Below are 60,948 nucleotides of genomic sequence, written 5' to 3'. Positions count from 1 at the left end.
ACTGAAACCCTGATAAACAGAAATCTCTTTCTTATGCACATTTACTATGGACCTAATGCAAAGAAGAGTCGGTATTGAATCTTGTAGACAGAAGGAAAAAAACAAAACAAAAACTATGGATAGTGGTAAAGTGCCAAAATGAAATGATGGAAAGTTTTAAAAACTCTCAGTTCAGACTGAAACTAAAAGATGGCTTCAAGGGAACAGCTGGTATGTTTCAGTACTTGGGGGAAGAGAGGGGAGTAAAAACTAGTGATGAATGAGTGATGAGATTTATTAGAAATTATTCAAATGAATAAATCTTAGGTGCTAAAAATGAATAGATTCAATGGCTGCACCATACAATCTCCTAATCAATACCAGGTGTGAACCGACGCCCGCCCCCCGCCCCCATTAAGGGAATGTAGCTGAAGAACCCTTTATTAGCTTGGAATAAAAATAGTCATAGCAATATAATTCTGATTATAAAACTTGCTTTGTACATGAAGTAGGAATATGAGGAGCTGACACGTAAAACGTTTTGGATTTCTGTTTGTTTTGGGGTCACATGTGGTAATGCTCAGGGATAACTCCTAGTTTTGTGCTCAGGAATCACTTCTGACAGTGCATGGGGAAATCATTTGAGATGCTGGGAACTGAACCCGGGTCAGCTGTGGGCAAGGCAAGTGCCCCATCCACTATACTATTGCTCTGTCCCTCCACCCCCCACCCCACCCTTTTTACTTGTTTTAAAGAAGATAATTATTTTTAAATAAATGTTTATGGTGGGGAGATAGGGGGTTTGTGGAGGGAGGAACCCTGAGACAATGGTGGAAGGAAGCAGAGACTCTACTAGAGGGTGTGGTGTTAGAGCATTGTATGCACCAAACCCTACTATTAACAGTATTGAAAACCATGGTGCCTCAGATAAACATTTAAAATAAATTTTAAAAAATGTTTACTAAAACACAACTCACAAGTTGAAACCACCACGGACACCAGAGTTGGATAGGAAAATCTGACTACAATAGATAAATCTGAGCAGGTTCAATGAAAACAACTTTCAGTAAAAAGCTCCAGGGGAATTCAGTTATGAGGCATAAGGAACATAATATAGGCACAATTCTAGCAGATTTAACTCCAACAGCTTAAGTTTCCATCAACATCAGCAAAAAGTCTTCTTGTGCTCCAGGCAAGAGGTGGGTAAATGAACCAATTCTAAAATATGTTAGTGTTCGCTTTTCTGGGGTTTTGAGGGGTTTCCTCCCAGGCAGTGCTCTAGGAGCATGGGGCTACTCCCAGTGCTGCTTTGTGCCAGGGGGCTACCGGGGCCACCCTGCCAGTGTTTGTGAACTGTTCTGTTCTTTTTCTGTTTGATTTCAGGCTATATTCAGCATTGCTTAGGGTACCATACAGTGTTGAAGATCAAACTCTGCAAAACATCCTCTCTAGTCCTTTGAGCGCTCTACCTAGCAGAAGTCTTTGTTCTTAAAAAGATCTGTCCTCAGAACAGTTAACCATAGTCTATCCTCATGGGATACTATCAGAGCCTAAATTATCTAGGAAATAGAAATAACCAACTCAAATCCTCTATAGTGATCCTACTCCACCCAAGGGAAAGGAAAAATCTGAGAAATAGTTAGACGGAAGTATAGACTAAGAGAGAATTAAAATAGTCTAAAACCAAGTAATGAAGCACACCAACAGATGAAAAATGGACAATTACACGTTCCTGTCAATAAATGGAGAAAAAGCATTTGCTAATGCACAACACTCAGTCCAATAAAAATTAAGTAAACTAGTAATAGAGAGTAACAGCCTCAGCTTAAATAAAAACAAAAAACCCTATAGCTGACACACAATGTTGAGAAAATCAACAACTTCCCCCTATTGTATGGTACAGGGACAGTGATACTGCCTCCCATGACTTCAACCTAAAGCGATGAGTCCAGAAAAGGAGGAGAAAAGCACAGAGCACAGGCCATAGGGATAGTTCAAAGGGATGGAATGCACGTGCTGCATGAGGCGGCCTGGGTTCTGACACCAGGTGTGACTCACACAGAACAAGAAGATAGAAAAGAATAAAAACAGCAGGTTAACAAAAGAATTGAGACCAGATCTGAACATCGGGTCTGCCGTTTTTAAAATTATTGTTCTCTTTTATACTATTTTAATTGCATCTATTACTTGGTAATTGCTTTAAGAGAAAATACAAAAACAAAACAAAACAAAAATCAAAAACCCCCACAAATAAAAAACCGAAGAACTGATGGAAATAATCATGGATATACAAAAGTCAGAATTTTCAGTATCAAAAATTACCAAAGTGTGTAAGAGAAAACTTACTAGAAAATGACAGGGGTCTAAAGAAATAACAGCACTTAGAGGCTGACACCCCAGCATCCCTACTGGGTATAATCTTGAAGGGCCTCCCAAGTACCTCCAAATGCGGTCTTGGTGGCCCCTCGCAGAGCAGGCCTGAGCAGCTCTGAATCCCCAAGCACTAGCATTGACCCTCCAGTCTGGGTGCCTGAGTAAAGATGGTAGGGGCCCTTCAGCACCATTTAGGAGGCCTCCGCCCCCCCATCCAACCTCCCTCCCCTCCCCACACACATTTACACAACAAATTATACTGTGGTCTTTAAAAGTACAGAGTTTTTCAGGGCTGCAGAGATAGTATAGTTGATAAGGCATTTGCCTTGCAAATGGCCAACTCGGGTTCGATCCCTAGTATCCTATATGATCTCCTGAGCTCTGCCAGAAATTAAGTCCTGAGTGTAAAGCACTCTGAGCATCAGTGGGTGTGGCCCAAAAACAAACAGAAAAAGAATTTTTTAAAAAAGTACAGATTTTTATAAAAATTGCTATATAGGCATATTACCACAAAATAACGCCCAAAATGAGCTCTGTGTAGGGATTATATCATTTATATTTTCATGTGCTTTTATATATTTTCCAAATGTGTCAAAACCTTGTTAATATTGTAAGGTAAATTTTTAAACACTCAAAAATCTCATGATGATTGTTTCTGGGCAATGGCAAAAAGGATGATTTAGCTAGATTTTTTATCATTTATTTTTGTCCATTTGTATGAAATGCTGTATGTGTAGCGAATCATTTTGATTCTCTTCTTGGACAAATATGATGATAACATCTCTCCATTTTCTCTCCACTGGACAGGGACCACATGGCATGGCTCTGGCCCACGGATATGGGGAGAATTGATGTGGGCAGGTCAGGCCTGCACATGAAAACCTCTGTAGGACCTACCACTCTAGCTCCTCTCCTATGGCAAGTTTAGACATTAAAGCAGACAATGTCTGCCTGCCACACAGGAATTATGTTGAAAATAGACAAACTCCCACTGTCTGAAGCCACTGAAATGCTAGGGTTGCTTCCAGTGGTTCATCCATCATCACTATCATCAGCAGGAAAGTAAAAGCTAAAGTGTTTCTTCCGAATTTCATGTCTTCTATACCAGCCCATCATTTACTGGATGAAGTCTTTAGGATTACATAGAAGGCCCTCCAGGATCTAGTTGCCTTCACTTAACAACCTAAAAATCTCACTGTCCCTTTTAAATTTCCCAAAGCTCCAGGACCCCATTCTTTTTTTTTCTTTTTTTATAAATTTATTTATCGAATCACCATGAGAGCAGTTACAAAGCTTTTGGGTTTAAGTCTCAGTCATACAATGATGAAAGACCCGTCCCTTCATCAGTGCCCATTCTCCACCACCAAAAATCCCAGTATATCCCCCATCCCACACCCTCCCCCTACCTGTGGGGCAGATGATTTCCACATTACTGTCTCTCTACTTTGATTTCATTATTTCAATCCCAGGCCCACCATTATTATTTGGGATTTTACCCCAACACTCAGATCTGTTGAAAAGACAACCATAGACAATTTGTTTTCTATTGCTGGTTATGAATAACATATGATGTCACGTGGCCGCAGTAGTGGCTGCAAAATTTTGGAATTCTGAAATTTTAACAATTAAATCTGGAGGGATTTCTGTCAAATCTGCTGGGTTCAGAGATTTGTTCCTGAGTCTCTGAGATCATGCCGTTAAGCAGCTAGATCAAGAGCCAGAAAGGCTGTTCATGGGTGGCAACTCGGGATCTTGTTGGGGTGGGGAGGAAAGGGCCGGCTCCATCCCCATCCCATGAGGCCCCACGTGTCTCCTCACTGTGGGCCCAACCCTGACTGTTCAGGACCCCATTCTTTCCTATTAGAGTACTCATTGCAATTGTATTGTTATTAGTTGGCCATTTGTTAGTCCCTTCCACTGGATTATTAGTGTCTACTGATTCACAAATATACTTTCTATGTTTCACTCCTTGTGCTGGCATAAACAGAATGCTGAGAAATTATTTACTGAGTGAATAGAGAATGCATTCTTAAATGTTGAGAGCCCCCAACCCCAACATACCATGAAATTGTACAGACTGGAGCAAGTCTCATTTTAACTAAGCATACTCTCTTAAAAGATGTTAAGGGCCAGAGTGATAGTACAATGGAGAGGGCATTTGTCTTGTATACATCTGAACAGGGTTCAATCCCTGGCATCCCAAACGGTCCACCCACTGAGCCCTATAAGGAGTAATTTTTGATTAAAGAGCCAGGAGGAACCCCTAGTCACCACTAAAATCAAAATCAAAATAAAGAGTTAAATAAAAAATTCAAAAAAAATTTAAAAAGTATAAAACCATTTCTGACCTTATAAATTCATAACTAATTTTTTGTCTTAGGAGTTTACATCAAAATTGCTGTTATTTAAATGGTGGCAGATTTAGAATTATTTTAAATAGGAAAGAATTTTAGAAATATAAAAATCACTGCCATAATTCAAAATGTTCCATTTGTGGAACAGAGATTCTCAGAAAAACAATCTGTATTTTATGTTCCTTGGAAACTCTAAGTTTAATAATAGCCCTTCCATTAAATATGAAGTACTATTTTTAAACATTTAAGATTGTCTTATATGTTACCTTCCACATAAAAGAGTGCAGTTACTTAAAAAGTTTTTCTAACTTAAAAAATTGCAGTTTGGGGGCTGAAGCGATAGCACAGCAGGTAGGGCATTTATTTGCCTTACACCCGTCTGACCTGGGTTTGATTCCCAGCATCCCATATGGTCCCCTGAGCACCGCCAGGAGTAATTCCTGAGTGCAGAGACAGGAGTAACCCCTGTGCATCGCCAGGTGTGACGCCCCCCCGCCCAAACTGCAGTTTTAACGATGGCCACTCAATACCTCTATTACAAATTACAACACCCTAAAGGAAAGAGTGAGCAAAAAGGAATGCCCTGCCACAGAGGCGGGGTGGGATAGGGGTGGGGGGTGGGAGGGCTACTGGGATCATTGGTAGTGGAGAATGGGCACTGGTGGAAGGATGGGTACTTGATCATTGTATAACTGAAACCCAAGCACAAAAGTTTGTAAGTCTACAACTGTAGTTCATGGTGTTTCACTAAAAAAAAAAAAAAAAAAAGTGAACCCTGAGTGCAGAAACGGGAACCCTGCTGGCTGTGACCTCAATCAAAACAATAAATAAATAAATATAAGTAACGAAACAAAAAAAAATTGCAGTTTTACCCATGGAATCTAGAGAACTGGTTTTCTAATTTTCTTCCTTAACAAGGATATCTTAAGATACAAAGAACCAAATTACTCTTTGGTTTTATTATACTGGAAAAACAACACACAGTCCTTTAGTCAAACAACTTTGTGATATTTATATTCCATTGCACAGATATGGTTATACAAATTAGTAACACAAGTTTTTTCTTAAATTCCAAACATTTTCTAAAATATTACAGTAGATGCCTAGAATATTAAAACATCAAGATGGAAATCATACTCTAAATAGATTAATAAGACGCTGAAAATACTGCACATTTTAATTTGAAGAGAATTAAAATGTGTGCTCAAGAATTAAAATGTGTTGTCAAACTAAGCAACTAGAAAGCTAACAACTACAAATAAGTCATGTGATCCACCTTTATGTATGCATATATATATGATTATTCTTCAGATAATCCCTCCTCTTAAAAATGTGTAAGTAAAATACAAATATGGATAGATGACTTAAAGAAATTTAAATTCTTCCTAGTACCTAAGATCTAGGTTGAAGTGTACTATTAATCTATGACTTCATAGAGCTACGAATTCAAAGATAAAAGACACCACACTTGGAAAGAAGAAAAGATTTTTAAAAGGTAAATGGTTTTAATTGAATTAATGAGATGAAAAGATAGTAAAGCCTGTTTTGCTACTTACATGGAAGAAGATTTTAAAAAATAATCACTGCACAAAATACAAAGGGTGGGGTTATGCTGTGGTTTACATTTTTTCTTCATAATGTGTGTCTTGAGTCTTCACTGACAAATCAGAGTTTCCACAGCAAACTTGTTTTCAAAATGCCGAATGGTAAAACAGTTCCCAGCTTCACGTTTCTGAATACCTGTTTTGGAAGGGGAAATTTTTAATTCTTGGTTCTTGATAATAAATATTCACATTTCCTCAGTTACTCTTAGACACACAGAAATACTTTACTCAAAACTCCATGACCTTGTACAGATTAATTTTAACAACAGCGAAAATAGTTTTTTTGTTTTTTTTTAAAACTAACGCAAGGGTCTGGAGATTTAGCACATGCTTAGGGTGCTTGCTTGAGACACGTCAGACCCAGCTTCGATCCCTGACACCTCATGTGGTCCTCTATGTCCTGCCAAGAGTGATCCCTGAGCACAGCTGGCTATGGCCAAACCACCACCCACCCTGAATGCAAAAATACAAGCAAACAAACAAACAAAAAAAAAACCCAAACAACTATCGTAACTAAGATCCTCAAGGGCTGGAAATATTCTTTCTCTATCTTAACTTTGGTGATTTGTTGGAACTCAGAACTACACATAAGAAAGCAAATATTTCATTACAGACATATTTCTTCAGACTAAAATAATTATTACAAATTACAAAGATCTTGAAGGGAAATGGTGAGATTTCTTTCCTTTTTCTTCCTCTTTTTTGTAAATAACAACATTCTTATTTTTCAGTTGGGATAGAAAAGATTAAATGATTTTGCAAAGTGACACAAGTTGTGTTAATGCCTTTATTTTTTAGGTTTTTGTCTCAGGGCTCACTGTACTATCTCTCACTGTACTATCTCACTGTACTATCTCTCTAGTTGTGTTAATGCTTTTAATTCTCAGACAAACTTTTCTAAAACTAAGGTGACATATTATCTATAACACGATCCATTAGAGAAAGTATACTAAGAATCTACATCCCTGGACATATACCCACACATCTGTTCCCTTGTAAGAACCCTTCTGGCTAGGAATCCTTGTATGGCTGAGACAACCACGAAAGTGGTATAATGAAAAGTACTCTGATTATATGGGAAGAAAGTTTACAGGACCCCCATGCATTGACATTGCACATTTAGCTAATCTATTTGAAAAAGAAGAGAATTAAGATGATTCTTCAGAAATCTAAGAATATCATATACTGATACAAAGTAATTTTAGTTCGTCATGGCAAGCATATTGTTAAAAAGTGCCAGTTTTCATCTAAATCTATCTTAACACAATGAAGAAAGAAAAAAAAAGCCAGATTTTTGTCAATACTTAAACACTGGAAAGAATTACCTCTGATGGTTTCTCTGCGTTGCAGTTTGTAAGTTTCCTTGTCGTGGCACAGTCGATATATGAAGACACCCAGATGATCAACGTTTTCAATGCGATCAGTGATAACCATGTGCTCGTGAATCAGGTATGACTGTGGCAAATAGGTTCCAGCCTATAGTTGGGAGAGTACATTACATGAATAACTGATCATACAATAAGCAGAGGAGGGAAATAGGCAAGATTCTTAGGGATTAGAGAATGGAACAGAAATTGGCAAATTATTACCCATCTTCTTTTATAAAAAAAAAGTCATAATAATTTAATTCTACAATGCCAATTCATTAGAATTGAATAGCTCTTATAATAGATCTTATTTCCTAAAAGCCTATTATCTTTTCTCTGATCCTTTAGAAATATATGTAATTGAAGAAAGTATATTTTAATTTCCAAATATAAAATATTAAAATAAGATAAAAAAGACATACAAGTTTTGGTCTTAGCTCTGTAATTTTTAGTTACATTTCAAGTAAGATGGAAATTACTATAAGGCTAATTTCTCAAAAAAAATTCCATGATGCTACCTATACAAATGTCACTAATTAGAATATTACTTTTTCTTATACCTTTATGTTAATAAGTAACTCCAGGAGGTTTTTGGGAGGCATAACAATGGAAGTGTTCAGAGGAATCACATAGCATTTATCCAGGTTGAGATCTAAGTAGGCTGTGAGTTTCTGGGGAAAAAAAATGAGTAGGATTAATATTTATAATACAGGCAGCAACTAAACTCTAAAGAAAAATTTGTACCATTTAGATGAATTGATTTTAGAATGTGTAAATCACTTGCATTTCAACAAATGAAGAATTTTAGTCTGGAGCAATAAGACATCGGGTAAGACACTTGGTTTTGCACACATCCGACCCAGGTTCAATCCCTGGCATCCCATATGGTCCCCTAAACCCACCAGGAGTGATTATTGAGTACAGAGCCAGGAGTAAGTCCTGAGCATCACTCGGTGTGACCCAAACCCAAAACCAACAACATTACAAAACTTGGCAGGATAAGGAGAAAAGTAGTAATGTGGGAGGGAAAAATACTGTTACCAGTAATAAAATACTCACCAGGGATTTGTTTTTTACTATATATATTTATCAGGCATGGTATATTTTAGAAAGCTAATTTCTGAGACAGAGCTGAATGTTCGGAATGGAAAATTATACACAGCTGCCAAATTCACTGGTCAGATGTGAACTCTTAAATCTTGGGATCCTATAGTTTGAAAATACCAAACATTCTTGGTATAAAAATTACTGGAAAAAAATTACTGAGGGAAAAAAATTACTGAGGGAATTAAATATCAATTCTATATTATTATGATATTTCCCCAGCTTTTTCTTTCTCTCTCCCTCTCCCCTTCCCACTCTCCTTCTCCTGGGACTGAACCCAAGGCCTCATAGATATCAAATATAGTCTCTATCATTGAGCAACTTGGTGCATGTGAATTTTCTTACAAATGTTATGTGTGAAAAAAGTTCTTATTCTTCAGAGTTAACAGCCTAAGTACCCAGGGGTGAAAAAAGTTCTTAATTTTCGCGTTAACACCCTAACTATCCAGGGGTGAACTGCCAAATGTGAAGAAAAAAAAAATGGCAATTTACCAGCAAAGGAGGAACAGTCAGAAACGGGGCCTTGAAACAGAGCAAGGGAGGAACGTTAAGATGGAAGGAGGCCAGTGTCACTACAAGTGGGCTTCAGGTAGGGGACCCATCAAATACTGAAATTAACTATACAAGGGTGTGTGTGTGTGTGTGTGTGTGTGTGTGTGTGTGTGTAAACAAAACCAAAAAACCCTACGAAAGCACTCGCAGTCTTTCCCAGCCCGGGACACGGCTCACCTTGTTGAAGTCGTGAACAATGTTGGCAGGGTCACTGTCTGCAAACTCAGGTACAGGCACACTGATGAGCTCAACCTCTTCTTCCTCAAAGATCTTAATGTTCTCCTCAATGGTCTGGTAGCGAGCTGCGGGGGCATCTGCAGAAGGCTCGCTTAGGAGGTCATCTTTGATGTACTTTATTCCACAGTAGTACACGTCATCTGGCTGCAGAGTTTAAATAACTATTTCAGCAATTCAGTGGGAGACAGTTTTTTTTTTTCTTTAAATGTAAGCATTACTTAACCTGCCACCTCATACCTAGAGAGCATTTTGCTTGCAAACTCTTACTTTTAGATGATAAGTCAGACAGTTTAATTGCATGGTTAAACACATTCTTTACGATAGGATTTTGAAGTACTCTTTTAAAAAAAAGGAAAGCTCAGAAGGATAGCTCCAGAAGAAAAGCAGATGACTTTCCCTTTACTGTTTGTGGTCAACAAACATCGAATATAAAAACAATTCTGGTAGTAGGTAAATGTGGAAAAAACACAAGCCTGCATCTATTTGTAGACACTATTTTGAGAGATACTTTTCTCTGAAAACTTTTGGTAAGATTCACTCATTAAGTGGTTTTTCTCTTATTAACTAACCCCCCTCACCACCACCCCCCCAAAAACACACACACACAAAAACCCTCATTCTTCTCAAATATCCCCAGGCATATGGGCAGTTCAGATTTTTCATTAAAATATAACACAACTGAGCTGGAGAGATAGTACAGCATGAAGGGTGGCTGCCTGCATTTGTCCTCAGTCATTGTGGGTTCAATCCCCTACACCCCATCTGGTCCCCAGAACACCATCAGGAGAGATCCCTGAACACAGCTGAGTATGCCTTCTTACCCCACAAAAAATCACCACAATTTAGCGGGAAAAATAGCAGATTACAGTTAATCACATAAAACACTGTTTTAAAAGTGTATCCATGTATATTTTAGGGGCTGGTAATGTGGATCCGTGGTAGAGTATTTGCCATGTATGTGTGAGGCTCCAGGATGAATTCCTGGCATTGCTTAATTAAAAAAAAAAAAAAGACAAATCCTTATAAGGGGCTGGAGGAAGAGCTCACTCAGAATGTATCTTGCAAGTATAAGGCTGTGAGTTCAGTCCTTGATGCTGCTGCAGACTTGTAGCATGGCCCCAGCAGTTTTGCCACCACCTGTGCTTCTCAGAGCTTTCCTTTATTTAAAAAGTATCTAATTTTTAAAAACTACACAACTGTCACAGAATATATATATATATATGTATACACACACACACACAAAATATGGAAAAAGCATTAAACCAACAGTATCTATAGACAAACTATAAATAATTTTTCCATGGAGCAATGAAATTACAAAAATTATATTTAAGAAAGAAGACCAGGGCTTGTGAGACAGTACAGGGGTTAAGGCATTACATTCCTAGATAAGTTCCACTGAACATCACTGTGTGTTGTTGGGAATCCCTACCAGAACCAAAAGAACCAGGTGGTAAAGCATTCTTGAGCCCTTCTGAACTTCTAGCCTGGGTAGCAAGAACTGACATGCAGTTGCTTTTCGTCCTTCTGAGCATCATTTGGGAGTTGCCATATAATGAGGGCAGGGAGATAGCTCAAAGGGAATAGCGTGAATGCTTTGCATGTGGGGAGGTCTAGGTCTGATCCTCAGAATAGTAAGGTGCCCTGAACACCTCTGGGAAAGATCCTGAGCAGAGCTCCAGGAATGATCCCTGAGCATAGGCAGATAGGGGCCAACTCCAATAAAAAGATGACAAGTTGACAGTATTGTAGGAATGTTTCAATCAACAGGCTAAGCACATGCTCTACAGGAGGGAGACCTGGGCTCAATCACCAGTACTGCATATGGTACCCAAGCACCATTGGATAGGGCCCAAAACAAAACCAAATAAACAAACAAACATAACAACAACAACAACAAAAACTCAAGCCATTCCCTGATCTCAAAATCTACAAAAAAAAAAAAAAAGCAGTGCATGCATCCTCTGGGAAAACATTTCATTATTTTAATGACATCAAATTGTCAAAGATTTTTCTAAATTTAGAATTCTAAATTTTTCTAAATTTTCTAAATTTTTCTAAATTTAGAATTTAGGTTCTCCAAAAGAGAACCCTGCCGAATTATTCCAAGAGAAAGATATCAGAAATAAACTGGTTATACCCAGGATTATAATAACAAGAAAATGATTTTCCAATCCACATAAAGAAAAAGCAAACAAGTCCTTGGCATGGTGCAACTTACTTGAAGTGCAAAATACTTGTAAAGGTATGCTCCTCCAAGAATGACACCTGCAAGCATAAAAGCCAGTCCAAAGCACATGCACCAACACCAGGCTCTTCTCTGGCCCACTGGTACCACTTCATCTGGATCCTAGAAAAGAGAAACAGACGGATGGTCAAAATCATACCCAGAGTCAGAAATCAGAGAAAGGGCAGGAAGGAAACGGACTGTGGGGATTATCAGTTTAAAAACAGTTTAAAAAGACCAGAAGTTCCTAGTCAACATCATGCAGCAATGACTAAGTTGTAGGCCAGGTCTCACAAGTATGGCTCCTGATTGGAGACATCAATTCTCTGGGAAAGTTCAGCCTTCTTTCAACATCCCACCTATACCCTTCTCTCTATAGAGTAATAACATGTTCCATCATTTCTATTGTGTATGAAGTGCAATTCATACATTTTATTCATTCATCTGATGACTAAAATACCTCCTAATATTAAAAAACTTTAGAGGAGGTTACAAAACAACTTAGCCATGCAATATTATGATGCTGACTCTGCGTATAAAATTTCAAGTATAATTCATGAAATTGTAGCTGCACGCTATATATAGTTAGTATTCCATACCAGCCATAAGGTCATTAGTATAACAAAAAGTAAGGGAAAAGAAGGAAGAGAACAAATAGGACACAAATTCTTTAAAATCTTAAAAAAAAAAAAAGGACAAATAAAAAAACATAAATAATTCTCCATATTTATCTCCCCCTATCTTGAACAATCCAAATTTGGCAATGATCTTAATGTTTAAAGCAGAAGAGTGGAAAAATGATTCAATAAGCGAAATTAAAATAAAGATACATATAACTAAAATACAATTGTTAGGATTTTAATTCAAGGAACTAACAGCAACTTAGCATCTGTGGCCGTGATACTCACACCCTCACTTATTCCCATAGCCCTTTTAAAATTTGTTTGTAACCAGTTTCTACAGCAAAGAGCTGACAAAGATTAACAGCTGGTTATGTAACTAGTCACTCAAGAAAGGGCACAGACAGCAAAACAAAGGCTCCGTTTGACTTAAAACCACGTAATAAAAGACATGCTAGTTAGTGGTATGCATGTACAGCCTCTAAATACATAACTCTCCTTACTTGGAAAACTCAATATGGGGTGGCTTACTGTTTGAAATAAAAACTGTATAAACAAGTCTGGATATGACTGAAGCAAGACTTCAGATAGGAAAGAATGAAAGCTGAGGCTATATATTTTCAATTCTAAAATGGGGAGAGTTTAGCTTGATATTATTAGAGACCAATCTAATCTCAGATGTTCAGCCAACCAAGAACAATTTAAAGTTAGATACCATGTGCCTATGTTGAGGTTTGATGTTTTAAATGTAGAATTAATACAATGGAACAAATGTCATTCAATCAAAGGACAGAATCAAAGGCCATGAGTGCAAAGTAGCAGACAGGTCTGCCAATGTAATGTATGTATGCTTAGGCAAGTACATTATAAGTAGTGTGTAATAAGTCTAAAGGAATTTATCAAGTCACATAAGATATTCTAACTATAAAGAGAAGGTTAAAAGAATTATAAGGAATCTTCATCTGGGGGATATAAAGTAACAAAGTATGAGATTAATACCCAAGAATAGCTGAGATCAGCACCAGGAGGATTACTCCATAACTTAGAGGCCAGCCGGGTATCCTAGAGGAAAGGGCTGTTCAGATAGAGAAGGGAGCACCAAATAAAGGATGTTTGGAGGATCCTCCCAGGAGGGGAGATGCATGTCGAAAGTAGACTATGGACTGAACATGTTTGCCACTCAATGCCTCTTTTGCAGACCACAACACCCAAAAGGAGAGAGAGAACACAGGGGATTGCCCTGCCACAGAGACAGGGGGGATGGGGGGATGGGGGTGGGAGGGATATTATCCATGGTGGTGGAAAATGGGCACTGGTGGAGGGATGGGTATCTGATCATTGTATAATTGAAACCAAAGCACAAAAAATTGTAAATCTACAACTTTAAAAAAAATAAAATAAAATAAAGGGAAAAAAAAAAGAATTATAAGGAATCTTAAGGCATCATGAAAACAGAAAAATTATAGAGTATTTTTCTTCAGTTCTTGACTGATATAAATATCTAAGGTGATAAATAATTCCTAGCATAATTAATTTTAGAGTGGAGGCAGGGTAAGGGGATAAAAATGACAGATGAAAATAGTCATTTCTAAACATTTGGCATCAGATGCTGACAGTCAAATGTGCGCACAACACCCACTCTGTTTGGCAGACTCTCTTCTTTAGTGGAATATAAATGAATTGCCAAAGAGCATAGGCAGTTACTCTGTAAAGGAACACACAGCACCAACTGTCAAACTGATATCAAGTTTCCAGGCCTTCTGATATGTCATATTTTACTGTTGAACAAACAGTAATCCAAGAATAAGTTATAAATGCATTATCACAGGTCCAGAGCTGAGCTAGGCAGCAAGGCTGTATATATGTAAAAGATTTATATTTATAAAATGTATAGCCTTCTAAGAAAGAGTTCATTTGGATCACGCTAGGAACTAAACACACAAGGTGAACATAACTGGAACACAAGAGTGAAATGTTCAAGAGCAAAGTCATTACCCACACAGATCAGAGAAGGCATTACAAAGGGCAAACACAAAGGAAAATCAAGAAACCTGAATGCTTGATCTCAGGACCACATGTGGTGTGACTTTAGGAGTCCAACAAAATGGCAGGTACCACAACACACGAAAATGGTGAGGAAGAAACTGGAGCAGATCACAAAGGATCTATGTATATCCTGCTATAAAGTCTGAGTTTTTGTTTCACTCAAAAAATCTTAATTCAGGACTATGTCAATAGAATTGAGCAATTTAAATTTCTAAAAAAAATTAACTTACAAAATAATTCCATCATTTACAGCTAATTTTTCAGTCCCTCAACAATGTAACCACAATTTAAAAACCAGGAAATGGTCCTCGAATCAAGAGATTTTAGACCCAAAGTCTATGTGTCAGCCACATATTTCATAAAAACACTTATGAGGTCTTCATAGTATATCCATCTTTTTGTATGGTCAGTATTTCCAGTGACTACTTTCTAACCTTGTGTTAGAATAACTCATAGATAGATAATACATAATCTCTCTCTATAATAGGCTTTAAAATTCTAATGTGTATCCAGTCTCATTTATTTTGCATTATATATTAGCTCCCAGCCAAATTCGGTTCGCACTCAACAAATATTTAACAAGTGAATAAATATCGATATCACCATGAAATCACATCAGCAGCAAACATGATAATGGAGGGGGATGATGGTAAGGGCAACATAAGAATTCATGAAAAGACTGGTTATTTTGGAAAAAAGAAAGAGAAAGCAAATAGCATCCCTAAATACCTAGCTCAATCAACATTTATTAAGGGTCTGTTATTTGCAAGAGTGTACTAGATTCTATGGAAAATTTATATGTGATTAATACATGGATTATGACTTAAGCAATTGACAGTAACAATTAGTCCTGTACATGACAAATTCCCTATTAAAGTCTAAGTCCTGGAGATGACATTATACTGAGAGAAAAGATTTTAATCTAAAGGCTTAATAAAGTGTTTTTAAATGACTGAATTTTAACATTTGAAAGAAGAAGCTTTAAAAAACTCAAATATAAGATTCAAGATGAGAAAAACCTATGGCTCTTTCATAATATTTTAAAAAACTGCCATTTATAATAAAAATTCTTTGTTAGCAATTAGAGGTGAAATTCTTTCACATGAATAAATCATTCATTTTTTTAATCATTAGATTAAAAAATTTAAAAAGTAAAGCTATATAATCTCATACTAAGTAGTGAAACTTTCAGACTGAACTTTAAACTTTAAAACTTAAACCCATAACTTAAACCCATATTCTCTTCAAGTGAGGCATATGATGAATGTTCACTAAAATGTACTGTTTCCAGATAGCACTACATTAGAAACCTAGCCAGTACACAAATAATAAAAAGAAAAACAAAAATAATATAAGGATTAGAAAGAGAAATGCAAAACCCTCACTACAAGTAAAGAGTTGTATAAACAGAAAATTTGAGAAAGTCAAATAATCCCTACCTGGATTCAGTAAGATCGCTTTAAAATAAAAAAAATCAATGGAGTCAAAGATTTGTACACAAATATTCAAAGACTATATTATTTATAATTGTCCCAAACCAGAAACACCCCAAATAATCATTAAAATGATGACTGAATAAGTTGTGATTTCATACAAATCTCAAGAACAGGCTCGTGAAATAAGTTTGAAAAGAAAGGCTACTTATAGGGGCCAGAGAGGTAACACAGACACTTGCCTTGCATGCAGTCGACACAGGTTCAATCCTTGGTATCCCTTATTGTCCCCCAAGCCCTACCAGGAGTAGGCCCTGAGCACTGCCGGGTATGGCCCCCAAACAGAACAACAACAAAAACATACAAGAAGGCAAGGAAGATGACTTGAAGCATTGAACTGCATGCTTTGTATCTGGGAGTAACAAGGTTCAATCTCTGGCATCACATGGTCTCCAGAATAACCTTGGGAGTGATAAGAGCACTGATCTAGGAGTACCCCCACCACCACAGGTTGTGGCCCAAACCCCAAACAACAAAAATCACAAAACAGCACTATAGGTTCTATCATTTTCTTCAGAAACAGGTTTAGACCATTACATAATTAAAGAACAGCAACAAAGTCAATAAAAGGAAAATCACTCCTGACATTCAACACTGGGATATAAAACTTTTACTTGACCTAATTTAAAATAAGTCACTGAGACATTTTCTCCCCTATACAGCAAAAAAGAAAAGAAAAGGAAAAAAAATCCAAAAAACTGGTACATCTTAAATTACACAGATATGGCAAAAGAACTCCCACAGGTACTGTACAATTATTATCTCATTAATGTTCTAAAACCTTAAGTCTTTACCCCAGTTTATAAATAAAGACACAAAAGCCCACAATTAACTACTGAACAATATAGAAAGTCAGCTTTTAAAAGCATTCTCACTCTTGAGCTATATTAATTCCTGATTCAAATAAATCTTTTAAGATGAGGCAGAATTATTTAACCAATTACATATATAGCAAAATTAACGATGAATACTGTTCTAGCACTTCAATTAATTAAGAATTAGGTCACCTCAATCGGTTCCCTAAGTGGCTTCAGTAAATGCTCTTCAATTATAAACTTAAATCAAATGGAAGGATTTTCACATAACAAATCACTCTTCATCCTCAAGCTCTACATCCCTCTGTGTAGGTCGAGTAAAAAGCAACCGATGCTGGCGTGGTTGTGGCGAGAAAGGGACACTCCTTCACTGTTGGTGGGAATGCCGACTGGTTCAGCCCTTCTGGAAAACAGTATGGACGATTCTCAAAAAATTAGAAATTGAGCTCCCATTTGACCCAGCAATACCACTCCTGGGAATATATCCCAGAGAGGCAAAAATGTATAGTCGAAGTGACATCTGCACTTGTTTGTTCATTGCAGCCCTCTTTACAATAGCCAGAAACTGGAAGAAACCTGAATGCCCAAGAACAGATGACTGGTTAAAGAAACTTTGGTACATCTACACAATGGAGTACTATGTAGCTCTTAGAAAAGATGAAGTCATGAAATTTACATACAAGTGGTACAATATGGAAAGTATCATGCTAAGCGAAATGAGTCAGAAAGAGAGGGATAGACATAGAAAGATTGCATTCATCTGGGGGATATAAAGTAACAAAGTATGAGATTAATACCCAAGAATAGCTGAGATCAGCACCAGGAGGATTACTCCATAACTTAGAGGCCAGCCGGGTATCCTAGAGGAAAGGGCTATTCAGATAGAGAAGGGAGCACCAAATAAAGGATGTTTGGAGGATCCTCCCAGGAGGGGAGATGCATGTTGAAAGTAGACTATGGACTGAACATGTTTGCCACTCAATGCCTCTTTTGCAGACCACAACACCCAAAAGGAGAGAGAGAACACAGGGGATTGCCCTGCCACAGAGATGGGGGGATGGGGGGATGGGGGTGGGAGGGATATTATCCATGGTGGTGGAAAATGGGCACTGGTGGAGGGATGGGTATCTGATCATTGTATAATTGAAACCAAAGCACAAAAAATTGTAAATCTACAACTTTAAAAAAAATAAAATAAAATAAAGGGAAAAAAAAATAAAAAAAAATAAATAAAATAAAATAAAATAAAGGGAAAAAAAAAAAAAGACATTTTTCCAATGCTCCCAAATATACCTTATAGTATTACAACAACAATGCTGTATGAGGCAGTGTCCTGAAGATGAAAATCACTTTTATAAGTTAGTTAAAAATGTTATCATATATTTTTACAGATATATATATATACACACACACATACATATGAATGTATATATAAGCACACAAGGCTCAACCCTTAACAACATATCAATAATCTCTTATTGAAAGACTTAATGACCCCTAGGTGAAATACAACAATCTTCACACTCTCCTCTAAAGAAAGATTTCTAGAGCATTTTCAGCGGTTTACTCATAACAAACTGTCACTGTCACTGTCCTCCTGTTGTTCATCGATTTGCTCGAGCGGGCTCAGTAAATGTCTCCATTGTGACACTTGTTACTGTGATTGGCATGTCGAATATGTCACAGGTAGCTTGCCAGGTTTTGTCATGCGGGCGAGATACTCTCGGTAGCTTGCTGGGCTCTCTGAGAGGGACGGAGGAATCGAACCTGGGTCAGTTAGGTTGGCCACTTGCAAGGCAAATACCCTACCGTTGTGCTATCAACAATGCAATTATTTCCGTTCTGCTTTGAGAGAGGGTTTGGGGTTCAGGATAGAAACATCCAAATATGGTGATGGAAGGTGTAATGTTGGTGGGATTGGTGTTCAAATATTAAATGTAATCAAATATTGTGAACTACTTTGTAAAATTCTAATTAAAAATGTTAGCACAAACAAGGGGCTGCGTGAGAGGGAGGGAGGGAGGCAAAAACAAAAACAACTTAAGCATAAAAGTGAGGCAGAAATACAGGAAAGAATCATTATGGGGGGTATGGTGCCGCAAGCAGGTCAATCTGTACTTGTGAGGCGAGTGCATCAGCAGCCTGATGGCGCCTTCAGACTTCCAGATACCCCAAAATTGCTGCTGTGCCTTTGGCCAGACCCCAAAAACTTGGGGCAAAGTTTGCTAAGAAAGTAAATGGCCAAAAGTTAGGTATGTGGGAAACACACCCACAAGCCACCTCCGGCTCAGCTATATAACTGGAGGCATGGCCTCTCTGGTTCCCAATCAAACTGCTTAATGGCCATGATCCCAAAGACTCAGAGACAAATCTCAGAACCCAGCGACTTTTGGCAAAGATGCTTCCAGTCTCTGCAATGGGTTACCAGCGCCAGACCACCGCAGGGGAAAAAGGGTGTTGCCCCTCTGCCTGCTCCCCTTTGGTGGCTCGGTGGCCACCATCTTCCAGAGGCCACTGGACAGTCAGGTTTGGGCCTGCAGTGATGAGACACGTGGGGCCTAAAGGGAGAGGGGTGGAGCTGGCCCTTTCCTTCCTGCCCCAATGAGACCCCTGAGTCCCCGCCCACAAATGGCCTCTCTGGCTCCTGATCAAGCTGCTTAACAGCCATGATCCAAGACATTCAGGAACAAATTTCGGAACCCAGCAGGTTTGGGCAAAAATCCCTCCAGATTTAATTGTTAAGATTTCGGAATTCCAGGGGCTGGAGCGGGTAGGGTGTTCGTCTTACATGCGGCTGACCCAGGTTCGATTCCTAGCATCCCATATGGTCCCCTGAGCACTGCCAGGAGTAACTCCTGAATACAAAGCCAGGAGTAACCCCATGTGCACCGCCAGGTGTGACCCAGAAAGAAAAAAAAAATTCGGAATTCCAAAATTGCACAGTCACTACTTCAGCCACGCAACATCATATGTTATTCATAACCAGCAATCACCGTCACTGTCACTGTCCTCCTGTTGTTTATCGATTTGCTCGAGTAGGCCCAGTAACATTGTGAGACTTGTTACTGTGTTTGGCATATCGAATACGTCACGAGTAGCTTGCCAGGCTTTGCTACGCAGGCGAGATACTCTCGGTAGCTTGCCGGGCTCTCCGAGAGGGGCGGAATAACCAGCAATAGAAAACAAATTGTCTACTGTTGCCCTTTTCGGCAGATCTGAGTGTTGGGGTAAAAATAATGGTGGGTCTGGTGTCAAAATATTGACTGTAATTAAAGTAGAAGGAGAGTAATGTGGAAATCATTTGCCTCATAGGTAGGGGGAGGGTGTAGGATAAAGGGTATCGTGGGGTTTTTGGTGGTGGAAAATGGGCACTGGTGAAGGTACGGTGTTTCACTGTATTACCAAGACTTAAACCTGAAAGCTTTATAATTGCTCTCATGGTGATTCAATTAATAAAATTATAAAAAAGAAAAAAAGTAAGATGGAGTTCATGCCAAATTCAATCAGCCTAATCAATGGCTGAATAAATAGCAATACTCCTACATTAAAAATAAAGAACCATTATGATTTATTCAAGGTCATTGTGAATGACTGAACCTTTAGAATTAGATCAACTTGCTTAGAAACGGTACATTTTTAAACATATTTTGCAATATGAGTATACAGGAATACACAGTGGCAAAGAGCTGTGCATAAGTGTGGAGTATGGTATGTGTACCATTTTCCAAAATACAGACTTCAGTGACAAATATTTAAAATACTAACAATTCGGGGCTGGAGCAATAGTACATCAGGTAGCATGTTTGCCTGACACGTGGTCAACTCGGGTTCGATTCCCAGCATCCCATATGGTCCTCCAAGCACCGCCTGGAGTAATTCTGAATGCAAAGCCAGGAGTAACCCCTGTGCATGGCCAGGTATGACCCAAAGAATAAATAAATAAATAAAATACTAACAATTCCACATTTGAGGGTTATTTTGTTTGGTTGGTTGGTCTAGTTTGGGGCCACAACAGGCTCTGCTCAGGGATCATTCCTGGCTGAGCTTGGGGAGCCATATGCAGATGGGGTTGGAATCCAGGTTAATTGCATACAAGGCAAGTGCATTAACTGCTGTACTAGCTACTCGGCCCCACAAATTGACATTTTTAGAGTGAATTTCTCATCAATATTCTAGTCTTCTCAACTCATCCCTCATCTTTTTTCCGAGAAGATAAAACCTACCCAGTTTTTTTCTAGAATGTTACTTGGTATTGAAAACCTGATTTTCATTCCCATCTATGACTGAATATGTATCCTTCTGAGAATCTATAAGGGGGTGGGGGAGGGGGCTGGGGGCCACACCCACTGGTGCTGAGGGCTACGCTCTGGGCTCAGGGATCACTCCTGGCCATGCTTAGGGATTTAACAGAGGTCAGCCTTGTGCTTTAATCCTTATATCCATGGGGTAAATTTCAAAAAGTTAATCTAAAATTTGCTCGTGTGTACAAAACAGATTTGTCATTAGCATCCTTTTTGTTAACAAATCCTACAATAATATATAAGCAGCAATGCGGAACAACAACAACAAAAAACATTTAATGTTGTTTTGAAATTGTAAGAAAGGATAAAATCTACACCAAAGTATAATGCAAAACTAGCACAAGTCTAGAATGGAAAAAAAATAGGTCAGAACTTAAAAATAAAAGCTGTTAAGTGCTTTTAGTGCTGGATCATAACTTAATTTCTTTTGAACCATCAGGGACTAGCAGAGCTATCTAGTTAGTACAAATCAGTTTCCATATAGGAATGAGAGTCAGAGAAAGAGCTCAATGGGCTGAACACGTTTTGCCTGCCTGAGGCTTGGATTCAGTCCCTGAGTGCCAGTATGCTCCCCTGAGTACCGCTGGGAGCATCCCTCTGTGCACAGTCAGGATAAACCTCCAAATACTGCCAGGAAAGGCCACCAAACAAAACGATAAACAGATACAGATAGCACTGCACTGTCCTCCCGTTGTTCATCGATTTGCTCGAGCGGGCCCAGTAACCTCTCCATTGTGAGACTTGTTAATGTGTTTGGCATATTGAATACATCATGGGTAGCTTGCCAGGCTTTGCCAAGATACAGATAATACTTTCAAAATATACTCTTTTTCTATACACTTTTAAATTATAATTACCATTTCTATATAATGTAATCTATACTGAACAGGACTACTAAAAAGAACATATTATGAAGTGAAATTGCAACAGATTTTCAAATTCATATTACTAAGATTTTTTGTTTGTTTGTTTTTTTTGCTTTTTGGTTCACACCCGGCGATGCTCAGGGGTTACTCCTGGCTCATGCACTCAGGAATCACTCCTGGCAGTGCTCGGGAAACCATGTAGGATGCTGGGAATCGAACCTGTATCGGCCATGTTGGCTGCGTGCAAGGCAAATGCCCTACCAGCTGTGCTATTGCTCCAGCCCCTCATATTATTAAGATTTAAAGGCACTGGGAGGGTCGAAAGAAAACCTAAGCTGGCATTAACAGGCAGATATTTGTCAACAGCACTAGATTCAAATGATGCTAATAGCTAAAGGTATATTCATTGATAATGAAAGATTTATTCTCTACTGGCTAAATCATGAGTGTTAAATAATAATGATCCTAATCATTTGCCTTGCAAAAAACTTTATTATATAATAGATGGAGGGAAGAGAAAACAAACCAGGCACTGTTGATTGTTAATTTCATCACAATGCTTTATGGTTGTTATCAATGTACTACAAATGAGGAAACTTAAGGCTTGGAAGGGGATTCCTACCCAAGGGAGAGAGCCAGGTTATACCAGTATGCTTTCTAGTAGGATTTAATATCATCTAGTACCTAAACTGACTTTAGGTATAAAGCAGTAGTCTATAAAAAAAAAAAACACAAAACTGCTGCACTTTATTTGTTTTCTATTTCTGTCTTCAAGTCACGAACTTTTAGAAAACTTCAAAATCAATTTACTTAAAACAAGTGAAACATGGGGCCAGAGCAATAGTACAGTCAGTAAGGTATTTGCCTTGCATGTAGCCCACCAAAGTTCAATCCCCCCATATGCTAACCCCGCACCCGAGCCCACCAGAAGTGATCCCTGATTTCAGGGCCAGGAGTAAACCCTGAGTACCATTGGGTGTGGCCCCCCGAAAAAACAAAAAAAACCCACAGAAAACAAATGACATATGACACATAAATCAAATTAAAAAGGAAAACGAGGTAGATGCCTCAAAACTTGGTCTCATCACAACCTCATGAATGCTGAAACCATAATATAATAACAGTAATTATAATGGCAAATCTCTATTAATTCTAATTCTGTTCCAGGAATTGTGGTGAACTTTTTACAGATTATCATAAACCCATTCTGCTAAAAAAAAAAATTGAGAGTTGAAATAACCCAAAATATCAAACTAATTGAAGAGACAGCATATAAATTCTAAAGTATAACTATATTGTCTCAAGTTCTTAGTTACTATTGAGAATACAGTACAGCTTTCTTAACTACTCCAGGAAGCACAGAGATTGTGATGGGGGGGGGCTATTTTATTTACCCCCAATCATTAAAAAAATATAAAAATTATTCTTAGCTTATATTCAAATAGAGGCAAGAGGCCATAAGTGAACGTGAATCTTAATTTCCAGGCTCTTCATTGTAAAGAAGATTATGAAACAGTGGCCTGGATCAAGCGTTCAGTACTTCTACCTAAAATTAAATATATATGTACTTTATCATTCCCCTGGGACTGAGAAGTGCTCAGAATGTCACCTGAGTAACATTTAACATGCCTAGCCTTGCTGCAGTTAAAACTGATGTATCTGGAAAATTTTTCTCTTGCCACTAAAGTGAAAGCAAGGAAAAAAGAAGATTGAAGGAGAAAGCTGTATAATGAATGAATTTTTAGAAATGCAAACTTAAGTAGGCTTGCTTTTGAAATTCTAGCATGAAGATGGATCTAAGAGCTGGAGAAGATAGTATAGAACTTTAGGAATTTGCCGTGCATGCAACTGAATCTGGTTCCATCCCTGGCACTGCATATGGCCACCAGAGCACCACCAGGAGTGAATCCTGAGCACTGCCAGGTGTGGCTTCAAAACACACACACTCTGCCGCTCCAAAAGATGGATCTATAAACCAACATTACTTTAATAAAATGTATTGGGGAGGGGATGGAGACATAGTACAGGAGTGCTTGTTTTGCACATGGCCAACTGGGATTCAATCTCTATCATCCCATATGGTCCCCAGAGCACTGCCAGGAGTGATTCCTCAGTGCAGAGTCAGGATGTAAGCCCTGAGCATCACTGATTGTGGCCCAAAAGCCAAAAAAGGAAAATAAAAACATGTGCTGGGGAGGGGACCAGATTACTCTAGTAATCTGGTATAGTGGGTAAGGTATTGCCTTGCACACAGTGGACCCAGATTCAATTCCTGGCATTCAACATGGTGCTTGCTCCTAGGTCCCTGCCAGGAGTGAGCGCAGAGCCATGAGTAAGCCCCAAGCACTGCTTTGTTTGGCCCCCAAATCAGAAACAAGCAAAAACAGAAACAAACAAACAAAAGCAAAAAATGATGAGTCTTCTTTTGGAAGTTGCATTGATTCAATAGATTTACCTAACTGCAATTTATCTTTTCAATTTTTATTAGATAAGAAACCAACATTACTTTAATACAATGTATTGGGGAGGGGATGGAGACATATATAGACATAGTTAACACAGAAAAAACCCTCCAGATTTCTGAGCTTCCTAGCTCAGAAAAACAGACTAATTTTTACCAAACAAAATCGTCATTAAAAGTTAAACATTCAAACATAAAAATCCATCAAATGTTGCCTTTCAAAGTATATAATTGTGCCCAAGAAGTTTTGCAAATTGGTTCAAAATCTCAAGTGTTTGATGCTGAATCATTAACATCGATTTTCCAAGTAAATTCCAAAACCAATTTAACCTAAATATGTTAGTAAAATTTGTGCCAACTTGCAACACGTGCAACAGTCTACGTTAATGACTGAAGAATTATTCAGTCTTACTGAGTCTCTACCACGTATACAGGAGGTATCCATATTATTAGAAAACTTCTTTCAGGGGATGCGAGAGACTTCAAGGCCTATGAGCATGCTTGCATGCTGGAGGCCTGGGTTCGATCCCTGGCACCACAAAGTCCCAATACAGCTGGCAGTGATCTCCAAGCAAAGAGCTCAGAGTAGCTCCTGAGTACTGCTGACTAGCACTGTAGCACTGTCATCCTGTTGTTAATCGATTTGCTCGAGCGGGCACCAGTAATGTCTCCATTGTGAGTCGTGTTGTAACTATTTTTGGCATATCGAATACGACACAGGTAGCTTGCCAGGCTCTACCATGCAGGCAGGATACTCTCGGTAGATTGCTAGGCTCTCCAGAGGGACGGAAAATTTGAACCTGGGTCGGCCGCTCTACCGAGCAAGGCAAACGCTCTATCCACTGTGCTATGACTCCAGCCCACTAATGAGTATAACCTCAAATTTAAAACCAAATAAAATGGAATTAGTCAAAAGCCTCCCTTTTTCGGCTTATTCACACTTGAATTTTCCTTAGAGGGTAGAATTATTGAAATACTTAAAAAAAAGTGATTGTTTCCTCATTTCTGAAAGGGTTTTCAAGAACTATGCAAATGCCTAAGATAATTTTGTTTCTTCAATTGTTGATTATATACTGAAGTTACAGATTTCTTTGAAATTATTAAAAATAAAGATCACAGGGGCTGGAGTAATAGCACAGCGGGTAGGACGTTTGCCTTGCACAAGGCCGACCCAGCTTTGATCCCCAGCATCCCATATGGCCCCTTGAGCACTGCCAGGAGTAATTCCTGAGTGCAGAGCCAGGAGTAACCCCTGAGCATCGCTGGGTGTGACCCAAAAAGCAAAAAAATTAAAAAAATTAAAAAAAATAAAGATCACAAATGCTGACTGACGACAATAATAACAATTTAATGACTTTTATTTGAGGATTGTATCTATAATATGACTTTCAATGATCAACATTTACGTATCAAATCTGTGGAGGACTTTCATTGCTACACTTTGTGCAAAGTATCAAGAAATAATCCTTTACATACAACAAACTTTGTGAAAACAAAATTTTCCATACCATTTAAACAAAAAACCACCTGTTCAGAAATTCAGATTTGGCAAGATCTTTAACAGGCAGCAGTTATGGCCTGAAAAAGTTCTTTGACAGCAATATCCTTAATACATTTTCAGCTGTAACAAAGTGTCCAGTTCACCAAAAAGTTTAATAGAATAAAGTCAATAGATCATATTTGAAAACACCATTTTTTTCTTGATCTTTCTTGACTGACACTATGATACGAGTAGCAGTTCAAGAAGCTTTAACTCTTATTCCATACTAAAAAGTTTTTCCTTTTGAAATAAGAAAATGCCTTTTTAATGGTCTACTCCAAATAGTTATGTTATGCTAGAACAAGAGAAATAAAACATCCCCAAATTACAGCATCATGTTTTTTTCGATGAACATTTAAAGCAAGTGAAATATAAACAAGTTATAATGAAAAAACCCTCATGAATTAAACTTTTGAACAACCTAAAGAGGTTTGGATCACATTTTACGAGAATTTTAGTTAAAATATATCTCTTATATGGTATAGATAAAATCCAACACCATCTTCGAGACCTCTGATTTTGCCAAGGGTGAAAGACATGCTTCTGTCTAGCCAAGAAAAACTGTTTCAGGTGACAGTGGGAAGGTAACTTATGTTCAGCTGCACAACATGCAACCAGGTCCACCCTGGGCAGTAGCCACCACAAACCATGAGCGCCCTGTAGACAGGAGACCCCGCCAAAGTCACCTGGGGAGCACAAGGCTATTGTTTTACCCCCTAGTACTAATCCCTCAATTCAGATACCAATACTTTCATGAAGAACAAAAACTGTAATGACTAAAAATTGTACTGGCCATTGTTTACAAAAATCAAGTTATAAAATTAAGTAAAATTAGATATACTTTGAGTTAAAAAAAAAAAAACCAAGCCTCCAATCCTTTCTCTAAAGATAACATTTAAAATTTTCAGTAAATATCTACATATATTTTAACTTCCTCCTTGTCTTGCTTCACCCCCTGTATCCCCCGCCCTCCCCCAAGAAACCTACCACCAATATCAAAAAGCTAAATAACCAAACTCTTTAATCCCAGTTATGCCAATAGGAAAAGTTAGACAAAGTGAAGAATTAAGGTTTGAATAGCCACTTTATAATGAATAATTCAGATGCTACTTGCTCATTACTGGAGGCAGTCATTCACTTTCACTCACTCTTCCACCTTGTCCCAATCTCTTCCTACAAAAGCACTGTACTTCTTACCCACTTCTAAGGAGGTCCAATGACAAGGCAGCAAAGAAAGGCAGCAATAATATCAGCAAGAGCTGGTAAAGATAACTATAAAGCAAAGGGAAGCCTTTTGGAGAAAAGGTATTTCCTAAATAGGCATCCTTACGAAGGCTGACAACTATTGCTCTACAGTGAGTTGAGTCGAAACGAATACTTGGCTTGTTACATAACACTTCTATCCCTCTTTCTCTGTTCCACTTCTATTAATATGAGGGAGTAACATGCTACATGAATATGATTATCATAACATACATAGGGAGGGGAAGCCATAGCACAGTGGGTAGGGTGTTTGCCTTGCACGCAGTCGACCGGGTTCAATTCCTCTGCCCCCTCTCGGAGAGCCCCACAAGCTACTGAAAGTATCTCGCCTGAACAGCAAAGCCTGGCAAGCTACCGCGAAATTTGGTATGCCAAACACAGTAACAAAAGGCCTCACAATTTGTTGTGAGATGTTACTGGTGCCCGCTCAAGCAAATCAACGAACAAAGGGAGGACAGTGCTACATAGGGAGGAAAGGAAACTGTGATTAGTTCGAGGAGGTAGTTTTTTTTCCCACAATTAAAAAAAATTAATGCCTTTCAAATAGATTATGTAATCCTGACATCTTCATAGAATTTTAAAACTGAGTCTTTAGAGACCATCTGGCCCTACCCTATCATCTTACTAAGGAAAACTAAAAATTTACGCTCAAGATCAAGTAGTTACATAATGATAAAACTAGAGCTTCGGGCCAGGAATATTGTTTGCTTTGATACTTGCATTCTTCCAAAGTTAAAGTTATGGACATAAAACACAAACAAATAAACTGCTGTATACATAAAACAAGCACATCTTTTCAAATTCATCTTTATTAAACAAAACAGGTCATATTCCTTGTTTTTGTCTGTATCTCTAATTGCACTGTGCCAATAGAAACCAGTGGAAAATAAAAATAGTTAAGGAGAAAACGTAGGAGGATAATAATAGGAGTTACTCAGTTTCACTGGATCTCTTTTGGGTGTACAGATGGTATACATTATTAATAAATTTTCTCCATCCTTTTCCCTTAAAAACAGAATTATACATAGAAAAAAGATATGACAGTTGGGATTTATAGCTACAAAAAGGACATGACTGAAAAATGGGGTAATGGAATTATTTCCAGAGGATTCTCATCTTGCAGTGAAAAAAAGAGCTAAAGAACAGCAAAAGACAGAAGCAGTGTAAAAGTGCTGGAATGCATGTTATATAAGCCAGCTGCCGGAAGTGATCAGAATTCCTGTGGCATAAGGGAGTATAAGCGACAATCTAAAATCAGAGTTCCAGGAGGCAGGAGCCATACTACAGCGGGGAGGGCATGTTTGCTTTGCACCGGGCGCACCCAGGGTTTGATCCCCAGCATCCCACAGGGTCCCCCAGCAAAGCCAGAAGTAACTCCTGAAAGAAGTAAGGAGTAACCCCTGGGCACCACTGCGTGTGGCCCCAAACCAAAAATAAATAAAATATGAAACTAGATTTCCAGATGTCAAGTCAGCAGGTGACCCTTTAAGGGTATATTCAGAGAAATCCTGGTCTAAAAGGGTTAAGGTACTAAAAATGGTGGGGAGTTCTTGTTCAAAACTAGCTTTGCTCAACCCTCTCAAGGGAGGGAAAGGCCCCCACGCAAAGTCTCCTGGTTAATTCGGTGTGGAATCCAGGCGATTATTTGTGCAGCCAACCCCCAAAAGTCAGAGAATGTTATGTAATCTTTAAGATGAGGTGATCAGCTCTTTCACAGATGTCTGCCATTAAGGAAAGTTTTCATGAACCGTTAAGGATTCTACTTTTAAGCAGACCAGTATTTTGTGGCTCACTTTGAAAGAAACTTGAAAGAAGCCTTTCAGTTTTATAGCTTAGAGAAAGAATTTTCTTATTTTGTATCTGCCAATTCATCCATGACTGCTGTGTGGTTACAAAGACAGACTGGCCCTCACTGCTTAATTCCAAGACTTTTATTTTCGACATGGAGATCTGAGAAAACAGAAATGGAAAAGGAAACACAAAGCTATGAATCTTTTTTTATAGCTGCTATAATAAAAAAAAATTAAATGTGGTGTTTTGGGAGAAAAGGAGAACTGGAAACAAGGGTCACTAATCCAGAAAGGGCAGAATATGTCAAGAGTCAGAGTTAAAGCTGTCCTGCAAATAATTCTGAATTCTGTCCAGTTTCAAATCTCCTTCATTTCAATCGCGCAGAAAAAAAAAATGCTGTCTGAAGTGACATCATCTGAAGCTTCCTCCCTCCCACTCCCTCTTAAAAAAAAAAAATTCTGGGAGTTCTATTTGTTTATAGGATCTGAAAGATAAATAACAGAATTAAAACAAATCAATGTATTTGAGGTTGTTGTGACTGGGCTCTGGACAATCTACTTTAGGTACAAAGGATGTTAGATAAGTAAAGAGCTGAGATAATCGTTTGCTACTTGAATTATCCTTTGTGCATTCCAAACATTTTCTTTTAAGACCAAGACTGTTTACAACAGGAAAAAATTACCAACACCAAAACTCTTAATCCTTTTAAAGGATCAGTTCACTGTTCCTATTTCAAGATACAGGCAGTATTTAAAAATTAACCTCGGTAATTTTTCAACCAGAACTTTCCCCAGAAAATTAGTGCAGGCATGTCTGGATTAACATTATATTCTCAAAATCATTTAGAGTATATTAAGTGGCCTATTTTTCAGTAACAATTTTCATTAGGCCACATTAAAAAAAAACGCTCATTACACCCACACACAAATTATTGGGTTTCTTCAAGTTAAAAGTTTGCCTTACTGATAAAAAATAAATCCCACAACATAAGCATTTCCTACAGATAGCATCTACAGAAACGAATTTTCGCAGCCTCGAGATACGGCTGCGAAAAAAGGAATTTAAAAGGCTTCCCCTTTTAAATTCTAACAATTATAATCGCGTTTGACATGAATATTGTTAAATCACTAAAAGATGGCACCATCGTGATGCCACTCCTGATTTTTTACTTACGGATTTTAAAAAAAAAAAAGAGGGGTTAAAAAAGGGGAGGAGGGATTTTGCAAAATATAGGAGCTATGGGACCATTTCCTTAGGTTTTCGTTTCACTCCTGGAAGGGCGCTGCGGAAGGTGCTGCTAACACGTCCAAGCCCACCGCTGACTTTTACACCGACACCCACCGAGCAACGACTGCTCCTTCCATAGCTGACTTCAGTGATAAAACCAACAGCCAGAGCCGACTGTGAGGCCACTGTCAACAACCTTGCTCTCTCCCCTCCTCCTCTCCGGGGCTCCTCTTCTCTAGCTCCCCCTTGGAAGTTCACCTGCCGGTCCCGGGGGGGGGGGGGGGGGGGGGGGGGAGGGGAGCGGGATCCCAGAGGGGTGGTCGCGGGAAGAAAGCGCCGGGAGCAAACGCGCTGCAAGCCCGCGAGGCTCCGGGGAGCTCCGGCTCGCTCCGAAGCGCGAGCAGCCGAGTCAGGCCAGAATCGAAAGTAGGAAGCCACAGAGTGATGTCAGCCATCTTAGGAACATTATTTATGCAGGGGAGGAAGTGCCAAAGTCTGTTGTTGTTGTTGTTGCTGCTGCTGCTGTTGCTGCTTTCTCCCGTCGCCGCGGGTCTCCGGGTGGCCTGTCCCGCGTCCACCACCACCGTCACCACACACACGCACACGCGCCGAGTCCGCAGCGCGGACGGCAAACTCCGGACAATGCTTATTCAAGTGTGTGTGTGTGTGTGTGTGTGTGTGTGTGTGTGTGTGTGTATGAGGGAGGGTCCCCGAGTCTCCTCCCCGGCACCCCCATTCCCCCGATCTCCGGACAATGCTTATTCAAGTGAGTGAGTGTGTGTGTGTGTGTGTGTGTGTGTATCTGAGGGGGGGGTCCCCGAGTCTCCTCCCCGCCACCCCCATTCCCCCGATCCCGCGCCAGGCACCGCTCCCTGCACACGCACTTCCCCACCGAGCGGCTGCCAGAGCAAACAAACAAACAAGCAAACAACAACAACAACAAAGACGGTGAGAGGGCGATGCAGCCCCAAAGGTCTGATAAATAAAGAGCCAAATAAATAGAGAAGTGAGGGAGAGCTCGGGCGCTCCCTCCCCCGCCGCGCCCCGCGGCCCCCGCACCCCGCGGGACGCGCAGTTCGTTCGCCCGACCGCTCGCCCCGAGCGCCCACTCGCGCCCACTCCCGCCCTCCCCCCACACCCGCCCGACCTCTCCGACCCGCGGACCTTGCAGTCCACAGCGACGACGTCCGGGGGGATGATGAGCGCCTCTTCGCCGCTCTTGGCCTCGTCCTTCTTGGCCTCCTTCTGGGCCAGAGCCGAATTGAACGTCACCTTCACCATGGCGCGGCCGGGAGCGCCCTCGGAGGGCGGCGGTGGGCTGGAGGCGCGGGCTGCGGGCTGCGGGCTCCGACTGCAGCCTCCTCGGCCGGGCTGGGTGGCGGCAGGGGACCGTGCGTCTCCGCGGCGTCAGAAGCGGCGACTGCGGCAGCTGGTCCCGCAGCCTCCCAGCTCCGGGGCGAGGGCGGAGACCGCTCGCTCAGCCGGGGGGCGGGGCCTGGGCGGGGCGAGGGCGGGGCCGAGCCCAGGAGGGCGGGGCGTGTCCCGGGTGGGGGCGGGGCGGGGCCGGAGTCCGGCAGACGGGGCGGGGCGGGACGAGGCGGGCGCGGCGCCAGACGGTTCCCTCCCGCTCGGGTCTCGCTCCGGCTCCCAGCGCCTCCGAGGGAGGCGAGAGCCTGCAGGGTAGCTGACTGGGTGCCCCCGGTTGCTGCCCGGATTTTCCGGTTTCGAATTGCCCTCCAACCAGTTTAACACCAGTCATGGGTGGCAGGTTTGTAGCAAAATCGCTGGTGAACTTTCCTGGCTTCAACGCGTGCCGTGCACGGACCTCAGGCTACGTCAGACGAGCCTTTCCCTGCCCACCGCGAGTGTAAAAGCCCAAAGGATTCCTGGTCCTTGAACATCTCCATTTTCTCACTTGATTATAGCCGCGGCTCGGTGGCGTGCAGAAACGTTTCGTGCAGTCTATTGTGATCTCACTTCTTTATCTTCGTGAACGGGACCTCACCCAAGGGCGTTACTTCGAACTTGCCTGTCTTCCTCGCTGGCCCTGGGTAGGCCAGTACCGGCCCTCCCTAGTCTCAGAACAGATTGGAGGATGCCTTTTGGCAGATTCGTACTTAAAGCATCTCACATTCCTAAAACAAAATTGTCCAGAGCCCCCCAGTCACATCCGGCTGCTTTGTGAGTCAGGGGGAGGTACTCGATAAATCCCTTGTGGTTTTCTGTAAAGTTAAAACAACAACTAGAAAGTGCATATAATGCATCATGTTTTGAAAAAAATTAATATTGAAACTAAAGCAAGAAAGTTTGGTCGGCACTGTTGTGTGTTTATGACTTGGGTCAACAGATGCCCTTTGGACAAGGGTTACCTTCTCCCCTCCTACACTATCCTAGTTCGACCAGAGATGTGGGTGTGCTCTAGAATGTTCCAGCTGTGTCAGCTCTGGCTGGGTCAACACTGAAAACAATAGGCTGAGTCTGAGGAGCTCCGGGATTTGGCTTTGCTGAAGGAGCATGTTAGCGTCTCTTGGACTCGCTATAAAACCAAACCTCAAATCCCTGAGAAACAGCCTAATAGAACACGATCTTTCAGATCTTGTATTTCCAAGGCTCCTCCTGGGTTGCGTTAGAAACCCTGCCCAGACTTAGAAACTCCCTAGGCATTCTGAAATTAATTCCAGTGAAATTAATTGTGTTTAATTGAAAGAAAAAAAAAAAGAAGAGTCGGGTTTCGGTTCTGTTAAATTCTAACCCTAACTGGCCGCTTGCAATTTAATCTCCCTGGTCTGGCATGTCCAGGTATCAATTTGGTGAGGGTGATTCTGTGTACTGGCATTATTTCAGACATTGCCTGAGATGCTGCAATGTAAGAATGAGGAACTGGGAGGCAAGATATGTAGGATTATAAATGATAATAAAGTTAGGAAAGAGAAGAAACCAAAATTCATCCTAAACTGTGTGAAAATAGATTAGGAAACTGAGGCAAAGGAAGAACAAAGGAGTATGACAGAACAAGAAATTACCCCCACTCTCCATGTAAGGATTTCTATTCTTGAAAGATTCATGAATAAAAGACCATTTATCATTTTATGTGCCGGCAACAAGCAACAGTTTAAAATCAGTTGGCAAACTGTCTGGGAATAATAATCTCCTGGATATTTTCCTCCATGTTATCTGGCGTGTCTACAAAACTGTGTAGCAGCATGTATCTCTGAGATAATAAAGAAGCTGGATCTAGACCAAACAGAGAGAATAGGTCTTGTGATTTTTAAAAGACTGCCCATTGACCTTGGAAACTACCAAATGGGGGGAGGAGTAGAGATGATTCAACAAAAGAAAGTTATAAACAGCCATAAGTAATCACCTTCATTTTATTTATTTATTTATTTTTTATTAAAAATTTTTTTAATAGTGAGACATCATGAGGTACAGTTCTAGACTTACACGTTTTTGTGCTTGGGTTTCAATTATACAATGATCAAATACCCATCCCTCCACCAGTGCCCATTTCCCACCACCACGGGTCCCAGTATCCCTCCCACCCCCCACCCCCCTCCTCTGTGTCAGGGCATTCCCTTTTGTTCTCTCTCTCTTATTGGGTGTTACCACCTTGATTTTAAATGGAGTATTAGACATCTTCATTTTCTTTTTCACATTGTGAGTCAGTAAAAACAAAACAACAACAACAAAAAAAGTGATCATGGCTTTATGTTTTATCTTCATGTTTTTCTACTTAACCAAAAAAAAATGGAGTTAGGGAACAAAATTCAGGACCCTTTGATCACTTAAGTTTCTTGTGATATAAATGAAGAGAGTTCCCCTCTACCCCCGCCCCTCCACCCATATTTCTTAGCCTGAAATCTTCATTTCCTTCTTTCACCTTCAGAGAAATTGCTTGAGGTTTGGCACGATAATTAGAAAAACATTTTTTTCGCTAGTGGTATTTCTTGATGAAATCAAATCACTAAAGAAATGTTCTTTGAAATGTTGTCTTGACCATCTCTCTTACACTGATACGTGTCTTTAACTGAACTTCTGTGGCTCTGTCTCAGCTTCTAGAAAAGAAGTTTCTTCTCCGCAAAAGGTTAAGGTTTTGACTTGCCTCTCTTAAGACAAACCAGCACTGTTTTTCTCTTCATAACTTTAGATATCCTTTATTATTCCTATTTTTTTCTCATGTTCATATACCTTATTGCCTCCATACCTCAATCATTTTAAAAATGATTTGATTTTATATTATATAATTGTTTTTCTTTGGGCTGGAGCGATAGCACAGGGGTAGGGCGTTTGCCTTACAAGCGGCCAACATGACCAACCCGAGTTCGATTCCTCCGTCCCTCTCGGAGAGCCCGGCAAGCTACCGAGAGTATCTCGCCCACACGGCAGAGCCTGGCAAGCTACCCGTGACGTATTCGATATGCCAAACACAGTAACAAGTCTCATGATGGAGACGTTACTGGGCCCACTCAAGCAAATCGATGAACAATGGGAGGACCGTGATATATAATTGTTTTCTTTGATGAACTGCCTAAACATGGTGTGTATATGAGTTTACTCTTAGAATCTTAGGTTATGATGTATACTATATTAGCCAGTGGGGAGTTAACTTAATAATAAATGCAGTCTATGTGGTATTTGAGATTTTTGTTTTTTTTTTATTGTAAAAAGGTGGAATGTGTTCCACACTGGATGTTTTATTCTTCCTGTTGCCATCTTTTAGTTTCCCTGGAACAAAGCATGGATTTTTAAGAGATCATATTAGAATCTGTCTCTTTATGTTTTAAAAAGATGAAGAAAAAATAAAAAGAAATATGGCAGAGGGTGGGGGTTGAAGAGTGAGACACAGGGCTCAGAAAGTACAGTGGAAGGAGCTTGCCTTGCACATAGCTGACTTGGTCTTATGACACGATCCATTCCGAAGACCTGGATTCTGGTATTGTTAACCTTCACGTTTTATCTGTATAACACTCTTGGTTAAACCAAGTGTTCACAGTGTTAACAGTGATGTCTGTTAATGACCTGGAATGGGCGGGCAAGGTTTCACAAAGGAGAGAGAATTTTAGTTGGGGTAATGGAAAGGATTTGGGTAGAGAGAGAAAAACAAAAACAGCCTGAATGGTGGAAACTGCAAGAAAAAAACTGCAAGAGAAAAAAATGGTGGAAGCAAGAGAAAAGCAGTTTCCACAGAGGCCATGAACCTATTTGGAATTTTGCAAGTGGATAGGAAAGAGAAAGCTCAATCTCAATCTCAATGTCCTGTGATTTTTACGGCAGGAATGTTGGAACGTTTCTGCAAATGAATTTAAAAAAATATAAATTTTGCTACATAAAGATGAATTTGGCACTGTGGATGTATGAGAAAGAAGGAAACATCAAAAACAAATAAACTTCGAGACGACTGAAATAGCTTCAGGGTGTGTGTGTGTGTGTGTGTGTGTGTGTGTGTGCTCGCATGCAGTGTGCGTGTTCCACACCTAACTGTGCTCAGGCTCTACTCCAGATTCTGCGCTCAGGATTCACTCCTGACTCAGTGAACCATGTATGTGTGGTTCTGGGGATCAAATGTGAGCCAGTCATATGCAAGGCAAGTGCTTACCTCCTGCTCTAGCCCTGCGCCTTTTTTCTTAATAAACAATAAAATAAAAAAAAGAGAGTGAAACAAATTTCTAATGCATTTACATTTTATGTATATATGCATATAAAAGTGATGTATAATAGAGAATATGTGTGTGTAAAAGACACAAACACAAAAGCTGACCAAATATATCAATCTGGTCTTCAGTTTAACATTTTACCAAATCTTGCATTGCACTTTATCCAAGAAGGTTAAGACTTCCAGGTAAATGGCATAAAGGTGTTGCTATTATTTTGGCAACATGGATTATGGGAGGAGACCCTAATTTCTTACAATACGCATAAGTCTACATATATAAGACCCTATATCAGGATCCATCCCTCTATCCCCAGTGCACTCTCTTCACTCTATTCTGGTCAGCTTTCAGTATAGAAAATTTCCCTAATTATATTATTATTTATATATATTACAATATATATATTTACCTAATTATTATTATATTTGGACCCAGCCAAAGCCATGCTGAGACCACTCTCCACAGCTGGGATGAGGAACCGGCAGAGGAACCCAGGTGTGCAGGACCCGGGGCTGAGATCTCCAAGCCTTCTCGGTTCGGGACTGGACCTCCTCCACCCAGCTCCCCCACCTTCCAGTAGCTAGACAGTTACACCCTCCAACTGCCGTGTAACCCCATCAACGGCCAGGATCCAGAGACTCTAAAACCAAGCTCAATTCATAGCCGCGTGACCTCTTATTCTCTAGTTCTCACTCTCAGAGAACCTGGCAGGTTACTAAGAATATCATACCCGCTTATATGTCTGACTAGGAACACCTGTAAAGGTGATTAGAGGCTGCCTCAAAAGCTTCCATCCCTCTCAGAGAGCCTGGCAAGCTACCGAGAGTATCCCGCCCGCACGGCAGAGCCTAACAAGCTAACCAAGGCGTACCTGATATGTCAAAAGCAGTAACAATGAGTGGTCCTCATTCCCCTGATCCTGAAGGAACCCCCAATATGTCATCAGGCTACACTAGCACGTGACAGGGACGAATGGAGATCTTACTGGACCCGCTTGAGCAAATCGATGAACAACGGGGTGATAGTGATAGTGATAGTGATATTATTATCAAAATAATTATTCTAGCCTAGAGTGATAGTACAGGGGAAAGGTCCTTGCATGCACGAGACCTGGGTTCAGTTCCCAGTGCTACATATCAATACCCCGGCACTGCCAATAGTGATCCCTGAGCACAGCCAGGTGTGGCACCCCCCCCCCCAAAAAAAAAGGTTACAGAGAAAATTACCATAATTTGCCTTTTGAACCAAATTTTGTTATAAAGAATGTGAAGTTGATACTAAGAAATTTCTCTCAATGAGTTTTCTTAAATGCTTTATTAAATATCCTAATTAAGACAGTATCACCTTATCTTTGCACTTTTCTAAAATGAGATGAAAATTACATAACTGAATAGATATAGAGTATCTGAAGGCAGATCCCTAACACTGAAAAGTTCCCAGGTCATACCTAATTATCTTTTTGCCCTTTTTTCAAAAGTCTCTCATCGCTAGGACCAAAAAAAAAAAAAGCTAACTATGTGAGTTTATTGTCACTGTCACTGTCCTCCCACTGTTCATCAATTTGCTCGAGCAGGCCCAGTAACATCTTCATTGTGACACTTGTTACTGTGATTGGCATATAGAATACGTCACGGGTAGCTGGGCGGGATACTCTCGGTAGCTTGCCGGGCTCTCTGAGAGGGGCGCAGGAATAGGACCAGGGTCGGCCATGTTGGCCATGTGCAAGGCAAACGCCCTACCCGCTGTGTTCTTGCTCCAGCCCTGTGAGTTTACATAAATTATTAATCTTTTGACACTTAACTGAAATAAAAAGATTTTTGCTTCGCTCCAACTCTGAAAATACTAAAGTATATGTGCATTCATTAGTTGACTTCGTATGACTTCTCCTAACATATTTTCACAAACTCAAACACTAACTCTTTACATGAATTATCTAGAACCTTTAAAATAATTACTCAGATAGTTTAACCTTAGTCTTACATGCAAATCTCTAAGTATTTTCACATACCTTGTGTTTCTTATATACTCCTTAATGATACCTGACATCTGTGCATTTTAAGTCTGTGTAACTTTTTTAAATATGCTTGACTGCAAATCTGAAAACAAACTTGACTAGTTAGGGAAATTAGAATTTCTGAAAACCACAACTGTAAAATCTCATTTTTTAGATTTAATAGCCAGAGGGCTTTGCTTTGTGTCCAGTGTTCTTGTTAATAGAATCAAAGTCCTGAAAAAAGACCTTAAAAAGTATTCTGATAGTTTTCTTTCTGCCTAGTCCAAGAACAGATTGCAATTCAGTCTAATGAGAAGGTCATGCTTATTTAGACAGACTTATTTTTAAAAGGCACAACTAAATTACTTTTTTGTGATCATTAAACAGAAAGAAATACTCAAAAATCAAAGAAAAATGAACTATTTTGGTTTCTTGTAGAATTGCGGACAATGGAACAGTGTTGCCAAAGGCTAGTAAAATTACTCCAAGATACATTGCATCTGTCTATATACTATTTGTTTGCTTGCTTTTCTTTACTTTTCTCTTTTCTTTTCTTGCTTCATCTGGTGGTGCTTGGAACTTACTCCTGACTCCTTGCTCAGAAGTCACTTGTCTCAGGGCATCATATGGGGTACTAGGAATTGAAACCCAGTTTGACCACATTCAAGGTATGTGCCCTACCTACTCTACTAACTGGCCAACCCTTGGCATTAGGGTTTTTGTTTTTTTTTTTTTTTTGCTTTTTGGGTCACATCTGGCAATGTACAGGGGCTACTCCTGGCTCTGCATTCAGGAATTATCCCTGGCAGTGCTCAGGCGACCATATGGGATGCTGGGAATCGACCGCGGGTCAGTTGCGTGCAAGGCAAACGCCCTACCCACTGGGCTATCACTCCAGCCCGGCATTAGTTTTTAAGCAAGAAAAACATTCAATAAACAATGAGATGGAAACACTAAGGGCTTAGTCTTCATGATTTCTAGGTAGTAGAGAACCCGAATCCAGCTATAACTAATGATGAGAAGTATATCACCTATGCCAGGCTAAAACTCTCCCTCATAATCCCAGTCCAGACCTGAAGAGGCTTCATAATGAATTATTAACAAACAAATCCTTAGATAAATTGACACAGTTGACTTATGTTGCCCAGGTCAGATTCCCTTGCTATAGCACTCCAAGGGCAAGTAGGGTGAGTTTAGGAAGTGTTTGAGTGCTGAGTCCTATGTTTCTTCAATTTAGTGTTAATTGCAACATCTTTGAGCCCATGAAATGAACTGATTTCTTCCAGTTTCTTGATAAGATAGGTAGATAGATAAATAATATATACATATGTACATATATATCATGTATATGTGTACATAGATGTATTACTTCATAATGGACTATGTATATTTGAACTAGAGAGATAGCACAGAGATTAAGGTGCTTGTCTTGAATTCTACTGACCCCAGTTCCCATCTTGGGCACCACATAACCACATATGGTGCTTTGAAGCACTTGTAAGAGTCACTCCTGAGCACAGAGCTAGGGATAGTCCCTGAACACTTCCTGTTGTGGCTCCCCACACAAAACAAAAATGATTATATATAAATATATATAATAGAAAAAGCAGTTATGTGTGTATATGTAATCTATTGTGTGGTGATAGATATAAAGCAGATTGGAACATTATAGTCTGAGGTACTACAGGTAGATTTAAAGTAGAAAAAATTACCTGTGCTCAATGATCCATTCAGGGACTGAAAAAAGGAGCAATCTTAAGGAAGAGCCTCCTAATACAGATCTTTCCCTACAAAGCTTTCTGATAGAACAGGAATTATTGTATTCCCTAGACCATCCTGCACTAATTGACCTGAGTCCCAGGCCAGGTCAATCTTGACCCACCTGCAAAAGGATATGGGAAATGCAAACAAACCCAAGGAAGTTTGAGAAATCTATTTGGATTTTTAACTTTGTATTTGGTATAATTAACTTCCTCTGCTTTGAATTCTTATGTAACCAGGAAGACTATACCCAAGGAAAAAATTGTTTGTAGAGTCTGAGTGTATCTAAAGACACCATTTCTGTATAAGCTTTCATCTAATTTCCCTGGGATTTATTTTAAGAAAGGGGGAGGAGGATGGTTTGGTTTATTACAACTCCAGAGAATCAAGATCCAAATATTTATATGAAACCTCTTTCTTATTTTTTTGGTTTCCCTTATAGGATGTTTCAGACAGATAAAATAAGAGCAGAACCAGGATACACCTTTTGAAGATGAAGGGAAATTCAGGCATGTAAGTATACTAAACACAGAAGTTTCCTTTTAGGATATGCTTAGGACTTATTGATCACGTTGTATAAGAGGCCTATAAATTTCATCTTAGAAAAAAATACCTGGTAGAAAATGCTTGATTAACTGGCATTTGCTTTAGGAGACCACATAGAGGACAAAATATTATAAAAGAAAGTCTGATAAGAGCTGTATTAAAAAAGGGTATATGATAAGATGCTAGAAATATAGATAAATATATCTGATTTAAAATATATGTGTATATATGTATGTAAATATGTATACTTTTTATTCCAAAGAATTAGAAGGAAAAGCACAATAAGGTATTCCCTGAAAGAACAAAATTGCTTTTAACTGCAAATAAACCTATAGACATTAAGAAAAACAAAAGTTGCAAGTAGTTTAAGAAATACCATACCCTGAAGTAGTTTAGTCTCAGTTAAAGTGCTGTCACTTACCCTATCAGAGGAAACCCTCCAAACCCGAAGACAATGGTTGGATATAGTGAAAAAACTGACTGAAAGGAATGCTTCACCAAGAATACTCTATCTGGCTAAACTCTCACTCAAACTCAAAGGAATGGTACACTATTTTCTAGATAAACAGCAGTTCAGTAACTTCATAGACTCAAAACCAAGCCTAAAAGAAGGGCTAAAGGGGCTACTATAAGACAAGACAAACCCTACAAGCACAAAAAAACCCTACAGAAAGATGACACAAAACCCCATAACAATAATATCTCTCAATGTCAATGGTCTAAATTCACCAATTAAGAGACACAGTGGCAAAATGGATTAAGAGACAGAATCCAACATTCTGCTGCCTACAAGAAACTCATCTGAACAGTCAGAGCAAACACAGACTCAAAGTTAAAGGATGGAAAACATTCCTGCAAGCAAACAGCTCCCTCAAAAAAGCTGGGGTTGCCATACTAGTATCCGACAACATAAATTTCATGTTGAAAAAGAATCGAAGGGACAGCAAGGCTATTTTCTATTCATTAAGGGATATGTGCAACAGGAAGAAATCACACTCTTAAATGTATACACGCCTAATGAGGGAATAGCTAGATATTTAAAACAACTGCTAACAGATTTTAAGGAGGACAATGTTAGCAACACAATAGCAGCTGGAGACTTCAACATTGCCTTATGACATCTGGATACATCAACAAGAACAAAACTCAGCAAGGAAACATAGGCTTTGAAGGAAGAAAGAGAAGAGAGAGGGCTTATAAACCTATACAGGGCATAACACCCCTAAAAGAAAGAATACACATTCTTCTCCAGTGGACACGGAACATTTTCCAAAGTAGACCATGTGCTAGGACACAAAACATACCTCAATAGAATCAGGAAGATATAAATAGTATCAACAATCTTTTCAGACCATGATGCTCTGAGAATAGAAGTGAATCACACATAGACACGGAGAACCAAATCAAATACCTGGAAGTTAAACAACTCAACGTTGAACAATGAGTGGGTCAGGAAGGAAGTCAAGGACGAAATCGAAAGATACCTGGAAGCAAATGAGAATGAAGACACAAGCTTCCAGAACCTATAAGATGCAGCTAAAGCCGTGTTAAGGGGAAAATTTATAGTTCTGCAAGCATTTCTCAGGAAGGAATAAAGGGCTCACAAAACAACTTGACTTCAGAGCTCAAGATCTTAGACTTTTCTAGGGATCAACAAAAGGAGCCCAAACCGGGCAGAAAGAAAGAGATCATAAAACTTAGAGCAGAAATCAACGACATAGAAACAAAACAAACAAACAAACAAAAAAACAATCCAAAAGATCAATGAAACCAAGAGCTGGTTCTTCGAGAAAATAAACAAGATAGATAAACCACTAGCAAGACCCACAAAGTAAGAGAGAGAGAGAGAGAGAACCCTAATAAACCGAATCAGAAATGAGAAGGGGCATATCACAACAGAAACCAAAAAAATTCAAAAGATCATCACAGACTACTTTGAATGTCTGTATGCCATGAAACAAGAGAACCTAGAAGAAATGGATAGATTCCTGGATTCCTATAATCTTCCAAGGCTGAATCAAGAAGATCCAGAGTACCTGAATAGACCTATTAACATCAAGGAAATTGAAACTGTAATCAAAAGTCTTCCCAAAAACAAAAGAACAGGTCCAGATGGCTTCACTAGCGAATTTTTCCAAACATTTAAAGAGGACCTATTACCAGTTTTTCTCAAGCTTTTCCAGGAAATTGAAGAAACAGAAACTCTCCCAAACAGTTCCTATGAAGCTCATATCTCTCTAATACCAAAAGGAAACAAAGACACCACGAGAAAAGAAAAGTACAGGCCAATATCCCTGATGAAAACGGATGCGAAGATTCTCAACAAAATACTAGCAAATAGAATTCAACAACTCATGAAAGAGATCATACACCATGACCAAGTGGGATTCATCCCGGGGATGCAAGGATATTTAAACATTCAGAAATCAATAACATAATCCATCATATCAACACAAGAAAAGATAAAAACCCTATGATCATATCAATAGACACAGAGAAAGCTTTTGACAAGATCCAGTACCTGTTTATGATGAAAACCCTTGTCAAAATGGGTATAGAGGGGGCTTTCCTCAATTTAGTTAAAGCCATCTACCACAAGCCTACAGCAAGCATTATCTATCGTTAATGGGGAAAAACTGAGAGCCTTACCCCTAAGGTTAGGGACGAGACAAGGATGCCCACTCTCTCCACCACTGTTCAATATAGTACTGGAAGTACTTGCAATGGTGGTTAGGCAAGAAAAAGAGATTAAGGGCATTCAGGTAGGAAAGGAAGAAATCAAGCTCTCACTATTTGCAGATGATATGATACTATACTTAAAGAACCCTTAAACCTCTACCAAGAAACTCCTAAAAACAATAGACTTGTATAGTAAAGTTACAGGTTATAAAACCAATAGCCAAAAGTCCATGAATTTTCTATACACAAATAGTGAGAGAGAACAAAATGACATGAAAAAAAAATCCTGTTCACAGTTGTGCCCCAGAAAATCAAGTACCTAGGAATCAGCTTAACTAAGGAAGTAAAGGACCTGTACAAAGAAAACTACAAAATGCTACTTCAGGAAATAAAAGAGGACATGAGAAAATGGAAAGATATCCCCTGCTCATGGATCAGGAGAATTAACATTGTGGCAAAATGGCAATACTCCCCAAAGCATTGTACAAATTCAACACGATCCCTATTGTGATACCCATGACATTCTTCAAAGAAATGGAGCAAACACTCCTGAAATTTATATGGAACAATAAGCTCCCACAAATAGCTAAAGCAATTCTTGGGAAAAAGAAAATGGGAGAAATCAATGTCCCTAACTTCAAATTCTAATACAAAGCAGTAATAATGAAAACAGCATGGTATTGGAACAAAGGCAGAGCCGCAGACCAATGGAACAGGACTGAATATACTGACACCCCCCCCCCCAACATATGATCATCTAATCTTTGATAAGGGAGCAAGAAATGTGAAATGGAGCAAGCAGAGCCTCTTTAACAAATTGTTCTGGCAAAACTAGACAGCTCCATGCAAAAAAAATGGGCTCAGATCTCTGCCTAACACCATGTACAAAAGTAAGATCAAAATGAATTAAATACCTTAACATCAGACCGGAATCCATAAAGTACATTGAAGACAAAGTTGGCAAAACCCTCCATGACATTGAAGCTTCAAAGATGTCATGCCACTGGCTAAGCAAGTGAAAACAGAGATGACAAATGGGACTCTCTTAAACTAAGAAGTGTCTGCACCTCCAAAGAAACGGTGACCAAAATGCAAGGACAGTCTACAGAATGGGAAAAGATATTCGCCGAATACACATCCGACAAGGGATTGATATCAAGGATATACAAAGTACTTGTTGAACTCCGCAAGAAGAAAACATCCAACCCCATCAAAAAATGGGGCGACAAAATGAACAGAAACTTTCTCAAAGAAGAAATCCGAGTGGCTAAAAGGCACATGAGAAAATGCTCTACATCATTAATAACCAGGGAGATGCCGATCAAAACAACAATGAGATATCATCTCACACCACAGAGACTGACCCACATCCAAAAGAACAAAAGCAACCACTGTTGGCACGGATATGGTGAGAAAGGGACCCTCCTTCACTGTTGGTGGGAATGCAGAATGCTTCAGCCCTTTTGGAAAATAGTATGGAAGATTCTCAAAAAATTAGAAATTGAGCTCCCATTTGACCCAGCAATACGACTCCTTGGGAAGATATCCCAGTGAGGAAAAAAAATATAATTGAAGTGACATCTACACTTGTTTGTTCATTGCAGCACTCTACAATAACTAGAATTTGGAAAAAACCTGAGTGCCCAAGAACAGATGACTGGTTAAAGAAACTTTGGTACATCTACACATTGGAGTACTATGTAACTGTTAGAAAGGATGAAGTCATGAAATTTACATACAAGTGGTACTACATGGAAAGTATCATGCTAAGCAAAATGAGTAGAAAGAGAGGGACAAACATAGAAAGATTGCATTCATCTGGGGAACATAAAGTAACAAAATAGGATACTAACACCCAAGAATAGCCGAGATAAGTACCAGGAGGTTTACTCCATGGCTTGGAGGCCAGCAGCAAACACTAGGGGAAAAGGCAGCTCAGATAGAGAAAGGAGCACCAAATAAAGGGTGTTGGGAGGATCCTCCCAGGATGGGAGATGCATGCTGAAAGTAGACTATACGCCGAACACGATTTCCACTCAATGAATGCCTCTTTTGCAAACCACAGCACTCAAAAGGAGAGAGAGAACAAAAGGGAATGCCTTTCATAGAGGTAGGATGGGATGGGGGAGATGGGGGGTGGGAGGAATACTGGAATCAGTGTTGCTGGAGAATGGGCACTGGTGGAGGGATGGGTACTCGATCATTGTATGACTGAAACCCAAGCACAACAATTTGTAAGTCTACAACTGTACCTCATGGTGTTTCACTAATAAAAATTTAAAAAACAAAAAAAATTTTTTAAAGGTGCGGTCACTTAAAGGGGGAGGCTGATGGCCATACATTAGCATTTGCAATACACTGAAGTTATTTGTCCTTGACTCTTTCTGTGCTAAGGTTCAAACTACCTAGGGCCATTAATAGTTAGTGTATATCAATTATAATTTTACTTTCTTTGGATCACCGAGATTTTACCCTTGAAATTAATTTCATTCTAAAAGGGTATTAATTACATTTTTCAAGGAGAGAAAATGATACTGAAGGCTTAATGAAATATTGCATTGTAGTCATTACCAAGAGACAGCACGGAAGCAGTATTTGTTAATTTTATGAAGGTTGTTGCACATGATAGAAACAAATATTTCTGTTGAACATAAGGAGATGTGGCATTTAATCAACAATCCAACTTAAATTTTTTAATTAAAGAACTGTGATTTACAAAATTATTCATAGTTGTACTTTAGGCATATAATATTTCAACATCAATCCCACCACCAGTGTTAACTTCCCTCGACCAGTGTCCCATATTCCCTCCCATCCCAATTCCCAATCTACTCTTGCCTGTCAACTTAACAGGCACTTTACAAAGTTTTATTTGCAACTAAAATCTCATGTTTTCAGTTTTGTTGAGTTTGTTTTTTGGATATAGGGCTATCCCTCACTCGTATCATCAGTATAGCTGAAATCCTGATGCCTGCTCACCATTACTTCCTATTCTCTTCCCCCAGCCACCTGCTTTCTTTCCTTCTCTGCCCTTCTCCTTTCGAAACACTGGGGTTCAAGGGTGATCTTAGGATTTCCTCCTTTTACAGTAGTACATGTCCTCATCCAGTATTTATATATCACAGATAAGTGAGATCATTCTGTGCTAGTCTTTATTCTTCTAGCTTACTTCACTCAACATGAACTATCTTCCAGTTCCAGTCAGATTGCAGCAAATTGCATGATTTCATCATTCCTTGTAGCTGCATATTTATTAAATGCATGAAATGCAGTATTCCATTGTGTGTATACCATATCTTCATAGTCCATTTACCTGTCATGAGACACCTAGGTTGATTCCATAGCTTACCTATATACTGAGTGCAGCAATGAATATTGGTGTGCATATGTCATTTTGAGAGAGAGTTTATGGGCTGAGGTAGATGCCCAAAAGTGCAATCAGCAATCAACTCTTAGAGTTTTTAAATAAAAAAGATAATGCTTTATAAGAGTCTCACTGAAAACATGAGAATGAGAAAAGTCCATTGTTAAAAGTCAGTTGTTTAAGATAGTCCCATTTATCTATCTCTGTTTTCACTTGCTCGGCCAGTGGCGTGGCATCTTTGAAGATACCATTAGCTTCAATGTCATGGAGGGTTTTGCCAACTTTATCTTCAATGTACCTTATGGTTTCTGGTCTGATGTTGAGGTCTTTAATCCATTTTGATCTTACTTTTGTACATGGTGTTAGGCAGAGTTCTGAGCCTATTTTTTTGCATGTAGCCATCCAGTGATGCCAACACAATTTATTAAAGAGGCTTTCCTTACTCCACTTCACATTACTTGCACCTTTATCAAAGATTAGATGAGCATATGATTGAGGAGAGATGTCAGTGTATTCAACCCTGTTCCATTGGTCTGCAGTTCTGCCTTTGTTCCAGTACCATGCTGTTTTAATTATTACTGCTTTGTAGTACAGTTTGAAGTTCGGGAGGTTGATTCCTCCCATTTTCTTTTTCCCAAGAATTGCTTTAGCTATTCGTGGGGGCTTATTGTTCCATATAAATTTCAAGAGTGTTTGCTCCATTTCTTTGAAGAATGTCATGGGTATCCTTATAGGGATTGCATTGAATTTATACAATGCTTTCGGTAGTATTGCCATTTTGACAATGTTAAGTCTCCCGACCCATGAGCAGGGGATATCTTTCGATTTCCTCATGTCCTCTTTTATTTCCTGAAGTAGCGTATACTGGTTAAACTCCACAAGAAGAAAACATCCAACCCCATCCAAAAATGGGGCAATGAAATGAACAGAAACTTTCTCAAAGAAGAAATCCGAATGGCAAAAAAGCACATGAGAAAATGCTCTACATCATTAATCATCAGGGAGATGCAGATCAAAACCACAATGAGATACCATCTCACACCTCAGAGACTGGCCCACATTCAAAAGAACAAAAGCAACCGATGCTGGCGTGGATGTGGCGAGAAAGGGACACTCCTTCACTGTTGGTGGGAATGTCCACTGGTTCAGCCCTTCTGGAAAACAGTATGGACGATTCTCAAAAAATTAGAAATTGAGCTCCCATTTGACCCAGCAATACCACTCCTGGGAATATATCCCAGAGAGGCAAAAATGTATAGTCGAAGTGACATCTGCACTTGTTTGTTCATTGCAGCCCTCTTTACAATAGCCAGAAACTGGAAGAAACCTGAATGCCCAAGAACAGATGACTGGTTAAAGAAACTTTGGTACATCTACACAATGGAGTACTATGTAGCTCTTAGAAAAGATGAAGTCATGAAATTTACAAACAAGTGGTACAATATGGAAAGTATCATGCTAAGCGAAATGAGTCAGAAAGAGAGGGATAGACATAGAAAGATTGCATTCATCTGGGGGATATAAAGTAACAAAGTATGAGATTAATACCCAAGAATAGCTGAGATCAGCACCAGGAGGATTACTCCATAACTTAGAGGCCAGCCGGGTATCCTAGAGGAAAGGGCTATTCAGATAGAGAAGGGAGCACCAAATAAAGGATGTTTGGAAGATCCTCCCAGGAGGGGAGATGCATGTCGAAAGTAGACTATGGACTGAACATGTTTGCCACTCAATGCCTCTTTTGCAGACCACAACACCCAAAAGGAGAGAGAGAACACAGGGGATTGCCCTGCCACAGAGATGGGGGGATGGGGGGATGGGGGTGGGAGGGATATTATCCATGGTGGTGGAAAATGGGCACTGGTGGAGGGATGGGTATCTGATCATTGTATAATTGAAACCAAAGCACAAAAAATTGTAAATCTACAACTTTAAAAAAAATAAAATAAAATAAAGGGGAAAAAAAAAAAAAGTCAGTTGTTAAGAGGTGGTGGTTACAGAGTACTGCACAATGATACAAAGATCAAAGAATAGGAACATCAAGTAAAAAGGGTATGGGTTATGAGAAGTGGAAGAATGTAAAGCTTTCACACATACCCTAAAAATTTCCCCCTAGAAGCTCTCTCAATCTTATTTTTCTTACTTACTTCTTACTTACCCCACCCCAACACATGTGTGTGCACCCTAGAAAATTTCACACACAAAACCTAGAAAGTCTGCACACACACATATAACATATAAAGAGCACACACATGCAGCCAGAGTAGAGTTTTCATTAACACATCCTTTGTGTGCATGAACCCCCCGTCTCTCTCTCTCTCTCTCTCTCTCTCTCTCTCTCTCTCTCTCTCTCTCTCTCTCTCACACACACACACACACACACACACACAAAGCAAGAGTGTTTTTAGACTCACACATCCTGTGCTTTTTTTGCAGCTGCTATTTTGAAAGATAAATATTACATTTGTGGATAAGTGTTTTCCTAAGTTAAAGAAAAGCAAAACAAAATAATATAGTTTGAAAAGTAGAGATCTGAAAAGGATCAAACTATTTTGGAAGTACATACTGTTTTCCTGGTTTGGGGCATTTGTTGTTCTTTTCGTAAAGAAAGAAAAAGTTCTAAACAGAACAAGTGGTTGAGAAAAAGCAAAATCCCAGCTCCTATCTCTCCCACTGGAGGAACCATCAGTTGATTGTAAAGTAACATGGACACAGAGATACCCTTATCAGATGGAAATCTGACAGCAGAAAAATTACATGCCTTACCTGCATACCTGCATTACATTTTTTAGTTTCATTCGGTAGATAGGGCATTTTCTTTAACTTGGGCTTGGTTGAATCTAGAGTATTTCCATGTTCTTCTTAATTAGATGATGGAATCAAGTTTATTTAGGAAGTTAGCAGAATTTTCTTACTGAGTTCGAAGGCATGCCACTTTACCATGGGGCCTCTGCCAAACTATCCCTTTGGTTTCATTTACATGAGATGCTAAAGTTTGGCTTTTACTTCTCTATCCAGGAGCCCTGCAATCATCACAGAGATGATAAAAGAAATTAAAAATCAAGAACAGAAAGAAAGCTGTACTCAGCTCAGAGAATTTGAAGAAATGGACTAATCTTAAATAGTCTCTAGAATTGATAAGATGGGGCAGTGAGTGAAAAAGTCTGCTAGTCTAGATTTTATTGAGCCGTCTTAGGACATAACTCAAGGTAGCTGATCACATATGCATTAAAAGATGTATGCACTAAAGTGTTTTCCCTTATAAAGTCCACAATATGATGGAAATGAAGTGGCACCATCAAGCACCATCAAGTACAAATCAAAAGCAAAAGGTCCCAGAACCCTCAAATGCATGATTTATAATTCTCTCAATAACTTGAAAATGTATTAATTGGTATAGTATTAATTTCCAATGTCTGCTCTGAGAAGCTTCCAAAAAATAGATGACTAAAAACAACAAAAATTCATTCTCTCACATTTATGAAGTTCAGTAGTTTTAAGTCATTATCACTGGACTAAAATAATGGAAGAAAAACATAATCATAATTGAGGACAAACTTACACTATGAAAATTACAATCAACTAAATAGTTATGTAGCTGAACAATAAAAATAGAATAAAGTGGATATAAAAGATTTTCTTAAGAAGGAGTATGCAATTCAAAGATGTATAAGAACACAAAATTCAATACACTCTCTATAGTCATTTTTGTCACCAATAAAGAAAGTTGGATTTAAAAACAACCAACCACATGGAAAGCACAGAACATTTTCATTAGTAACACCTGCATCAGAGAAATTAGAACTATTGATGAAGCAGAGTATATTACCCAAAGCAAAGTGAACACTTAGAGGTGTTCACTAGACACTGTGGTTAATTGTCCATCCTCTGTTTCAGTCTAGTCTTACTGTCAGGGATTTAGGTCTGAATTGGGCACATAGTCTTTGCCAGTGAATATAAATCTGCAGAAAACTTCTGTTGCTTCTATGAAGAATCAAAAGAGCTTGTCTTCATCCTCTAGATTTTGCCATACCTGGAAATAATGCTTAGGAATACTTAACCATTTTGCTGCCAGTATTAGATAATATGAGCTTTTGATAGAGTATGAAGTTCATGGCATTATTGAAATGATAAACTGACCAACTTGAGATCTTGCCCTAATCCTAATCACTTATCAAACTATTTCTTTCTTATTCATTGAGTTTTCTATTATTAAAATCAGAATAATCCCTACTTAACATATAAACATAAATTTTTATGTCCTTGTAGTTTGTATTTATTTACTGTTATTATTGTCTAGAGATTAAAACCATGGACTCAAACATGGAAGGTGTGTATGCTACACTGAGCCATATCTCCAGCTCTTTTTTTTTAAATTTTTATTTGTGAAACACCATGAGGTACAGTTGTAGACTTACAAATTGTTGTGCTTGGGTTTCAGTTATACAATGATCGAGTACCCATTCCTCCATCAGTGCCCATTCTCCACCACCACTGATCCTATCCCACCCCCCATCTCCCCCATCCCATCCTGCCTCTATGAAAGGCATTCCCTTTTGTTCTCTCTCTCCTTTTGGGTGCTGTGGTTTGCAAAAGAGGCATTCATTAAGTGGAAATCATGTTCGGCGTATAGTCTACTTTCAGCATTCATCTCCCATCCTGGGAGGATCCTCCCAACACCCTTTATTTGATGCTCCCTTCTCTTTCTGAGCTGCCTTTTCCCCTAGTGTTTGCTGCTGGCCTCCAAGCCATGGAGTAAACCTCCTGGTACTTATCTCGGCTATTCTTGGGTGTTAGTCTCCTATTTTGTTACTTTATGTTCCCCAGATGAATGCAATCTTTCTATGTCTGTCCCTCTCTTTCTACTCATTTTGCTTAGCATGATACTTTCCATGTAGTACCACTTGTATGTAAATTTCATGACTTCATCCTTTCTAACAGTTACATAGTACTCCAATGTATAGATGTACCAAAGTTTCTTTGACCAGTCATCTGTTCTTGGGCACTCAGGTTTTTTCCAGACCCTATTGTAAAGGGTGCTGCAATGAACAAACAAGTGTAGATGTCACTTCGACTATACTTTTTTGGCTCTCTGGGATATTTTCCCAAGGAGTGGTATTGCTGGGTCAAATGGGAGCTCAATTTCTAATTTTTTGAGAATCTTCCATACTATTTTCCAAAAGGGCAGAAGCATTCTGCATTCCCACCAGCAGTGAAGGAGGGTCCCTTTCTCGCCATATTCGTACCAACAGTGTTTGCTTTTGTTCTTTTGGATGTGGGTCAGTCTCTGTGGTGTGAGATGATATCTCATTGTTGTTTTGATCGGCATCTCCCTGATGATGAATGTTGTAGAGCATTTTCTCATGTGCCTTTTAGCCACTCAGATTACTTCTTTGAGAAAGTTTCTGTTCATTTTATCGCCCCATTTTTTGATGGGGTTGGATGTTTTCTTCTTGTGGAGTTCAACCAGTACTTTATGTCCTTGATATCAATCCCTTGTCGTATGGGTATTGGGTGAATATCCTTTCCCATTTTGTAGACTGTCTTTGTATTTTGATCACTGTTTCTTTTGAGATTCTCCAGCTCTCTTAATGCAATTTAAAATAAAATAGAAGATGAAATCAACAAAAACAGAGAATATAGGTTAAAATATCTAATTGTTAGGAATGGTTAACAGGATTTATGGTTGGGTGGATACTAAAATAATGTATACCTTTTATACATTAATTTATTTAATCCTCATAACAATTGTAATGTGGTGTTTACTGCTATCCTGTATCCATTTAAGGCTAGCAAGGTATCTGTTGACAATTTGCAGAACTTGGATTGGTGGAACTTAGATTGGTAGAACTGGGATTTGACACCAGGCTGTCTAATTTCAGAATGCTCTTACCAATAAATCATATTCTACTGCCTCTCGTGCCTCTCAGATTTTTGTTTTATTTGGCTTTGTTTGGTTTGGGGTCCACACCCAGTAGTGTTCAGGGGATACTTCCCAAGTTTGGTAGTTTGGTAGTGTGTGCGTGTGTATATGTCTGTGTGTGGTTATGTGTGTGCATTTGTGTGTGTTGGTGGGGGGTGGGGGGTGGCTCAGGAGGAAGGGGTAGGAGGGTTCAGCTGCTCCTAGTGGTTTTCATGGAGCCATATAGTGTCAGGGACAAAATCCAGGCCTTCTGACCTGGAACTATCTCATTGTTCCTCTAATTTTTTAAAAAATATTCATTCTGAAATGAAAAAAGTGCATGTCAACAGGTCCAAACTGTGCTTGGTAAGTGGTTAAAAGACATGCACATTCTATCCGTTATATATTGCTGAGTAACAAACACTTACCATAATTTATGGTTTAAAGCAATTATTTATTTTGTTTATAAATCTTTCACAGAGACTCAGCTCTGCGGACATGACTGATCTCTGTGTCCATCTATCTAACTCACTTCCCTCTGGAAAGTTTATAGGTAAATGTTGAGTTGGGGTCACTAATTTTGGAGTTAATAAGACAAGATGACGTTGGTGTTGCCTGCTGAGGCCCTCAGTTCTGCACACTTGAGTCTCTTCACAGTTGTTCTAGTTTCTGCTCTGTAAGTTGCTCAGTTCTAAATATATCTTCCAATAATTTCTTTTTATTTTTTGTGGTACAGGGTATGAAAACCAAGGTCTCCTATATTCAAGGCACACACTTTACCGTTGAACCACATCCTCTGCCCCTATCTTAATCCCACAAAAAGGTTTTGTTGCCTTTTAGGGCCCAGCCTTAAAGGTTGTATCACTTCTGCCAGAGTCACAAGGTCGTCCAAAATGAAGGGGATCCCCTGGCAAGGGAAGGAATGTCAAGAAGCTGTGCAATGGTTTGATTGTTACTAGAATAGTAAAGTACTATCTGCCACAAACATCTTATAGATGTGAGAATTCAGATAGAATTCAGTAAGTGGGAAAACATAGTAAGAAATATTTTTAATGCTCAGATATTTTTACAATTTTTTTGGCTTTGCTTTTGGGTCACAACCACCCAACAGTGTTCAGAGCTTACTCCTGGCTCTGCGTTCAGGGATCACTATTGACAGGGCTTGGAGTACCATATGGGGACCCAGGATCAAGCCTTACCTACTGTACTATTTCTCTGGTCCCCCTTAAACGCTCATTTTGTTTTTATTTCTTTTTCTTTCTTTCTTTTTTTTTTTTTTGCTTTTTTGGGTCACACCTGGCAATGCACAGGGATTACTCCTGACTCTGCGCTCAGGAATTACCCCTGGCAGTGCTCAGGGGACCATATGGGATGCTGGGAATTGAACCCAGGTTGGCCGCGTGCAAGACAAACGCCCTACCCGCTGTGCTATTGCTCCAGCCCCTCAATTTTTTTTTTTTTTTTTGCTCTCTGGGTCACACCTGGTGATGCACAGGGGTTACTCCTGGCTCTGCTCTGCACTCAGGAATTACCCCTGGAATTATCTCAGGGGACCATATGAGATACTGAAAATCGAACCCGGGTTGGCCACATGCAAGGCAAATGCCCTACCCACTGTGCTATTGTTCCAGCCCCTTAATCGCTCATTTTTTAAAAATCCGTGTTTGCACTCAATATTTATTTTTAAAAAATTTTTATTAGTGAATCATTATGAGGTACAGTTGTAGACTTACAAATTTTTGTGCTTGGGTTTCAGTTATACAATGATCAAATACCCATTCCTCGACCAGTGCCCATTTTTCACCACCACTAATCTCAGTATCCCTTCCAACCCCCATCCCCCCATCCCACCCTGCCTCTGTGACGGGGCACTCCCTTTTGTTCTTTCTCTCCTTTTGGGTGTTGTGGTTTGCAAAAGAGGAATTGAGTGGCAATTATGTTCGGTCTATAGTCTACTTTTAGCATGCATCTCCCATCCTGGGAGAATCCTCCCAACACCCTTTATTTGATGCTCCCTTCTCTATCTGAGCTGCTTTTACCCCTAGAGTGTGTGGCTGGCCTCCAAGCCATGGAGTAAACTTCCTGGTATTTATCTCAGCTATTCTTGGGTGCTAGTCTCCTATTTTGTTACTTCATGTTCCCCAGATGAATGCAATCTTTTTATGTCTGTCCCTCTCTTTCTGGCTCATTTCGCTTAGCATGATACATTCCATGTAGTACCACTTGCATGTAAATTTCATGACTTCATCTTTTCTAACAGCTACATAGTACTTCACTGTGTAGATATACCAAAGTTTCTTTAACCAGTCATCTGTTCTTCAGCACTCAGTTTTTTTCCAGATTCTGGTTATTGTAAAGAGTGCTGCAATGAACAAACAAGTGCAGATGTCACTTTGACTATACTTTTTTGCCTCTCAGGGATATATTCCCAGGAGTGGTATTGCTGGATTAAATGGGAGCTCAATTTCTAATTTTTTGAGAATCTTCCATGCTGTTTTCCAAAAGGGCTGAACCAGTTGGCATTCCCACCAGCAATGGAGGAGGGTCCCTTTCTCGCCACATCCACACCAACACCGGTTGCTTTTGCTTAAGCACTCATTTTAAAGTTAGAAAATAACTTAAAAATTTGAATTGAACATGTGGCAGAGTTGATGTTTTTATTATAAATTGTTTTTTTCTTTTGGGGAGAGGTGGAGGACTACATCTGGTCTTGCTTGGGCTACTCCTGGCATGATGCTAAAGGGACCATGTGGTGCCAGAGAGTGAGCCCAAGCCCCTTCAAACAAAGCCTGTGTGTGTTTTTTGCTATCTACTTCCCTCTCTATACTGGATGTAGGGTTGTTTTTTGTTGTTGTTTTTTGTTGTTGTTTTTTAATTTCTAAATGATATTCTTACAGTTAGATACAATATAAAAATATTCTTAATTCTGAATATAACATGAGGTCAATAAACAAACCACTCCACTCTATTTAACAGCTATTGGGTAGTAAAAATGATAACTTTATAGTTTGCAAATAGAAGTATACAGGCACAATATACACATATTGAATACAAAAGAGATATAGCTAGAGACATGATCCAATAGGCTGAGTGCAAACCTGGATTCAGTCTCTGGCACTGCACTATCCCTCAAGCAACACCAGGAGTGACCAGTGCAAGCCTAGAGTAGCCCTTGGGATGCTGTAAGGTGTGGCACTAAAAACCAAAATCCCTCAAGACTGATTAAATATATCACAAATTTCAGCAATCATAAATATAGTATGCTAGAGAAAAACCTCTTAAAAATGGAGCCAAACTACTTTATCTTACATAAGATAATATAAAATATTTAATTTAAAAGGCTAAATAGTTAAGAACAACTTGCTTGCCTTTGGAATTTAGAATTATTGGATTATAAATTGATAGAACTTAAGGAGTCTATGAAAGTTAATTTCCAACCGCTGCTTCCCCCACTTCCCTCCCATACACCTGATTTTTGTTGTCATGGTGAAACTTATCTCTCTAGGGGTCTGACTTTTGTTGGAGGATTGTGATAAAAGATTTGCCAGGGTCCTCAAAATATGAAATTTATGAAAGCATAAAAGGAATTCTTACTATTCATTGAAAATAGCAAAATAGGGTTGGAGAGATATCACAATGAGTAAATTGCTTTCCTTGCATGCAGCCAACCTGGATTTGATCCTTAGCACCACATATGTTCCCCTGGAGCTCACCAAGACTGATCCCTGAGCACAGAACAAGAGTAAATCCTGAGCACAGCCTGTGTAGCCCAGAAACCACCCCCACCCCGCCACACACACACAAAATAGCAAAATATGCTCTCAATAGAACTGAGTTTTTGCAAAATTCCAGGAATAATTGAAAGCACCTTTCAGGTTAAAGAGACAAATCTCAGTGTAGACTAGATTGTAAGCAATAACTTCCTGGTGTGTGTTGTTACGGGAATGGAGCTGAGAGACTGTGTGTAGAGTGGTGAGTATGTGGGAATGCGACCTTCTGTTGAGTTTTGCTGTAAACCTAGAACTGCTCTAAGGGGTAAAAATCAGCTATAAAAGCATCAGGGTGTGTTGGGGTGTTCTAAGGTCAGAGGCACTGAAGCAGGGAGGGAATCCATTTGGGCAACTGCTTTCTAAGCAGAAATCAGTGAAAGTATTTCTCTCAAGATCCTTGATGTTACAAAAAGGCAGGACAATTCTTCAGCAAATGAGTTTTCACTTGGATGTGTGGGCTAATCTTCCCACTGGTATTGGTTGTGGGTGGAAATAGGGGAGAGGAAGCAGAAAGCCTTCGAATCTGCAATCATTTGTGATCCTCAAGGCCACAGATATGTAGCAGTATTTCTATGCCAAGGAAATTTCACTGGGTTTAAGCAGTGATTAGGAAGAAAGTGAATTAATAGGCTCTCCAGAGGACAATAAGAATTGCAAAGCATTTATAGACAAAATAGTAAACTGCTGAAGAGGTGGAGAGTCTTCCTCTTTTGCTCTAGCCCATCCACAAGCACCAGAGACAAGTTTTCCAAAAGAGAACCAGATCCCTCAGACAGTGATGCTCAGTGACTAGCAGCAAATGAAGAATCACTACACCTTTAAGGAACAACAACTCTCTGAAAGGCAAGCACCAAGCTCAATAAAAAATAGAAGCATGACCAAGAAAGCAGTTAAAAGAGCAAATGCAATTTTATTTATTTATTTCTTTATTTTTTGTTTTTGGGCCACACCTGGCTGAGCTCAGGGCTTACTCCCAGCTCTGTGCTCAGAGATCACTCCTGGCCTGGCTTCAGGAAAACAGATACAGTGCTGGGAATCAAATTGGAGTTCACCAGATGCCAAACAAGTGTCTCACCTTTTGTATTATCTCTCTAGTCACTTTTCTTGATGACCAGAGATTTGGAGCATCCTCTCATGTACATTAGATATCTGTATCTATTCTAAGAAAAAAAATGTATATTTGGTTTTAGTGTCCATTTCTAGATCAAATTGAGATTTTTACTGTTGAGTTTGGGCTGGAGCACAGCTGTAGGGCGTTTGCCTTGCACGCAGCCACCCCAGTCGAGCCAGGTTCGATTCCTCCACCCCTGTCGGAGAGCCTAGCAAGCTACCGAGTGTATCCTGCCCCCACGGCAAAGCCTGGCAAGCTCCCTGTAACATATTCGATATGCCAAACACAGTAACAACAAGTGTCACAATGGAGACGTTCGTTACTGGGCCCACTGAAGCAAATCGATGAACAACGGGAGTATAGTGCTACAGTGCTATAGATGTTACTCTATTGGATATGTGACCTCCAAATAAATTATTTCATTCCATGAGTAGATGGTTTCCTCTACTTCTACAGAAGCTTTTTAGTTTGATGAAAGCCCTGTTGTTTATTTTTGCTTGTTCTCTTTACTTTTTGATTCAATTTCCAAAATTCACCCCTAAGATCTGTCAAGTAGCCTACTGTTTGCATCTAAAAGTTTTATGGTTTCAGTTCTTAAGTTCAAGTCTTAAATTTATACTTAATCACTTAACTTCCCGTTAGTCGTCGATTTGCTTGAGCGGGCGCCAGTAACGTCTCCATTTGTCCCTGTCGCGTGCTAGTGTAGCCCAATGGCATCTGTTCGCTCTGGGAACATGAAGAGCCTCAAACCGATCATTCATGATCTTCACGAAGAAGTCTGACCATCTGGTAGGTGGGCGGCCACGCGGTCTTTTGACATCCCATGGAATCCAGTCAGTAACAGCTCTAGTCCAGCGGTCGTCTTTAAATCTCATTACGTGACCAGCCCATCTGATTTTTGACACCTTGGTAAATGAGACAGCGTCCCTGAATCTTGATTGTCGACGGATGTCAGAACTCCGGATTTTTTTCTCTCATTTGAGTGAAACGTGATATTCCAAGCATAGCTCTTTCTGTTCTTCTTTGGGAGACCTGAATAGCATTCTCATCCTGTTTGCGTAGGGCCCAGGTCTCTGAGGCATATGTTAATGCAGGAAGAACAGTGGAATCAAAGAGATGTGCCCGGAGCCGGAGGTTCTTCGTCCTCTTAGCTATTTCTTCGATGTTCTTGAAGGCATTCCAAGCCGCTCTCTTCCTCCTGCGCAGCTCGGGTGCCAGGTCATTTGTCATGTTGACTTCTCGACCTAGGTACACATAGCTGTTGCATTCGGAGATGGTCGTTCCGTTGAGAGTGAATGGGGCATCAGGAACGAGGCTGTTTCTCATAAACATTGTCTTCGTAAGATTCAGCTGTAGTCCTACCTTTCCACACTCACGGTCAAAGTCGGCCAGCATTTGTGCCGCTTGGCTGATGTTTGGTGTTATTAAAACAATGTCATCAGCAAAGCGGAGGTGGTGTAATTGCCGACCATCTATCTTCACTCCCATTCCTTCCCATTCCAGTCGTCGCATGATGTTCTCGAGGGTGGCACTGAAGAGTTTCGGTGAAATGGTATCACCCTGCCGAACCCCTCTCTTGACATCAACGATCACTTCTTTGTAGAATGTTGAGATCCTGGTAGTGAATCCGCAATACAGCTCACGGAGGATCTTGATGTATTGGGCTTGAATGCCCTGATTGGCTAGGGCTTCCATGACCGCTTCCGTCTCAACAGAATCAAAGGCCTTCTTTAAATCAATGAACGTTAAATGTTAAATTTATACTAAAAAATCTATTTTGAGTTCATTTTTGTGTATAGTTTAATATACTGATCTAGATTCATTGCCGGAGTTTTCTAAAGGAAGCCCTAATGTAATATTGCCAAATTTAAGTTGTTTTTTTCTTTTAAATAAAAAAGGTAGCCTATTAAAACAATTGTATACATGCTTATTTCATAGGCTTGTTTGGAGAATTATTTTCACAAAATACTTTCTGTTTTCACAGCTGACCAGGTGACACTTCCTTTCCTTTCTATTATGACCATTGTCTTACTATGCGACTAGTTGGTTTTTTGTTTGTTTTTGCCCTCATACATTATGATCTTAGTATCAGTAAGTAGGTTTGCTTATTGATTCAAGAGCTTTCTTTAACTCTATTGCACAATAATAGTGAGTAGAGAGCACTGAGTCAGCTGGAGGGAAAAAACTGTATCTTAAGTCAGGTGACTAAGAACCATTTAGTAATTGTAGCCCTCAAACCGCATATTTACTGTACTTTACATTAGTCATTAAATGCAATAAGAAACTAATAACCCACACATTATAATTTAGCAAAGGAGAAAGCTCTATATTGCATGTTCTTCCCAAAGCTGTGAAACAACAGAACAATGAGAAAATTCCTAACTTCCCGATAGTCCCTCTGACTTCTACAGTAGACTTGTGACTCAGGTAGGCATGATTAGTCTCTGATAGAGGTAATAGTTAATATTTATGGATCACTGTTCTATTCCAGGGCTGTGCTAAGTGTCCTACATATATTAACTCAAGTTAACCATCTAAAAACAAATCTTATAATTATATTCATTTTACAGGTGAGAAATCTGAGGCCCAGAGATGTTCAAGAAATGAGCCAAGATCTCACAGCTGGTAAGTACCAGAGTTAAGTTTGAATTAAACAGTTTTATTCCTAAATCCATGAAACTGTGCATAGTGTAGACACTTTGGGACTTTGGCCTGAAGGGTTGGAGACTTTCAAGAGTTTTTAAGGATGGGGTGGGAGGGATACTGGGATCAGTGATGGTGGAGAATGGGCGTTGGTGGAGGGATGGGTACTCGATCATTGTATACCTGAAACCCAAGCACAAAAGTTTGTAAGTCTTCAACTGTACCTCATGGTGTTTCACTAATAAAAATTTAAAAAAAAAAGAATTTTTAAGGGGAAGGAATCAAGAAATGAATCGTATTACTTTGGGCACTCCAGACTTTCCCAGAAGAATTGTTGCTGCCCTGTGGTAAAGAAGGATTCTGCTCCCCACAGATTTCTTATACCTTTATCTTTTACTATTTCTTTCAATTTTCTTTTTTTATTCTATGAATTGATATCAAAACTAAGAAAGAGTTGTTACCAATAACAAGCCAGCATCTTCATGTGCTGAACAGTGTGTACACACGGAAGAGGAGTTTAGCATAGCAGAGGGAGGCTCACATATGGTGATATTTCAAATTTCAAAGCAAAATATGGGAAGCCTAGTTTCATTCCTTTACCATATTGTTGTTTTTCAAGTTACATCTGTTCCTGGTTTTGTTTTTGTCAGGCTTTTCATAGAAAGATGTATCTGTACTACCCTACCTAATGGACCTTTTAAAATTACGGTATTAATATATACTTATTGTAACCAAATATAATCAGATGTTTGAATAGAGTAAAAATGTACTTGAATCAGAGATTTAAGTAGAAAAATGAAGGTCAGGGAGATTACTCAGGGCACTAAGTTTCTACAACTTGTATGTGCAAAACTCAAGGTGAGTCCCCAGCATGACATAACCCACCAAACACTACAGCTGGTTGGCCCAATTTCACCAGAAAGTTGCCCTAGGTCCCCTGAATACTGCTTGGGAGGCCCTCAAAATGTAAAAATAAGTTCATAAAATTGCAGGAAGAAAATATTGGTAAATTTAAATAATAATCTCAGCATGAAGAAAGTCCTCTAAACCCAAAACAATATCCTAAAATAATGAAGGAAAACATAAATACTTTAGTCTAATACTTTCTCATGAAAAAGTAACATTTAGTAATCAAGAACATTTAGAACATATATAAAAATATTCTCTAAATCATAGCACGCGGTAGGGCGTTTGTCTTGCGTGCAACCAGCCCGGCTGAGCCGGGTTCGATTCCTCCACCCCTCTCGGAGAGCTCGGCAAGCTACCGAGAGTATCTCGCCCACACGGCAAAGATACTGGCAAAGCCTG

General features: G+C 39.5%; 1 protein-coding gene across 1 annotated transcript; it reads right to left on the bottom strand.

Moving 5' to 3' along the window:
- Positions 1–6,189: 6,189 nt before the first annotated feature.
- ITM2B (integral membrane protein 2B) lies at positions 6,190–31,680 on the bottom strand. Its single transcript, XM_056109808.1, has 6 exons — positions 31,385–31,680; positions 11,792–11,920; positions 9,511–9,714; positions 8,238–8,348; positions 7,636–7,786; positions 6,190–6,446 (listed from the first exon to the last, which is right to left on the bottom strand). The coding sequence occupies exons 1-6, from the start codon at positions 31,499–31,501 to the stop codon at positions 6,361–6,363; spliced, it is 798 nt and encodes a 265-aa protein (XP_055965783.1). The 5' UTR covers positions 31,502–31,680; the 3' UTR covers positions 6,190–6,360.
- Positions 31,681–60,948: the final 29,268 nt, after the last annotated feature.

The sequence above is a fragment of the Sorex fumeus genome, unplaced genomic scaffold (genome assembly GCF_029834395.1).
Source record: "Sorex fumeus unplaced genomic scaffold, SorFum_2.1 ptg000008l, whole genome shotgun sequence".
Lineage (NCBI taxonomy): Eukaryota > Metazoa > Chordata > Mammalia > Eulipotyphla > Soricidae > Sorex > Sorex fumeus.
The sequence above is the reverse complement of the archived record's forward strand: the minus strand, read 5'-3'. Positions and strand labels throughout refer to the sequence as shown.

Coding starts and splice junctions, on each gene's coding strand:
- ITM2B (XM_056109808.1), bottom strand. CDS start 31,501: ATGGTGAAGGTGACGTTCAATTCGGCTCTGGCCCAGAAGGAGGCCAAG. Junction 11,921..31,384: donor TCGTCGCTGTGGACTGCAAG/GTCCGCGGGTCG, acceptor TCTCTTTTCTAG/GATCCAGATGAAGTGGTACC. Junction 8,349..9,510: donor TTGTTCACGACTTCAACAAG/GTGAGCCGTGTC, acceptor TTTTTTCCCCAG/AAACTCACAGCCTACTTAGA.